The sequence below is a fragment of the Triticum aestivum genome, chromosome 7A, assembly GCF_018294505.1.
Source record: "Triticum aestivum cultivar Chinese Spring chromosome 7A, IWGSC CS RefSeq v2.1, whole genome shotgun sequence".
Lineage (NCBI taxonomy): Eukaryota > Viridiplantae > Streptophyta > Magnoliopsida > Poales > Poaceae > Triticum > Triticum aestivum.
The window spans coordinates 485,814,898-485,886,719 of record NC_057812.1 but is presented as its reverse complement, the minus strand read 5'-3'; the positions used below and the strand labels follow the sequence as shown (position 1 = coordinate 485,886,719).

The 71,822-nt window shown below is 46.2% G+C and overlaps 2 protein-coding genes across 9 annotated transcripts; both read right to left on the bottom strand.

The window, feature by feature from the left end:
* Positions 1-43,147: 43,147 nt before the first annotated feature.
* On the bottom strand, positions 43,148-49,779 carry LOC123147709 (uncharacterized). Of its 4 annotated transcripts, none has more exons than XM_044566996.1 (8): positions 49,761-49,779; positions 47,804-47,926; positions 47,647-47,693; positions 45,978-47,452; positions 45,146-45,851; positions 44,260-44,346; positions 43,980-44,157; positions 43,148-43,762 (listed from the first exon to the last, which is right to left on the bottom strand). In XM_044566996.1, exons 2-8 carry the CDS (start codon positions 47,912-47,914, stop codon positions 43,571-43,573), a joined length of 2,796 nt encoding a protein of 931 aa, XP_044422931.1. In that variant the 5' UTR covers positions 47,915-47,926; positions 49,761-49,779; the 3' UTR covers positions 43,148-43,570. The 4 variants fall into 4 exon arrangements, 3 of the variants coding, with proteins under 3 accessions (XP_044422931.1, XP_044422930.1, XP_044422932.1); XM_044566995.1 differs by lacking the exon at positions 49,761-49,779 and adding an exon at positions 49,248-49,474; XM_044566997.1 differs by lacking the exon at positions 49,761-49,779 and adding an exon at positions 49,248-49,440 and having other exon boundaries at positions 47,804-47,929.
* Positions 49,780-50,311: 532 nt separating this feature from the next.
* LOC123147708 (ENHANCER OF AG-4 protein 2) lies at positions 50,312-63,227 on the bottom strand. 5 transcript variants are annotated; one of them, XM_044566990.1, is made up of 14 exons: positions 62,636-63,114; positions 62,388-62,464; positions 58,233-60,344; positions 57,627-58,125; positions 57,371-57,479; positions 57,167-57,279; positions 56,905-57,092; positions 54,622-55,264; positions 54,073-54,541; positions 53,900-53,995; positions 53,564-53,658; positions 53,221-53,421; positions 50,753-50,902; positions 50,312-50,652 (listed from the first exon to the last, which is right to left on the bottom strand). In XM_044566990.1, the coding sequence occupies exons 1-11, from the start codon at positions 62,744-62,746 to the stop codon at positions 53,585-53,587; spliced, it is 4,491 nt and encodes a 1,496-aa protein (XP_044422925.1). In that variant the 5' UTR covers positions 62,747-63,114; the 3' UTR covers positions 50,312-50,652; positions 50,753-50,902; positions 53,221-53,421; positions 53,564-53,584. The 5 variants fall into 5 exon arrangements, with proteins under 5 accessions (XP_044422925.1, XP_044422929.1, XP_044422924.1 ...); XM_044566994.1 differs by having other exon boundaries at positions 50,312-50,902; positions 62,949-63,227; XM_044566989.1 differs by having other exon boundaries at positions 50,312-50,902.
* Between the last annotated feature and the right edge of the window lie 8,595 nt (positions 63,228-71,822).

Sequence of the window (71,822 nt, the reverse complement as noted above, 5' to 3'; positions counted from 1 at the left end):
GACCTAAACCCTAAGCCAAGCTCGGTCCTACCGATTCTTCCTATCCGGCGCCATCGAGTTTCACTTGTCATAAGCCACTGCCAAACCCTAGCAATTCGGTTCTACCGATAGGGATCTCGGTCTCACCGAGATGGGATTGCAAACTCTCTGTTTCCCTTCCGTAACTTTTCGGTCTCACCGAAAGAGCGAATCGGTCCCACCGAGATTGCAATGTAAATTCAGTGTTTCCCCTTTGTAACTTTTCGGTCTCACCGAAAGAGCAAATTGGTCCCACCGAGTTTGCCTGACCAACTCTCTGGTTAGCTAATTAACAAATTCGGTCTCACCGAGTTTGTGTAATCGGTCTCCCCAAGATTATGTTATGCCCAAACCCTAACCATATCGGCCCTACCGAGTTGCATGTCAGTCCCACCAAAAATCTCTAACGGTCACTAGGTTTACATTTTCGGTCCAACCAAGTTTGTTGATTCGGTCCCACCAAGATTGGAAAACTGTGTGTAATGGTTGGATTTTGTGTGGAGGCTATATATACCCCTCCACCTCCTCTTCATTCGAAGAGAGAGCCATCAGAACACATACACCATTCCAACTCATATGTTCTGAGAGAGAACCACCTACTCATGTGTTGAGACCAAGATATTCCATTCCTACCATATGAATCTTGATCTCTAGCCTCTCCAAGTTGCTTTCCACTCAAATCTTCTTTCCACAAAATCCAAATCCTATGAGAGAGAGTTGAGTGTTGGGGAGACTATCATTTGAAGCACAAGAGCAAGGAGTTCATTACCTACACACCATTTGTTACTTCTTGGAGAGTGGTGTCTCCTAGATTGGCTAGGTGTCACTTGGGAGCCTCCGACAAGATTGTGGAGTTGAACCAAGGAGTTTGTAAGGGCAAGGAGATCGCCTACTTCGTGAAGATCTACCGCCAGTGAGGCAAGTCCTGTGTGGGCGATGGCCATGGTGGGATAAACAAGGTTGCTTCTTCATGGACCCTTTGTGGGTGGTTGCTTCTTCGTGGACCCTTCGTGGGTGGAGCCCTGTGTGGACTCGCGCAACCGTTACCCTTTGTGGGTGGAGCCCTCCGTGGACTCTCGCAACCGTTACCCTTTGTGGGTTGAAGTCTCCATCAACGTGGATGTAGGATAGCACCACCTATCCGAACCACGGGAAAAACATCCGTGTCTCCAATTGCGTTTGAATTCTCCAAACCCTTCCCTTTACATTCTTGCAAGTTGCATGCTTTACTTTCCGCTACCAATATACTCTTTGCATGCTTTCTTGAATTGTGTGATGATTGCTTGACTTGTCCTAAAATAGCTAAAATCTGCCAAGAACTAAAAGTGGGAAAAGGTTAAGTTTTTAATTGGTCAAGTAGTCTAATCACCCCCCTCTAGACATACTTTCGATCCTACACTCCGACAAATTCTTCAGCTGTAAGATGGAGGAAACAGTTCTGTCAGTGAGCACATACTCACTATGTCTGGGTTACATAACCGCTTGACTCAGCTGGGAGTTAATCTCCCGGATGACGCGGTCATTGACAGAATCCTTCAGTCGCTTCCACCAAGCTACAAGAGCTTTGTGATGAACTTCAATATGCAGGGGATGGAAAAGACCATTCCTGAAGTATTTGCAATGCTGAAATTAGCAGAGGTAGAAGTCAAAAAGGAACATCAAGTGTTGATGGTGAATAAAACCACTAAGTTCAAGAAAGGCAAGGGTAAGAAGAACTTCAAGAAGGACGGCAAGGGAGTTGCCGCGCCCGGTAAGCAAGCTGCCGGGAAGAAGCCAAAGAATGGACCCAAGCCCGAGACTGAGTGCTTTTATTGCAAGGGAAGTGGTCACTCGAAGCGGAACTGCCCCAAATACTTAGTGGACAAGAAGGCCGGCATCACGAAAGGTATATGTGATATACATGTAATCGATGTGTACCTTACCAGTACTCGTAGTAGCTCCTGGGTATTTGATACCGGTGCAGTTGCTCACATTTGTAACTCAAAGCACGAGCTGCGGAATAAGCGGAGACTGGCGAAGGACGAGGTGACGATGCGCGTCGGGAATGGTTCCAAGGTCGATGTTATCGCCATCGGCACGCTACCTCTACATTTACCTGCGGGATTAGTTTTAAACCTCAATAATTGTTATTTAGTGCCAGCTTTGAGCATGAACATTGTATCAGGATGTCGGTGTACTAGAATAGGGGTACCCTAGTACCCCGAACTTGTGCACGGGCAGTTGCAGCACCCCGCGGCAAGGCTTGCCAGGCGAACACCAAGATCCTCCAAGGTTCCCTTGGAGCCATTCAAGAACAAAGTATTTAAGCTCAGGAGACAAGGCCCCGGCAAGAGGAGCTTCTCGGGAAGGCCAACCAGGACACTCCAAGGAACTTGCCGCGACGCGCCTCGCGCTCCAGCAAGGCAACAAGGCCCCGGCAAGAGGAGCTTGCCGGGAAGACCAACCAAGGTACCTCGAGGCCCGGTAAGCGACAAGCCTCCGGACCCGACAAGATAACAGCAGCGGCAAGGCGCTTGCCGCGGCAGGCGGCCACTCTGTGCCCATGCTCCAGCGCATCCACCAACGTGTCGCCCTGGGGGCTTCTCCAGGCGCGCGTGGCGGGAGGCTGTGCAGCCAGCGGTGCGCAGGGGCATGCGAAGCTGACAAGATCGCCATCGTGGCGAACGGTGGCGCCCCTAACGGTCATTTTCTGCACTGTTTGGGCGATGCAGACGGGCACTTAATGCCCTTGTCCCCTGCCGTCAGGGTTAGGTAGGGTGCACTGTACAAGTAGCTGTACCAACCACCTCACTTTTTACATTTGTACCCTTCTCTACGTTGCCACCTGTCGGTGACCCCTTTGGCATATAAAAGGAGGCCCATGCGCAACGTAGGGGAGGTTCAGAGGTTCGGTTCGTTTTCATTCGTAACCCAGAAAGACACTACGCTCTCTCTCTAGAGCAAGAACAGAATAGAACCAGACAAGCAGCAGTAGGAGTGTTATCTCTCCGGAGAGCTCCGAAGCTGGGTAAACTGCTCGTGTGCTTCGCCTCGATCTGCTCTTCATGCGATCTCCGCCCCCCGCCGAACCGAAAGGGGCCCGGTCCGCCGGCCCCATAGGTGTTCGAGGATCAGTTTCCCCGACATCTTTGGCGCGCCAGGTAGGGGGCGTCGAGATTGTGTGAACCTGATCCGGCGTTCACACGAGCTAGATCTTCATTCCCTTCATCAACATGCCACCGAAGAATAAGACTTCGGCGGCAGCCGCTCCATCCACGTCACTTCCACCACTGTTGGAGCAAACAGGTGGTGGAATGGATGCCGGTGGAAGAATGGACGTCTACGAGGAAGCTCATGATGCCGCCAGGTCCAAGAACAAGGCTGCACAAACCTCGGCGACTGTACATGTTCCACGCCACTCTCAGGAGGCGCAAGACCAACAGCGTCATGGCACTAGCAGTGCCATATGCATGATAGGCCAAGACCAAGCTGGTGGATCTTGGGGTGCTCAAGACCAGCATGCATGTCAGCGTGCTGGCATGAGCGGGGCACGGTCGCCTGGACAGGATACTGCTCCTTCCAACATAGTTAGAAGTTCGAGCACGTCCCGCTCCTTGCGCCATCCGCCACTGCCACCCACCACTCCAGCAGAAGCTTTGGCGCGAGCTCAACTTCTCCTAGATTACCCTCCGACGTCAGACAAGATCGACGAATGGAGGGCCACGATTCAGAGTCTCATCGGCTACGCCAACGGCCACACTCCACAGCGGCCGAGTGCGTCACCGCCGCAGCAGGGTTGCCAGGCGCGAGCCGGTGGCGACGAAACGGGTGGAGGTGCAACTACCATGCAATCACCGCCCCGAAGGCCAAGATCGCCGACTCGCCGGATCCACCTCGACAGCGACTCCACTGCATCATCGGATCCACGAGCCCGTCACGATCAGCGCCAAGTCCTTCATGATCGGCAACAAGAAGATGCTCGAACTCGCATCGAGCGCCGAAGAGAAGCGCGACGTCAATCCGACAAGCGCGCTGGGCCCTCTGATGACATGCATGCGCCAGGGGAACCAGGCGATCTGCCGTACGCGGTAGGTTGCCCTGCGTTCACTCATGAGCTGCGGCAAGTCCAGTGGCCCAGCACGAAAAACTTCAAGCCAGATGTACCGGAGAAGTACGACGGCAAGACGCATCCGTCAAAGTTCCTCAGCATCTACACCATCGCGGTGCAGGCTGCCGGGGGACGGGATGACAAGATCCTTGCCAACTACTTCCCACTGGTGCTCAAGCCCAACGTCAGATCTTGGCTCATGCACTTGCCGGACAACTCAATATCCTCTTGGGCTGATCTGTGCCATCAATTCGTCGGCGCCTTCACAGGCGGACACAAGCCTCATGGCCAGGAGAGTGATCTTCATCTACTCGCCCAGAAGGAAGGAGAGCCCCTGCGCAAGTACATTCAGAGATTCAGCAGTGTGCAGCACAACATCCCAGACGTCCACCCTGCCGCGGTGATCAGCGCGTTCCATCAGAACGTGCGGAACCGCAGGATGCGGGAGGAAATGGCGATGTGCAAGATCAGGGACGTTAGTGAGTTATATGCACTGGCCGACAAGTGTGCACGTGTTGAGGAAGGGAGGAGGCTCCCCGGAGAGAATGTAGGAGCGGGAGGATCTGACAGTGAAGATGCTGCCCCGTCAAGGAAAAACCGGCGGCTGAATAATCGAAGGAGGAAAGGCAAAGAGGTGCTAGTTGTTGAGCAGTCCGGCAACGGTGGTGGCGCCAAGGAAGCCAAAGCTGGTGACTCTGGCAAGGAGGTTGCCGCGAAGGTGGCAGTCGCCGACAAGCAGGACGGCACCAACAAGCAGTATTGCATGATCCACCGCACCAAGGGCCATGATCTCCAGAACTGTAAGAAAGTCGAGCAGCTTGTTGAGCAACAGAAAGCTGAATACGAGCGGCATGACAAGGAGAAGGCCCAGGAAGGTGCTGGGGGATCCGGCAAGAAACGTCCCGGTCGAGGAGGACGCCGCGGCAAGGCCAAGCAGCGGCAAGGAGACAGACCTCCCCGCGGCCGCGACAAGGATGAAGATGACATGGATGACGAGGAGACTGATGAGCAGGAGTTCCGGAAAGCCACAGAGGTCCTGTGCGTTGACGGTGGTGCTTCTCTGCATACCTCGCACCGTCAGCTCAAGCAGTGGGTGCGGGAAGTTAATGCAGTAGAACCACTCGTCGAGTCACGCAAGCCTCTGAAATGGTCCGGCACGCCTATCATCTTTGATATTGAGGACCACCCGGATCGCATAACTGCGGTCGGGTGCTTGCCGATGTTGGTTTCACCAACAATCCGCAACCTCAAGGTCACTAAGATGCTAGTTGACGGCAGGGCCAGCTTGAACCTGATCTCCTCCGCGGTGCTCCAGAAACTCCAGATCCCTAACAGTGAGCTCGAAGAGACCGGTACATTTCAAGGAATCAACCCGAGAAGGAGCAAGCCGAAGGGAAATATCACGTTGCCGGTAACATTTGGCAGCAAACTGAACTTCAGTACTGAGAGGGTCACATTTGATGTTGCTGACTTTCCATTACCTTACAATGGAATCCTTGGCCGTCCGACACTCGCCAAGTTCATGGCAGCCTCTCACTATGCGTACAACGTACTAAAAATGCCAGGCCCGATAAGTGTCATCTCTGTCCCTGGCGACAAGAAGGATGCTCTTATTTGTGCCGACAAGATCTACCGGGAAGCAGCAGCCGCAGCAGAACACAAGACACTTGCCGCTGAAGCTCCCGGGGGGAAGAAGAAGACCAAGTCCGGCAAGAGCTCTGATGCCCACTCCGGCAAGCGCACCTCTTCGGAGTGCTGCACTATCGTCGAGGACGCACCATCGAGCTCCACCGGCAAGTGTAAGAAGGCAATGGCAGCTCCACCTGAGACCAAGAAGGTGTCCGCCAAGGAGGATGGCGCTGGTGGTACCTTCACCATCAGCGCCACTCTTGACCCCAAATAGGAAAGCGCGCTCGTTGCTTTCCTGCGGGCGAATGTCGACGTGTTTGCATGGCAACCGTCTGATATCCCCGGTGTTCCCAGGAAAGTAATTGAGCACCACCTTGCCGTCTGTCCTCATGCACGGCCCGTCAAGCAGAGAGTCAGGAAGCAGGCAGTGGAGCGCCAAGAATTCATCGCAGAAGAAATCAAGAAGTTGGAAGCAGCAGGCCTTGTCAGAGGAGTGCTCCATCCCACGTGGTTGGCCAATCCTGTTGTCGTGCGCAAGGCTAACGGGAAATGGAGGCTTTGTATTGACTTCACTGATGTTAATAAAGCTTGTCCCAAAGACCCATTTCCCTTGCCGCGCATTGACCAGATTGTTGACTCCACAGCCGGATGTGATTTGCTTTCATTTCTTGATGCATACTCAGGATACCATCAGATCTTCATGGCAGAAGAGGATGAAGAGAAAACCGCATTTATCACCCCGTGTGGCACGTACTGCTTCGTACGGATGCCTTTCGGTTTGAAGAATGCCGGTTCAACATTCGTAAGGGTAGTCCACCACGCTTTTGAGCCGCAGATGCACAGAAATGTGGAAGCTTACATGGATGACATAGTGGTCAAGAGCAAGAACAGGGCGACCCTGATTCAAGATTTAGACGAGACATTTGCAAATCTGCGCAAGATCAACCTCAAGCTTAACCCCGAGAAGTGCGTGTTTGGAGTCCCTTCCGGCAAGCTTCTCGGGTTCTTCGTGTCTCAGCGGGGAATTGAAGCCAATCCCTACAAGATCAAGGCCATTGAGCAGATCGAAGCACCAAAGCGCGTCAAGGATGTACGAAGACTTGTCGGTTGCGTGGCTGCTCTCAGCAGGTTTATCTCTAGATCTGCTGAGCGCGCCCTGCCATTTTTCAAAATTTTGAAAAAGGCAGGTCCAATGAAATGGACTCCGAAGGCGGAGGCTGCGCTGCAGGACTTGAAGAGATACTTGTCCTCCACTCCAAAACTTGTCACACCTAAGCCGCAAGAGAAGTTGTTGCTGTATATAGCGGCAACCAATCAAGTGGTTAGTGCTGCGTTAGTGGCAGAGAGAGAGGCAGATGATGAGCCAGCAACCACGGCAGATGCATCCAGCGACAAGCAGGGGGCTTCGCCGACAAGCTCTGGTCCCGACAAAGATGGATCTGCGCAGGAGCATGATAAGATGCAGAAGAGAATGGTGCAGCGTCCAGTTTACTTTGTCAGTTCCCTTCTGCAGGGGGCTAGATCAAGGTACTCTGGTGTGCAGAAGTTGCTTGTCGGCCTCCTCATGGCCTCGAGAAAGCTGCGCCATTACTTCCAAGCACATGAAATCACAGTCGTCACTCGCTTTCCGCTGAAGAGGATACTGCAAAATCCAGAAGCAACAGGCAGGATTGTCGAGTGGGCGTTGGAACTGTCAAGCTTTGGCCTCAAGTTTGAGAGCACTTCAACTATCCAAAGCAGAGCATTGGCAGAGTTCATAGCAGAGTGGACGCCAACCCCAGATGAAGAAATTCCAGAGACGAGCATCCCCGTCAAAGAGGCAAGCAGAGAGTGGCTGATGTACTTTGATGGTGCCTTCTCGCTGCAAGGCGCTGGTGCGGGCGTGCTGCTTATCGCACCCACCGGAGAGCACCTCAAGTACGTAGTCCAGATGCACTTTCCCAAGGAGCAAGCAACCAACAATACTGCAGAGTATGAAGGATTGCTTTCCGGTCTCAGAATTGCAGCAGACCTTGGGATCAAGAAGCTCATTGTCAGGGGTAACTCACAGCTTGTCGTCCGCCAAGTGAACAAGAACTACCAGAGTCCATTGATGGAAGCATATGTTGATGAAGTGAGGAAGCTAGAAGAGCACTTTGACGGCCTACAGATGGAACATATCCCGAGAGCTCAGAATGACATTGCTGATGGCCTGTCAAAGTGCGCCGCACTAAAGTTACCTGTGGAACCAGGGATCTTTGTGCTCAAGTTGACTCAACCATCTGTAACGCTCTCAACTGGACAAAGCAAGAAGAGGAAGTTGGTTTATGGCGACTACTTTCCGGTAGAGCTCCCCGAAGCCGCCGCCAAGAAAGTCCCCAAGATCAACACCAAGAATGCTGAGGGGCAGTCTGCTCTGGCAAACCTTATGGTTTGTTCCGTTGAAGCAGACGCTCCCGACAAGTTTTGCTCCGGCAAGCTTGCCGGGGAACATCAAGCTCCGGCAGGGCCGCAAGTCCTTGCCGTAGAAGCGGATGTTCCCGCAGCAGCAGATGTGCCTTTAGTCCTTGTTGTCGAGCCACAAGCTCCAGCATGGGCACAGCAGATTGTCCGTTTCCTTCAGACAGGAGAACTTCCCGAAGAGCAAGAAGAAGCGGAAAGAGTAGCCCGGCAGTCAAGTATGTACCAGTTTGTCGATAGCATACTGTACAGAAGAAGACTCAACGGTGTGAAATTGAAGTGTATTTGCCGGGAAGATGGACAAAAGCTGTTGGCAGAGATACATGGAGGCATATGTGGCCACCACATAGGCGCAACGGCACTTGCCGGCAAAGCTTTCCGGCAAGGCTTCTTTTGGCCGACAGCCCTCCAGGATGCAACTGCACAAGTAACCAAGTGTGAAGCGTGCCAGTTCCACTCCAAACAGATACACCAGCCAGCTCAAACTCTCCAGACGATCCCTTTATCCTGGCCATTTTCAGTCTGGGGGCTCGATATCATCGGCCCTTTCCCCCGAGCTGTCGGGGGCTTTGAGTACTTGTACATCGCAATCGACAAGTTCACAAAGTGGCCGGAAGTGCAGCCAGTGAGGAAGGTGACAGCACAGTCAGCAGTCAAGTTCTTCAGGTCAATTGTTTGCCGTTTTGGGATCCCTAACAGGATCATCACCGACAACGGCACGCAATTCACGAGCCGCACCTTCATGCAGTACGTCCAAGACCTTGGCGCCAAGGTCTGCTTCGCTTCCATTGCTCATCCGAGAAGCAACGGTCAAGCAGAGAGGGCAAATGCTGAAGTGATGCGTGGGCTCAAGACCAGAACTTTCGACAGGCTGCGCAAGTGCGGAAGAAACTGGATCGAGGAGCTGCCGGTGGTTCTTTGGTCGATCAGAACGACGCCAAATCGAGCCACTGGCCAGACACCTTTCGCTCTAGTCTACGGAGCAGAGGTAGTTCTCCCCACGGAACTCGTATATGGATCGCCTCGAGTGCTCGCTTATGATGAGTTTGAGCAAGAACAGCTGCGACAAGACGACACGCTGCTCCTTGAGGAAGATCCTCTTCAGGCTGCTGTACGAGCTGCTCGATACCAGCAAGCTTTGCGCCGCTACCATAGCCGCAAAGTTAAGGCCAGAAGCTTCGAGGAAGGCGACCTTGTTCTTCGGCGCGTTCAGTCCGCCAAGAATTCCAACAAGTTGACGCCGAAGTGGGAAGGCCCTTATCGGGTGAGACGAGTCACAAGGCCCGGCGCTGTCCGCCTTGAGACCGAAGATGGCATTCCGGTGAGCAACTCCTGGAACATAGAACATCTTCGTAAGTTTTTCCCGTAGGGCGCGGTTGCCGGAACCCCGTTCCGGCAACCACCTTTTGTACAAGTCTTGCCGTTGTTGCATGTAATCCTTTGTACAAAGCCGGGCGCAGATCCCGTGCATAAAAAGAACCCCAGGTGCTCCGCACAACTTGTCCATTTCATGCATTACTTTCTTTCTCGCATGCGTTATCTGACACTTTGTGCAGCACCTACATCCGGTGAACAGTAACGAGCCGAAGGGCTCCATATCGTTATTTTCTCTTCTTTCTTCTTTTTCAACAAAGGAAAAGGAGGTTCCCTCGCACACATGTTTGCCGGGGGGAAGGAGAAGATTGTTGTATGGACCAGGCGTCATTCGAGCGAAGTCTCGCCTTGCCGGGAAGCAAACGACAGAAAAGCTAAGTTGCCAAAGTTTGAGCAATCAGTTTTTAAATTTTTGAGTTATCTTCCTCGAACGACCCTGCTTTGTATGGAAAACCTGTGCGCGGAGGAACCAACTCGTGGCTAGTTGCGCCCTTACTTTGTTTCGAGTCCGCTCAACAGCTTAAGTGTGCTGCATCTAGTCGCGACAAGGTTTCTTGTCGGAAGCAGCGCCGCCAGCAGGCTGCTGAAGTTCCGCACTCAGCGCTCGCGGCTCGGGTGCCTGCGCCGACAAGTTCCCTAGAAGCGTAGGGTAAAAACATACAAAGGAAGGAATCTAGTAGAGGAAATAACATAGCAATTGATAACAGAAATAAAGTTATATTACAAGATAACTTGTCGCAGCACTAACAGAATGTTTTCATAACATGATTAGCAGCGGCAAGGGAAAAGAAGAAATGGACGGCCTAGTCTACGCGTCCGCCCTCGACCCTCTTGATCTCACTCACCTTGTCCACAATGGGTGCGACAAGGGCCTTGAGTGCATCCAGATCAGCGTCAGGCGGCAAGGACCTGAGGACGTTGGTGAAGCTGAGGCCTGGATTGCGGAAGGCCACCTTCATCAGCACCTTCTGGAGAACCCCGGTGCAGATTTTGCGCGACTCGTCAGCCAGCTGCTTCGGGATCCTCTCCCGGAGCCGCTGGAGTGCCGTCGCCACGCCCTTGAAGAACAGGCTGAGCTTGGCGCTGGGTTGAAGACTCTCGTCGGAAGGATACCCAAAGTCCTCCATCCCCAGCTGCGCCAGCTCCACGTTGATGACTGCGGCAATGTTCACTAGACCCTCGGTCCAGTGCTCCACAGTGTCTCTGAACGAGTTCTGGGTAACTGCAATGCTCTCCAGCAGCGCCGCGTCAGCCTTGACCTTCTCCGACAAGGTCTTCTCCCGCTCCTTGGCGGCCTCCAGCATCTGCGTCAGTGTGGCTAGCTTCAGCTCCAGGTCTGCTTTGGAATCCTTGGCGGCGCTGAGCTCCTTGCCCCTCTCAGCGAGAAGACCTTGCAGCTCACCGTGGGTGGCAGCACCCTTCTCACGCTCACGCTTGAGCGCGGCAAGCTCCTCGCCGCTCTTCCCAATGTTGGCCTCCAGCTGCGCCACCTTCTCCTCCAGCTCTTTCTTGGCGGCCTCTACAATTGCCGCAGCGTCCTTTGCCTCCTTGAGCGCCCCGCCAAGTGCTTGCTCGCGCTCGGCGAGCTCTTCCTCGTAGCTATCGAGGTTGGCCTTCTGCTGCACTAGTTCACCTTCCCGCGCGGACTGCTTCTCGGCGGCCAGCCTTTGCTCCTCCTCAGCTTCGGCCTTCTCAAGAAGGAAGGCCGTGCGCTCCTCGTCGAGTCGCTCCCGCTCCTGCACCAGGGACCGGAGAGCTTCTTGATTGTGGCCCCGGAGCTCCTCCGCGTGCTTCTCCATGTCAACTCCCGCCTTCGCAACAAGCGCTTCCCGGGAAGCCAGCTTGGCTTGCCAGGCGCGGTAGAGTGACAGCAGCTTCCGCAGCAGCTGCTCCTCCTCAGGCTCGCCGCAGCTGCTGCTGGGCGCGTCGACCAACGACAGTCCAGCAGAGGCGAGCACCTCCCCGTCGAAAGTTTCCCCCTCGACCGGCGCCCTGGAGCTCGACGCCCAGGGTAGCTTGATGAAGATATTGTCGCCGGCCTTCAAGTAGGCGCCGGGCTGGGGCTCCTCGGAGCCCGGCTCCGCAGAAGCGGCAGAGGGATCGGCGGTCGGCGCAGTGCCTGACGCTCCTGTGGCCTCAGGGTCGTCAGTGAGATCGCCCGACCCCTCGCCGGCTTCTGCAGCGGCAGCCCTGGCGGCCTCCTCGCCGGCGGTCTCATCAGCACCGGCCCCTTCCTCGCTAGCGCCCTCTGTCTCCATTGGCTCAGTAGCAGAGGGGTCTGAAGAACGAAGAAGGGAGGAAAATCAATCAAAAATCCAAGAGAAGAAAATCAGAAGAAGAAGAACCCAAGGGAAAGTTTTTTGGACAAGTGAATTACCTGCGCCAAGATCTGCAGTTGCGGTCTCGGTCGCCGCAGGATCGACGGTGCTGTCCCTTGCCGGAGAGTTCTCCCTTGCCAGAGAGCGCTCCCTTACCGGGAACCCCTCCCTTGGCGGCATAGTCGAAGCAGATGGCACTTCGGGACCAGCTTCTGAGCGCTCCTGATGTGGCTGCTCTGCTCCTACACAAATCAACAAGCAAGATATCAACAAAGGAAAAAGCACTCAAGCGCGCCCGGCAGCAAAAGGCTAAACTATGAACTTACGCTGGGGGCTGCGCTGGGGGCTGCTGTGAGGAGTGATTGCCGGGTCTGTCAAGGTGGTCTCAGACTCACCTCCTGCTGACATGGTGGGGTCATCCTCGATGACAATCACCGCAGCCTTGGCCCTCTTTGCTGCTCTCTGGGCCAGCGTCCTGAAAAGAAAGGAGTCCAGATTGGAGCAAGTCAGATACAAGATAAAAACAGCAAGATTTAAGAACTACAAGAGCACCAAAGAAACTTACTCTTCTTCCTCCTCGTCGGAGCTGAGCGCGGAAAGATCGAAGTCCGGCCCTCCTCCAGTGCGGTGAGGCGGAGGAGTAGGATCCCTTGCCCGCTTGGCGGGGGCGGTGGCGGTGGCCCGGGAAGATCCCGCTCCAGTTGCCGCTATTGCGTGAGGCGCTCCCGCGGCAACATTGCTTGCTGCGGTAGAGCGCGTCGCACGGCTCGGCGGCTGTTGACCCGGCTGCCGCCCCGCTGCGTCCCCGGCCCTGCGAAGGCGCCTTCTTGGCGGGGCCGGGGGCTCCGCCTGCGGCAAGTTTTCTGAAGGCTCGGGCTCCTCCTCGCCGGCCTTGCTCAGCTCGGCTTCGGAACCGGCAGGCTCCTCCTCGCCAATGAACTCCGCGCGCTCGGCAAGGTTTGCCGCCTCTGCAGCCTCCGCCTCCTCCACAGTGAACCCAAACACGCCCGCGGCAGCTGCGGCCGCAACCTCTTCCGCCCTAGTGGCGATGCGCTGCAGCTCCTCGTCGGTGGTGTCACGGGTGAGGCTCTTCTGCTCGTCAGCGCGGACCGGCACTTCTTCCAAGTTGTCGAAGAACGCTTGCACGACGTCATCCGCAGGCTCTTGCCAAGTTGGAACGATTCCGTGTGAATCACACAACGGCATCATGGCGCGGATCCGGTCAAGCAAAGAATTCTTGCATAATGGGACAACGCCCCTCGGCAGCGTGAATGGGTGCTGGGGGTCGCGTTTGAACAACTCCAGGAGCATTGCATCCAGCTCCAAGACGGTGAAGTTGTAGTTGAGGCCCGGCCGCAGCCTCATGATGTCCGCCGAGTTCTTGAATTCCCAGGCGGGCCTCCCCCTCTCCTGCAGGGGGGCGATGCGGCGGCGGAGGAAATCTGCGCCTACAACGCCTACAGTGAGCCCGGCAAGCCTGAGGCGAAGGATCCTAGTAATGACGATCTTCAGCCTCTCGTCTTCCGGGGCCACGTTGCTCCAGTCATTGCCGTGCACTATCGGAGTTTGGCGCACGGCGGTGAAGGGCTGCGGATTCTCCTCAACAATCCAGCATCACTCCGCTCTCCACTCATCCCACTTGCTGCGGAGCTCACCCTCCAAGTACGCCTCCTTCTTGCCGACTCTCGAGATCCAGGCAATCCCTCCGGCAAGCGGCTCTCCTCTCTCTACCCGAGGTATGAAGTAGTGGCGGAAAAGGGCAACACTGGGGTGGACTCCGACAAAGTTTTTGCACAAATGTGCGAAAACTGCCATGGTCAGAATGGCGTTGGGGGTGAAGTCAAGGAGGCGGAAGCCGTATGTGTTCATGATGTCGCAGAAGAACTCCGAGAAGGGCGGGCAGAGCCCGCAATAGAAGAATAGCGCAAAGAATGGGTACCCGTTTGGAGCCAGCTCCGAAGCAGCGGCCGGGAGTACCCTCGTGCGTGGATGTGCACGCGTCTCCGTCGCCCAAAAGAGGTAGAAGTACTCCCTCAGCTCCTGCACGCCGAGCTGAGGGGAAAAGATCGCCCGCTCCTTCCGCAGCGCCGCGAGCCGCTGCACCTCGGCCGACTTCACGCCCTTTCCCTTGTCGGCTTTCGGGGCCATGGCGGAGGTGGTGAGGGAGGTCGACGGCGTGGTGATGCTGGTGGCAATGGGGGGCGGAGCGCTGCTCTCTCGGCTTCGAGAAGAAGGGGGGGAGCGGCGGAGGTTCTTGAAGATGGAGTAGCAGCAACCAGCGAGGGGGAACGAACTGCCCCTGTTTCCTCTGCTTATAAAGAGGAACGGGGCGGACGTTTTGCCCTTCCGAATAAACAACCACCCACGATGCCGCATTCAACGCGTGCCGTTATGGGAGAGCGCGGTGGATACGGAGCGAGATTCGGTGTGGCCCAGTCCGCGTGTGCCCGTGCCCTGTCTTGGGCCTGGCCCAACAGCGCTCGGCACCGTGTCTGGCCCAGGCCCGGGGGCTCCTGTCGGTGTACTAGAATAGGGGTACCCTAGTACCCCGAACTTGTGCACGGGCAGCTGCAGCACCCCGCGGCAAGGCTTACCGGGCGAACACCAAGATCCTCCAAGGTTCCCTTGGAGCCATTCAAGAACAAAGTATTTAAGCTCAGGAGACAAGGCCCCGGTAAGAGGAGCTTGCCGGGAAGGCCAACCAGGACACTCCAAGGAACTTGCCGCGACGCGCCTCGCGCTCCGGCAAGGCAACAAGGCCCCGGCAAGAGGAGCTTGCCGGGAAGACCAACCAAGGTACCTCGAGGCCCGGTAAACGACAAGCCTCCGGACCCGACAAGATAACAGCAGCGGCAAGGCGCTTGCCGCGGCAGGCGGCCACTCTGTGCCCACGCTCCAGCGCATCCACCAACGTGTCGCCCTGGGGGCTTCTCCAGGCGCGCGTGGCGGGAGGCTGTGCAGCCAGCGGTGCGCAGGGGCATGCGAAGCTGACAAGATCGCCATCATGGCGAACGGTGGCGCCCCTAACGGTCCTTTTCTGCACTGTTTGGGCGATGCAGACGGGCACTTAATGCCCTTGTCCCCTGCCGTCAGGGTTAGGTAGGGTGCACTGTACAAGTAGCTGTACCAACCACCTCACTTTTTACATTTGTACCCTTCTCTGCGTTGCCACCTATCGGTGACCCCTTTGTCGTATAAAAGGAGGCCCATGCGCAACGTAGGGGAGGTTCAGAGGTTCGGTTCGTTTTCATTCGTAACCCAGAAAGACACTACGCTCTCTCTCTAGAGCAAGAACAGAATAGAACCAGACAAGTAGCAGTAGGAGTGTTATCTCTCCGGAGAGCTCCGAAGCTGGGTAAACTGCTCGTGTGCTTCGCCTCGATCTGCTCTTCGTGCGATCTCCGCCCCCCGCCGAACCGAAAGGGGCCCGGTCCGCCAGCCCCATAGGTGTTCGAGGATCAGTTTCCCCGACACAGGATCTCGTTTAATTCAAGATGGCTACTCATTTAAATCCGAGAATAATGGTTGTTCTATTTATATGAGAGATATGTTTTATGGTCATGCTCCGATGGTGAATGGTTTATTCTTAATGAATCTCGAGCGTAATGCTACACATATTCATAGTGTGAATACCAAAAGATGTAAGGTTGATAATGATAGTCCCACATACTTGTGGCACTACCGCCTTGGTCACATAGGTGTCAAACACATGAAGAAGCTCCATGCAGATGGACTTTTAGAGTCTCTTGATTACGAATCATTTGACACGTGCGAACCATGCCTCATGGGTAAAATGACCAAGACTCCGTTCTCAGGAACAATGGAGCGAGCAACCAACTTATTGGAAATCATACATACTGATGTGTGCGGTCCAATGAGTGTTGGGGCTCGCGGTGGCTATCGTTATGTTCTCACCCTCACTGATGACTTGAGTATATATGGGTATGTCTATTCAATGAAACACAAGTCTGAGACCTTTGAAAAGTTCAAGGAATTTCAGAGTGAGGTTGAGAATCAACGTGACAGGAAAATCAAGTTCTTGCGATCAGATCGTGGGGGAGAATACTTGAGTCACGAATTTGGCACACACTTAAGAAAATGTGGAATAGTTTCACAACTCATGCCGCCAGGAACACCTCAGCGTAATGGTGTGTCCGAACATCGTAATCGCACTCTATTAGATATGGTGCGATCTATGATGTCTCTTACCGATTTACCGCTATCATTTTGGGGCTATGCTTTAGAGACTGCCGCATTCACTTTAAATAGGGCTCCGTCGAAATCCGTTGAAATGACACCGTATGAATTATGGTTTGGGAAGAAACCTAAGCTGTCATTTCTAAAAGTTTGGGGATGCGATGCTTATGTCAAGAAACTTCAACCTGAAAAGCTTGAACCCAAGTCGGAAAAATGCGTCTTCATAGGATACCCTAAAGAAACTATTGGGTATGCCTTCTACCTCAGATCCGAAGGCAAGATCTTTGTTGCCAAGAATGGATCCTTTCTAGAGAAAAAGTTTCTCTCGAAAGAAGTAAGTGGGAGGAAAGTAGAACTTGATGAAGTATTACCTCTTGAACCAGAAAGTGGCGCAACTCAAGAAAATGTTCCTGAGGTGCCTGCACCGACTAGAGAGGAAGTTAATGATGATGATCATGAAACTTCAGATCAAGTTGCTACTGAACTTCGTAGGTCCACAAGGACACATTCCGCACCAGAGTGGTACGGCAACCCTGTCTTGGAAATCATGTTGTTAGACAACGGTGAACCTTTGAACTATGAAGAAGCGATGGTGGGCCCGGATTCCGACAAATGGCTGGAAGCCATGAAATCCGAGATAGGATCCATGTATGAAAACAAAGTATGGACTTTGACTGACTTGCCCGATGATCGGCGAGCCATAGAAAATAAATGGATCTTTAAGAAGAAGACAGATGCGGATGGTAATGTGACCATCTATAAAGCTAGGCTTGTCGCTAAGGGTTATGGACAAGTTCAAGGGGTTGACTACGATGAGACTTTCTCACCCGTAGCGAAGCTGAAGTCCGTCCGAATCATGTTAGCAATTGCCGCATTCTATGATTATGAGATATGGCAAATGGATGTCAAAATGGCATTCCTTAATGGTTTCCTTAAGGAAGAATTGTATATGATGCAGCCGGAGGGTTTTGTCGATCCTAAGAATGCTGACAAGGTGTGCAAGCTCCAACGCTCGATTTATGGGCTGGTGCAAGCATCTCGGAGTTGGAACATTCGCTTTGATGAGATGATCAAAGCGTTTGGGTTTATGCAGACTTATGGAGAAGCATGCGTTTACAAGAAAGTGAGTGGGAGCTCTGTAGCATTTCTCATATTATATGTAGATGACATACTTTTGATGGAAATGATATAGAACTTTTGGACAGCATTAAGGCCTACTTGAATAAGAGTTTTTCAATGAAGGACCTTGGAGAAGCTGCTTATATATTAGGCATCAAGATCTATAGAGATAGATCAAGATGCCTCATAGGTCTTTCACAAAGCACATACCTTGATAAGATATTGAAGAAGTTCAATATGGATCAGTCTAAGAAGGGGTTCTTGCCTGTGTTGCAAGGTGTGAAATTGAGCTCAGCTCAATGTCCGACCACGGCAGAAGATATAGAAGAGATGAGTGTCATCCCCTATGCCTCAGCCATAGGGTCTATTATGTATGCCATGCTGTGTACCAGACCTGATGTAAACCTTGCCGTAAGTTTGGTAGGAAGGTACCAAAGTAATCCCGGCAAGGAACACTGGACAGCGGTCAAGAATATCCTGAAGTACCTGAAAAGGACTAAGGACATGTTTCTCGTTTATGGAGGTGACAAAGAGCTCGTCGTAAAGGGTTACGTTGACGCTAGCTTCGACACAGATCTGGATGACTCTAAGTCACAAACCGGATACGTGTATATGTTGAATGGTGGAGCAGTAAGCTGGTGCAGCTGCAAGCAGAGCGTCGTGGCGGGATCTACATGTGAAGCGGAGTACATGGCAGCCTCGGAGGCAGCGCATGAAGCAATTTGGGTGAAGGAGTTCATCACCGACCTAGGAGTCATACCCAATGCGTCGGGGCCGATCAAACTCTTCTGTGACAACACTGGAGCTATTGCACTTGCCAAGGAGCCCAGGTTTCACAAGAAGACCAGGCACATCAAGCGTCGCTTCAACTCCATTCGTGAAAATGTTCAAGATGGAGACATAGATATTTGTAAAGTACATACGGATCTGAATGTCGTAGATCCGTTGACTAAACCTCTCCCTAGGGCAAAACATGATCAACACCAGAACTCTATGGGTGTTCGATTCATCACAATGTAACTAGATTATTGACTCTAGTGCAAGTGGGAGACTGTTGGAAATATGCCCTAGAGGCAATAATAAAAGGATTATTATTATATTTCCTTGTTCATGATGATTGTCTTTTATTCATGCTATAATTGTGTTATCCGGAAATCGTAATACATGTGTGAATACATAGACACCAACATGTCCCTAGTAAGCCTCTAGTTGACTAGCTCGTTGATCAACAGATAGTCATGGTTTCCTGACTATGGACATTGGATGTCATTGATAACGAGATCACATCATTAGGAGAATGATGTGATGGACAAGACCCAATCCTAAACATAGCACAAGATCGTATAGTTTGTTTGCTAGAGTTTTTCCAATGTCAAGTATCTTTTCCTTAGACCATGAGATCGTGTAACTCCCGGATACCGTAGGAGTGCTTTGGGTGTACCAAACGTCACAACGTAACTGGGTGACTATAAAGGTATACTACGGGTATCTCCAAAAGTGTCTGTTGGGTTGACACGGATCAAGACTGGGATTTGTCACTCCATATGACGGAGAGGTATCTCTGGGCCCACTCGGTAATGCATCATCATAATGAGCTCAAAGTGACCAAGTGTCTGGTCACGGAATCATGCATTACGGTACGAGTAAAGTGACTTGCCGGTAACGAGATTGAACGAGGTATTGGGATACCGACGATCGAATCTCGGGCAAGTAACATACCGATTGACAAAGGGAATTGTATATGGGGTTGCCTGAATCCTCGACATCGTGGTTCATCCGATGAGATCATCGAGGAGCATGTGGGAGCCAACATGGGTATCCAGATCCCGCTGTTGGTTATTAACCGGAGAGTCGTCTCGGTCATGTCTACATGTCTCCCGAACCCGTAGGGTCTACACACTTAAGGTTCGGTGACGCTAGGGTTGTAGAGATATCAGTTTGCAGTAACCCGCAAGTTGTTCGGAGTCCCGGATGAGATCCCGGACATCACGAGGAGTTCCGGAATGGTCTGGAGGTGAAGAATTATATATAGGAAGTGCAGTTTCGGCCATCGGGAGAGTTTCGGGGGTCAACGGTATTGTACCGGGACCACCGGAAGGGTCCCGGGGGTCCACTGGGTGGGGCCACCCATCCTGGAGGGCCCCATGGGCTGAAGTGGGGAGGGGAGCCAGCCCATAGTTGGCTGGTGCGCCCCCTCCCCCCTTGGGCCCCCCATGCGCCTAGGGTTGGGAACCCTAGGGGAGGGGGCGCCTCCACTTGCCTTGGGGGGCACTCCACCCCCTTGGCCGCCGCCCCCCTAGGAGATCCCATCTCCTACAGCCGGCGCACCCCCCTAGGGGGCCTATATAAAGGGGGGAGGGAGGGCAGCCGCACCCTGATGAAGGAAATATGCCCTAGAGGCAATAATAAAGTTATTATTTATTTCCTTATATCATGATAAATGTTTATTATTCATGCTAGAATTGTATTAACCGGAAACATAATACTTGTGTGAATACATAGACAAACAAAGTGTCACTAGTATGCCTCTACTTGACTAGCTCGTTAATCGAAGATGGTTATGTTTCCTAACCATAAACAAAAGAGTTGTTATTTGATTAACGGGATCACATCATTAGGAGAATGATGTGATTGACATGACCCATTCCATTAGCTTAGCACCCGATCGTTTAGTATGTTGCTATTGCTTTCTTCATGACTTATACATGTTCCTATGACTATGACATTATGCAACTCCCGTTTGCCGGAGGAACACTTTTGTGCTACCAAACGTCACAACGTAAATGGGTGATTATAAAGGTGCTCTACAGGTGTCTCCAAAGGTACATGTTGGGTTGGCGTATTTCGAGATTAGGATTTGTCACTCCGATTGTCGGAGAGGTATCTCTGGGCCCTCTTGGTAATGCACATCACATAAGCCTTGCAAGCATTGCAACTAATGAGTTAGTTGCGAGATGATGTATTACGGAACGAGTAAAGAGACTTGCCGGTAACAAGATTGAACTAGGTATTGAGATACCGACGATCGAATCTCGGGCAAGTAACATACCGATGACAAAGGGAACAACGTATGTTGTTATGCGGTCTGACCGATAAAGATCTTCATAGAATATGTAGGAGCCAATATGATCATCCAGGTTCTGCTATTGGTTATTGACCGGAGACGTGTCTCGGTCATGTCTACATTGTTCTCGAACCCGTAGGGTCCGTACGCTTAAGGTTTCGATGACAGTTATATTATGAGTTTATGAGTTTTGATGTACCGAAGTTAGTTCGGAGTCCCGGATGTGATCACGGACATGACGAGGAGTCTCGGAATGGTCGAGACATAAAGATTGATATATTGGACGGCTTTATTCGGACACCGAAAGTGTTCCGGGTGATTTCGGAGAAAACCGGAGAGCCAGAGGGTTACCGGAACCCCCCCGGGAGAAGTAATGGGCCATATGGGCCTTAGTGGAGAGAGAGAGGGGAAGCCAAAGGTGGGCCACATGCCTCCTCCCCCCTGGTCCGAATTGGACTAGGAGAGGGGTGGCGGCGCCCCCTTTCCCTCTCCCTCCCCACTTCTTTCCCCCTCCTAGTAGGAGTCCTACTCCTACTAGGAGGAGGACTCCTCCTTGGCGCGCCATAGAGGGCCGGCCGGCCTCCTCCCCTTGATCCTTTATATACGGGGGCAAGGGGGCACACTAGAGACACAAGTTGATCCAAGTGATCATATTTTTAGCCGTGTGCGGTGCCCCCTTCCACCATAGTCGTCGATAATATTGTAGCGGTGCTTAGGCGAAGCCCTGCGACGGTAGTGCATCAAGATCATCACCACGCCATCGTGCTGACGGAACTCTTCCCCGACACTTTGCTGGATTATAGTCTGGGGATCGTCATCGAGCTGAACGTGTGCTAGAACTCGGAGGTGCCGTAGTTTCGGTGCTTGATCGGTCGGGCCGTGGAGACGTACGACTACATCAACCAAACGCTTCCGTTGTCGATCTACAAGGGTACGTAGATCACACTCTCCCCTCTCATTGCTATGCGTCACCATGATCTTGCGTGTGCGTAGGAAATTTTTTGAAATTACTACGTTCCCCAACAGTGGTATCAGAGCCTAGGTTTTATATGTTGATGTTATATGCACGAGTAGAACACAAGTGAGTTGTGGGTGATATAAGTCATACTGCTTACCAGCATGTCATACTTTGGTTCGGCGGTATTGTTGGACGAAGCGGCCCGGACCGACATTACGTGTACGCTTACGCGAGACCGGTTCTCCCGACGTGCTTTGCACAAAGGTGGCTAGCGGGTGACAGTTTCTCCAACTTTAGTTGAACCGAGTGTGGCTACGCCCGGTCCTTGCGAAGGTTAAAACAGCACCAACTTGACAAACTATCGTTGTGGTTTTGATGCATAGGTAAGATTGGTTCTTGCTTAAGCCCGTAGCAGCCACGTAAAACTTGCAACAACAAAGTAGAGGACGTCTAACTTGTTTTTGCAGGGCATGTTGTGATGTGATATGGTCAAGACATGATGCTAAATTTTATTGTATGAGATGATCATGTTTTGTAACCAAGTTATCGGCAACTGGCAGCAGCCACATGGTTGTCGCTTTATTGTATGCAATGCAATCGCGCTGTAATGCTTTACTTTATCACTAAGCGGTAGCGATAGTCATGGAAGCATAAGATTGGCGAGACGACAACGATGCTACGATGGAGATCAATGTGTCGCGCCGGTGACGATGGTGATCATGACGGTGCTTCGAAGATGGAGATCACAAGCACAAGATGATGGTGGCCATATCATATCACTTATATTGATTGCATGTGGTGTTTATCTTTTATGCATCTTATCTTGCTTTGATTGACAGTAGCATTATAAGATGATCTCTCACTAATTATCAACAAGTGTTCTCCCTGAGTATGCACCGTTGCGAAAGTTCTTCGTGCTGAGACACCACGTGATGATCGGGTGTGATAGGCTCTACGTTCAAATACAACGGGTGCAAAACAGTTGCACGCACAGAATACTCAGGTTATACTTGACGAGCCAAGCATATACACATATGGCCTCGGAACACGGAGACCGAAAGGTCGAGCATGAATCATATAGCAGATATGATCAACATAGCGATGTTCACCAATGAAACTACTCCATCTCATGTGATGATCGGACATGGTTTAGTTGATTTGGATCACGTAATCACTTAGAGGATTAGAGGGATGTCTATCTAAGTGGGAGTTCTTAAGTAATATGATTAATTGAACTTAAATTTATCATGAACTTAGTCCTGGTAGTATTTTGCAAATTATGTTGTAGATCTATAGCTCGCGTTGTTGCTTCCCTGTGTTTATTTTGATATGTTCCTAGAGAAAATTGTGTTGAAAGATGTTAGTAGCAATGATGTTGATTGGATCCATGATCTTAGGTTTATCCTCATTGCTGCACAGAAGAATTATGTCCTTGATGCACCGCTAGGTGACGGACCTATTGCAGGAGCAGATGCAGATGTTATGAACGTTTGGCTAGCTCAATATGATGACTACTTGATAGTTTAGTGCACCATGCTTAATGGCTTAGAATCGGGACTTCAAAGACGTTTTGAACGTCATGGAGCATATGAGATGTTCCAGGAGTTGAAGTTAATATTTCAAGCAAATACCCGAGTTGAGAGATATGAAGTCTCCAACAAGTTCTATAGCTAAAAGATGGAGGAGAATCTCTCAACTAGTGAGCATGTGCTCAAATTGTCTGAGTACTACAATCGCTTGAATCAAGTGGGAGTTAATCTTCCAGATAAGATAGTGATTGACAGAATTCTCTAGTCACCATCACCAAGTTAGTAGAACTTCGTGATGAACTATGATATGCAAGGGATAACGGAAATGATTCCCAAGCTCTTCGTAATGCGGAAATTGATGAAGGTAGAAATCGAGAAAAACATCAAGTGTTGATGGTAGACAAGACCACTAGTTTCAAGAAAAGGGCAGAGGGAAGAAGGGGAACTTCAAGAACAGCAAGCAAGTTGCTGCTCAAGTGAAGAAGCCCGAGTCTGGTCCTAAGCCTGAGACTAAGTGTTTCTACTGCAAAGGGACTGGTCACTGGAAGCGGAACTACCCCAAGTGATTGGCAGATAAGAAGGATGGCAAAGTGAACATAAGTATATTTGATATACATGTTGTTGATGTGTACTTTACTAGTGTTTATAGCAACCCCTCAGTATTTGATACTAGTTCAGTTGCTAAGATTAGTAACTTGAAACGGGAGTTGCAGAATAAACAGAGACTAGTTAAGCGTGAAGTGACGATGTGTGGTTCCAAGATTGATATGATCATCATCGCACACTCCCTATACTTTCAGGATTAGTGTTGAACCTGAATAAGTGTTATTTGGTGTTTGCGTTAAGCATGAATATGATTTGATCATGTTTATTGTAATACGGTTATTCATTTAAGTAAGAGAATAAATTGTTGTTCTGAATAAAACCTTATATGGTTACACACCCAATGAAAATAGTTCGTTGGATCTCGATCGTAGTGATACACATAATCATAATATTGAAACCAAAAGATGCAAAATTAATAATGATGGTGCAACTTATTTGTAGCACTGCCGTTTAGGTCATATTGGTGTAAAAGCGCATAAAGAAACTCCATGCTGATGGGATTTTGGAATCACTTGATTATGAATCACTTGATGCTTGCGAACCATGCCTCATGGGCAAGATGACTAAGACTCCGTTCTCCGGAGCGAGCAACTGACTTATTGGAAATAATACATACTGATGTATGCGGTCCGATGAGTGTTAAGGCTCACGGCAAGTATCGTTATTTTCTGAACTTCACAGATGATTTGAGCAGATATGGGTATATCTACTTGATGAAACATAAGTCTGAAACATTTGAAAAGTTCAAAGAATTTCAGAGTGAAGTGGAAAATCATCGTGACAAGAAAATAAAGTTTCTACGTTCTGATCGCGGAGACAAATATTTGAGTTACGAGTTTGGTCTTCAATTAAAACAATGTGGAATAGTTTCACAAACTCATGCCACATGGAACACCACAGCATAATGGTGTGTCCGAACATCATAACCGTACTTTATTGGATATAGTGCAATCTATGATGTCTCTTACCAATCTACCACTATCGTTTTGGGGTTATGCATTAGAGACAGCTACATTCATGTTAAAAGGGCACCATCTAAATCTGTTGAGACGACACCGTATGAACTGTGGTTTGGCAAGATACCAAAGTTGTCGTTTCTTAAAGTTTGGGGTTGCAATGCTTATATGAAAAAGTTTCATCCTGATAAGCTCAAACCCAAATCGGAGAAATATGTCTTCATAGGATACCCAAAGGAGACTGTTGGGTACACCTTCTATCACAAATCCGAACGCAAGACTTTTGTTGCTAAATTCGGAGTTTTTCTAGAGAAGGAGTTTCTCTCGAAAGAAGTGAGTGGGAGGAAAGTAGAACTCTGTACCTGCTCCCTTATTGGAAAGTAGTTCATCACAGAAATCTGTTCCTGTGACTACTACACCAATTAGTGAGTAAGATAATGATGATGATCATGTAACTTCAGATCAAGTTACTACCGAATCTCGTAGGTAAACCAGAGTGAGATCCACACCAGAGTGGTACAGTAATCCTGTTCTGGAAGTCATGTTACTAGACCATGACGAACCTGCGAACTATGAGGAAGCGATGATGAGCCCAGATTCTGCGAAATGGTTTGAGGCCATAAAATCTGAGATATGATCCATGTATGAGAACAAAGTATGGACTTTGATGGATTTGCCCGATGATCGGCAAGCCATAGAAAATAAATGGATCTTCAAGAGGAAGACGGACGCTGATAGTAGTGTTACTATCTACAAAGCTAGAATTGTCGCAAAAGGTTTTCGACAAGTTCAAGGTGTTGACTACGATGAGATTTTCTCACTCGTATATATGCTTAAGTCTGTCCGAATCATGTTAGCAATTGTCGCATTTTATGAAATCTGGCAAATGGATAAACAAAACTGCATTCCTTAATGGATTTCTTAAAGAAGAGTTGTATATGATGCAACCAGAAGGTTTTGTCAATCCTAAAGGTGTTAACAAAATATGCAAGCTCCAACGATCCATCTATGGACTGGTGCAAGCATCTCGGAGTTGGAATATACACTTTGATAAGTTGATCAAAGCATATAGTTTTATACAGACTTACGGTGAAGCCTGTATTTACAAGAAAGTGAGTGGGAGCACTACAACATTTCTGATAAGTATATGTGAACAACATATTGTTGATCGGAAATAATGTATAATTTTTTGGAAAGCATAAAGGAATATTTGAAAGGAGTTTTTCAAAGAAAGACCTCGGTAAAGCTGCTTACATATTGAGCATCAAGATCTATAGAGATAGATCAAGACGCTTGATAAGTCTTTTCAATGAGTACATACCTTGACAAGATTTTGAAGTAGTTCAAAATGGAACAGTCAAAGAAAGAGTTCTTGCCTGTGTTGCAAGGTGTGAAATTGAGTAAGACTCAAAGCCCGACCACGGCAGAAGATAGAAATAGAATGAAAGTCATTCCCTGTGCCTCGGCCATAGGTTCTATAAAGTATGCCATGCTGTGTACCAGATCTATTGTATACCCTACACTGTGTTAAGCAAGGGAGTACAATAGTGATCTAAGAGTAGATCACTGGACAGCGGTCAAAATTATCCTTAGTGGAATAAGGAAATATTTCTCAATTATGGAGGTGACAAAAAGGTTCGTCGTAAAAAGTTACGTCGATGCAAGTTTTGACACAGATCTAGATGACTCTCAGTCTCGATCTAGATACATATTGAAAGTGGGAGCAATAAGCTAGAGTAGCTCCGTGCAGAGCATTGTTGACATAGAAATTCGCAAAATACTTACGGATCTGAATGTGACAGACCCGTTGACTAAAATTATCTCACAAGCAAAACATGATCACACCTTAGTACTCTTTGGGTGTTAATCACATAGCGATGTGAACTAGATTACTGACTCTAGTAAACCCTTTGGGTGTTGATCACATATCGATGTGAACTATGGGTGTTAATCACATGGTGATGTGAACTATTGCTGTTAAATCACATGGCGATGTGAACTAGATTATTGACTCTAGTGCAAGTGGGAGACTAAAGGAAATATGCCCTAGAGGCAATAATAAAGTTATTATTTATTTCCTTATATCATGATAAATGTTTATTATTCATGCTAGAATTGTATTAACCGAAAACATAATACTTGTGTGAATACATAGACAAACAAAGTGTCACTAGTATGCCTCTACTTGACTAGCTCGTTAATCGAAGATGGTTATGTTTCCTAACCATAAACAAAAGAGTTGTTATTTGATTAACGGGATCACATCATTAGGAGAATGATGTGATTGACATGACCCATTCCATTAGCTTAGCACCCGATCATTTAGTATGTTGCTATTTCTTTCTTCATGACTTATACATGTTCCTATGACTATGAGATTATGCAACTCCCGTTTGCCGGAGGAACACTTTGTGTGCTACCAAACGTCACAACGTAAATGGGTGATTATAAAGGTGCTCTACAGGTGTCTCCAAAGGTACATGTTGGGTTGGCGTATTTCGAGATTAGGATTTGTTACTCCGATTGTCGGAGAGGTATCTCTGGGCCCTCTCGGTAATGCACATCACATAAGCCTTGCAAGCATTGCAACTAATGAGTTAGTTGCGAGATGATGTATTACGGAACGAGTAAAGAGACTTGCCGGTAACGAGATTGAACTAGGTATTGATATACCGACGATCGAATCTTGGGCAAGTAACATACCGATGACAAAGGGAACAACGTATGTTGTTATGCGGTCTGACCGATAAAGATCTTCGTAGAATATGTAGGAGCCAATATGAGCATCCAGGTTCCGCTATTGGTTATTGACCGGAGACGTGTCTCGGTCATGTCTACATTGTTCTCGAACCCGTAGGGTCCGCACGCTTAAGGTTTCGATGACAGTTATATTATGAGTTTATGAGTTTTGATGTACCGAAGTTAGTTCGGAGTCCCGGATGTGATCATGGACATGATGAGGAGTCTCGAAATGGTCGAGACATAAAGATTGATATATTGGACGGCTTTATTCGGACACCGGAAGTGTTCCGGGTGATTTCGGAGAAAACCGAAGAGCCGGAGGGTTACCGGAACCCCCCCTCCCGGGAGAAGTAATGGGCCATATGGGCCTTAGTGGAGAGAGAGAGAGGGGCAGCCAAAGGTGGGCCGCACGCCTCCTCCCCCCTGGTCCGAATTGGACTAGGAGAGGGGGGGCGGCGCCCCCCTTTCCCTCTCCCTCCCCACTTCTTTCCCTACTAGGAGGAGGACTCCTCCTTGGCGCGCCATAGAGGGCCGGACGGCCTCCTCCCCTTGAGCCTTTATATACGGGGGCAAGGGGGCACCCTAGAGACATAAGTTGATCCACGTGATCATATTCTTAGCCGTGTGCGGTGCCCCCTTCCACCATAGTCCTCGATAATATTGTAGCGGTGCTTAGGCGAAGCCCTGCGACGGTAGTGCATCAAGATCATCACCACACCGTCGTGCTGACAGAACTCTTCCCCAACACTTTGCTGGATCGGAGTCCGGGGATCGTCATCGAGCTGAACGTGTGCTAGAACTCGGAGGTGCCGTAGTTTCGGTGCTTGATCGGTCGGGCCGTGGAGACGTACGACTACATCAACCAAACGCTTCCGTTGTCGATCTACAAGGGTACGTAGATCACACTCTCCCCTCTCGTTGCTATGCATCACCATGATCTTGCGTGTGCGTAGGAAAATTTTTGAAATTACTACGTTCCCCAACACCTGAAGCCTTGGCACCTCCCTCTCCCCTGCTACACCTCTCCCTCTCGTAGAAGCTCGGTGAAGCCCTGCTGCGATCACTGCTGCATCCACCACCACGCCGTCGTGCTGCTGGATCTTCATCAACCTCTCCTTTCCCCTTGCTGGATCAAGAAGGAGGAGACGTCATCCGCTCCGTACGTGTGTTGAACGCGGAGGTGCCGTCCGTTCGGCACTTGGTCATCGGTGATTTGGATCACGGCGAGTACGACTCCATCATCCCCATTCTCTTGAACGCTTCCGCTCGCGATCTACAAGGGTATGTAGATGCACTCCCCTCTCGTTTCTAGATGACTCCATAGATAGATCTTGGTGAAACGTAGAGAAATTTTTTTGTTTTCTGCAACGTTCCCCAACATAATATGCATGACTTTGCTGTTAGAGTTGCAACTAGAGGAGGTAAAATGACTCAGGAACCACTTTATCCTGAGGGACACCCTAAAAGAATTGAACAAGATTCACAAAGAAACAACACTAGTGCACCTAGTCCTTCTAGGAAGAAAAATAAAAAGAAAAATGATAGGACTTTGCACACTTCTAGTGAACCTGAAATAGAGAAACCTCCTGATAATGATAATGAAATTTTTATCTCTGATGCTGAAACTCAATCTGGCAATGAACACTCACCTAATGATAATGAAAAAGATAATGGTGAGGTTCATGAAGACTCTCAACCTACCAATGATAAAGAACCAAATAATGATGTTGAGATAGAACCACATGTTGATCTTGATAACCCACAACCTAAAATAAAAGATATGATAAAAGAGACTTTGTGGCTAGGAAACACGGTAAAGAAAGAGAACTGTGAGTTCAAAAACCTATGCCTTCTCCACCTAAGTCAACTAAAAAGAATGATGATGAAGAATTTGAATGCTTTGCTAAAATGTTGAGGCCAGTCTTTTTGCGTACTCACTTGACTGATATATTGAAAATGCCTCCTTATGCAAAGTATATGAAAGACATCATCACAAATAAGACAAAAATACCAGAAGCTGAAATCTCCACTATTCTTGCTAATTATACTTTTAAAGATGAAGTACGTAAAAAACTTGGAGATCAGGGAATACCAACTATACCATGCTCTATCAAAAATAATTATGTGAAAACTGCTTTGTGTGATTTAGGAGCTGGTGTTAGTGTTATGCCTTTCTCTTTATATAAAAGACTCGGCTTGAATAAACTCACACCTACTGAAATATCTTTGCAAATGGCTGATAAATCAACTTCCATACCTATTGGTATCTGTGAGGATGTGCCCGTTGTTGTTGCTAATGTTACTATTTTGACTGACTTTGTTATACTTGAGATGCCCAAGGACGACAACATGTCAATTATCCTTGGTAGACCCTTCTTGAATACTGCAAGGGCTGTTATTGATTGCAATAAAAGCAAGGTCACTTTTCATATCAATGGTAATGAGCATACGGTGCACTTTCCGAACAAACAATTCCAAGTGAATGGTATTAATGTTATTGAAAAATCTCCGACAATCACTATTGGAAGTTTTCAAATACCTCTACCTACTATCAAAAAGAAATATGAAATGCTTATTGTTGGGTAAATGCAAATTCCCATTGAGGTAACTTAGTGATTTATGAAAGTTCTTCGGTTTCATGCTAACCGAAAGTGGTTGTTAATAAGACTTGATCAACCTCATTAATGGATCATTTTTGAATGGTATGAAGTTGATGAACTTAGTAAGCACTACTTTATGTCCCTACTTTTTATTCTCTGTTGTTATTAGTTAAATAAAATAAAAAATGCCATGTTTTGTCTGTTTTCTGAATTTCCCATGCAATAAAAAATGACCGAAAAATAAAAGTTTTTAGAATGCCTGAAAATTTTATATGTTCTTTTCCTGAATATTTAAGAATTTTTGATGCAAAGTTAACCAGAGGGGGTGCACCAGGTGGGCACAACCCACCTGGGCACGCCAGCACCCCCTGGCGCGCCCTGGGGGTTGTGGTCCCCACGTGGGCCCCCTCACTTATCTCTTCATCCCACATTGTCACCTACCTCCACAAAAAATCACTCTCCTTCTCTCTCCCGAGTTCTTGCTCATTTTAGTGCCAAATTCGATCTCTTTGCTCGAAGCTCCATTTTCGAAACTGTTTCAGAAGATTGTTGCTTGGTATGTGACTCCATCATTTGTCCAATTAGTTTTTGTTTTAGTGGATTATACTTTGAATAATTAGCTACTCTTGGTGTTGTTGTAGATGTGCTTGCATGTTGAATTCTTAGTGTTCTAAGTTGTTTGAATGCTTGTTATGGCCTCTATGTATCCCTATGAGTAGTTGCTATTAGTTTTGTGAAGTTCTGTTGGAAAAAAATTGTGAACTAAAAATTCAGATTTTTGTTCATAGGAAAAATTGTATGCAGACATGAATATCTTCAGGAAATACGGCTCAAGGAAGAACTCCAAGGGTGTTATTGGGGAGTCTTCTGACAATGATCTCCACCCTAGGGGGTTGGCAGAGGTACGGCCTTGCGAATGGCCGCACATCTCGTTCCTGCAAGAAGCTGGAATTCATGATGAGTTCATGCAATTCATTGCCAATGCTGGTCTCACCGACTTCATCACAGATGAGTGTAACCAGCACCAAATCCTCACAAATATGTTTGTTCAAAGCTTTACTTTCTCACCTAGAAATAATCCTCCTGGAGTGAGATTTGATCTATATGATGAAAATCATCAGATACCACTTACTGAGTTTTGTGACATATGCTTGATCCCTTCTGACGGGAGCTTGGCCGAGCCTAGGCCAGCTAAGTTTGAGGATTTCTGTCGCACTTTGACAGTGGGTGATGAGAGGAGAGTGTCAGCCATCACTGCTGGTGGTTTACATTTTCCTGTTGTTCGTTATTTTGCATATTTCATTACCAAATGCTTGCTTGCTAGGGAGAAGGTGGGTGCACTTAGTTCACCGGACCTTGCTGTTTTATGTCGTGCCATTGAGGGCGACAACACGCATAGCTTGGGAGCTATCGTGGCTCGTCGCCTGCACCTTAATAAATCTCAGGGCAAAATACATGGTGGGATTTATGCTACTCGTTTGGAGGCTCACTTCGAGGTTGAGATACGCCCTCATGATTACCCTCTCACCAAGGTGTACCTAGACCGTGCAGCCATGGATCACCATCACTTTCTTGCACATAATCGTCCTGACATTGCCATTCCTTATAACTTGGTCATTGACACTCGTGATGTTATCCCCTTGCCTGCACCTACTTTGTTTGATTCTGTTGCCAGGGGCGGATACCGGATTATGACTGCGGACATCCTCGCCTGCTGGAATGCTCATGCTATTGCAGAGGCTGCACAGGCATCTCCACAGTGGGATTAGTGGGTGCCCGCTCCTCAGCAGTGGGATGAGTGGATGCCTGGTCCTCAAGATCCACACTACCCTCTGATGTCTACTACACAACCTTGTTCGTTTAGACATTGTTGGGCCTCCAAGTGCAGAGGTTTCTAGGACAGTAGCAAATTTTCCTCAAGTGGATGACCTAAGGTTTATCAATCCGTGGGAGGTGTAGGATGAAGATGGTCTCTCTCAAACAACCCTGCAACCAAATAACAAAGAGTATCTTGTGTCCCCAACACACCCAATACAATGGTAAATTGTATAGGTGCACTATTTCGGTGAAGATATGGTGATACAAGTGCAATATGGATGGTAGATATAGGTTTTTATAATCTGAAATTATAAAACAGCAAGGTAACTAATGATAAAAGTGAGCGAAAACGGTATTGCAATGCATTGAAACAAGGCCTAGGGTTCATACTTTCACTAGTGCGAGATCTCCCAACAATAATAACATAATTAGATCATATAACAATCCCTCAACATGCAACAAAGAGTCACTCCAAAGTCACTAATAGCGGAGAACAAACGAAGAGATTATTGTAGGGTACAAAATCACCTCAAAGTTATTCTTTTCGATCAATCTATTGGGCTATTCCTATAAGTGTCACAAACAGCCCTAGAGTTCGTAGTAAAATAACACCTTAAGACACAAATCAACCAAAACCCCAATGTCACCTAGATACTCCAATGTCACCACAAGTATCCGCGAGTATGATTATACGATATGCATCACACAATCTCAGATTCATCTATTCAACCAACACAAAGAACTTCAAATAGTGCCCCAAAGTTTCTACCGGAGAGTCAAGACAAAAACGTGTGCCAACCCCTATGCATAGATTCCCAAGGTCACGGAACCCGCAAGTTGATCACCAAAACATACATCAAGTGAATCAATAGAATATCCCATTGTCACCACGGGTATCCCACGCAAGACATACATCAAGTGTTCTCAAATCCTTAAAGACTCTCAATCCATCACAAGGAGATAGAGGGGGGGAGAAACATCATAAGATCCAACTGTAGTAGCAAAGCTCGCGTTACATCAAGATCGTGCCAAATCAAGAACACAAGAGAGAGAGAGAGAGAGATCAAACACATAGCTACTGGTACATACCCTCAGCCCCGAGGGTGAACTACTCCCTCCTCGTCATGGAGAGCACCGGGATGATGAAGATGGCCACCGGTGATGGATCCCCCCTCCGGCAGGGTGCCAAAACAGGGTCCCAATTGGTTTTTGGTGGCTACAGAGGCTTGCGGAGGCGGAACTCCCGATCTAGGTTTCTTTTCGGGGGTTTCTGTATTTATAGGAATTTTTGGCGTCGGTCTCACGTCAGGGGGGTCTTTGAGTCATCCACGAGGCAGGGGGGCATGCCCAGGGGGTAGGGTGCGCCCTCCACCCTCGTGGATGGCTCAGGACTCTTCTGGCCCAACTATTTTACTCCGGGGGCTTCTTTAGTCCATAAAAATCATCAACAATTGGCACGTCAATTGGACTCTGTTTGATATTCCTTTTCTGTAAAACTCAAAAACAAGGAAAAAATAGAAACTAGCACTGGGCTCTAGGTTAATAGGTTAGTCCCAAAAATCATATAAAATAGCATATAAATGCATATAAAACATCCAAGATGGATAATATAATAGCATGGAACAATCAAAAATTATAGATGCATTGGAGACGTATCAAGCATCCCCAAGCTTAATTCCTGCTCGCCCTTGAGTAGGTAAATGATAAAAACAGAATTTTTGATGTGGAATGCTACCTCACATATTTATCAATGTAATCTTCTCTATTGTGGCAAGAATATTCAGATCCATAAGATTCAAAACAAAAGTTTAATATTGACATAAAAACAGTAATACTTCAAGAACACTAACAAAGCAATCATGTCTTCTCAAAATAACATGGCCAAAGAAAGCTATCCCTACAAAATCATATAGTCTGGCTATGCTCTATCTTCATCACACAAAATATTTAAATCATGCACAACCCCGGTTTGAGCCAAGTAATTGTTTCATACTTTAGTATTCTCAAACTTTTTCAACTTTCACGCAATACATGAGCGTGAGCCATGGACATAGCACTATAGGTGGAATAGAATGGTGGTTGTGGAGAAGACAAAAGGAGAAGATAGTCTCACATCAAGTTGGCATATCAACGGGCTATGGAGATGCCCATCAATAGATATCAATGTGAGTGAGTAGGGATTGCCATGCAACGGATGCACTAGAGCTATAAGTGTATGAAAGCTCAAAAAGAAACTAAGTGGGTGTGCATCCAACTTGCTTGCTCATGAAGACCTAGGGCATTTAAGGAAGCCCATCGTTGGAATATAGAATCCAAGTTCTATGATGGAAAATTCCCATTAGTATATGAAAGTGACAACATAGGAGACTCTCTATTATGAATATCATGGTGCTACTTTGAAGCACAAGTGTGGTAAAAGGATAGTAGCATTGCCCCTTCTCTCTTTTCCTCTTTTTTTTGTTTTCTCTTTTTTTGGTGGGCCCTCTCCTTTTTTTGGCCTCTTTATTATTATTATTATTATTATTATTATTATTATTATTTTTCGTCCGGAGTCTCAACCCGACTTGTGGGGGAATCATAGTCTCCATCATCCTTTCCTCATTGGGACAATGCTCTAATAATGATGATCATCATACTTTTATTTACTTACAACTCAAGAATTACAACTCAATACTTAGAAAAAATATGACTCTATATGAATGCCTCTGGCATTGTACCGGGATGTGCAATGACTCAAGAGTGACATGTATGAAAGAATTATGAAAGGTGGCTTTGCCACAAATACGATGTCAACTACATGATCATGCAAAGCAATATGACAATGATGAAGCATGTCATAATAAACGGAACGGTGGAAAGTTGCATGGCAATATATCTCAGAATGGCTATGGAAATGCCATAATAGGTAGGTATGGTGGCCGTCTTGAGGAAGGTATATGGTGGGTGTATGGTACCGGCGAAAGTTGTGCGGCACAAGAGAGGCTAGCAATGGTGGAAGGATGAGAGTGCGTATAATCCATGGACTCAGCATTAGTCATAAAGAACTCACATACTTATTGCAAAAATTTATTAGTCATCGAAAGAAAATACTACACGCATGCTCCTAGGGGAAGGGTTGGTAGGAGTTAACCATCGCGCGATCCCGACCTCCACTCATAAGGAAGACAATCAATAAATAAATCATGCTCCAACTTCATCACATAACGGTTCACCATACGTGCATGCTACGGGAATCACAAACTTTAACACAAGTATCTCTCAAATTCACAATTACTCCACTAGCATGACTCTAATATCACCATCTTCATATCTCAAAACAATCATAAAGAATCAAACTTCTCATAGTATTCAATGGACTTATTATGAAAAAATTTATTATACCCCTCTTGGATGCCCGTCCTATTAGGACTAAATTCATAACCTAAGCAAATTACCATGTTGTTTAGAGACTCTCAAAATAATATAAGTGAAGCATGAGAGTTCATCTATTTCTTCAAAATAAAACCACCGTCGTGCTCTAAAAATATATAAGTGAAGCACTAGAGTAAATGACAAACTACTCCAAAAGATATAAGTGAAGATCAATGAGTAGTCGAATAATTATGTAACTATGTGAAGACTCCTTCTCATAAATAAGATTTCAGATCTTAAGTACTTTATTTAAAAAGCAAGCAAAACAAAATAAAATGACATTGCAAGGATAGCACATATCATGTGAAGAAGCAAAAACTTAGGCTCAACCAAAACTGACCCATAGTTGTTGAAGAAGAAAGGTGGGATGCCAACCGAGGCATCCCCAAGCTTAGATGCTTGAGACTTCTTGAAATGTTGACTAGGGATGCCTTGGGAATCCCCAATCTTGAGCTTTTGTGTCTCCTTAATTCCTTTCATATCGCGGTTTCCCTAAATCTTAAAAAACTTCATCCACACAAAACTCAACAAGAACTCGTGAGATAAATTAGTATAAATCCATGATAAACCTTATCATTCTCTACTGTAGAAAATCATTAAAATTATAATTTGACATTGCGTACTAAATGCCTCTGCATATTTAAGAGTCATATCCTTAAATAGAATCATTAAACAAGCAAACATATGCAAACAATGCAAACATAACAGCAATCTGTTTAAACAGGATAGTCTGTAAGAAATGCAAGAGGAATCATACTTTCCTAACTCCAAAAATTCTGAAAACTTACCACACTGTAGATAATTTGTTGTTGCTGATTGTGTAAAAATTTGAAGATTTTATCATGTTCTGACTATTCACAAATATTCAAAACATAACAGCAAACTTTCTGTTTTCTAAAACAGCAACATAAGGACTTGAAAAATAAGCATGGTAAAGGCTATACTTGACCTTTTTATTGAACTAAAAGATGCAAAACATTACTCTAAATAGAAGCAAGCAAATACGAATAAAATAAAATGACGCTCCAAGCAAAACACATATCATGTGGTGAATAAAAATTTAGTTGAATCAAAACCAACATAGCCTCTATAATGTTTATGTTCATGGTGTTCATGTCCTACTCATGCTAGTGTCCAATGTTACTTATGCATAATGCCTGGTCATGATCGTTGTTGCTCTCTAGCTGTCCGCTTCCCAATCTTAAAATTGCTAGCCTTCGCCTATACTAAGTGGGGATTCTGCTTGTACATCAAAACCTTGAACCCAAAGTTATTCCAGATGAGTCCACTATACCTACCTATATACGGTATTACCATGCCGTCCTAAGTAAATTTGCATGTGCCACCTCTAAAAACTTCTAAAAATTTATCCTTTTTGTGTGCCTGGATCGTTCATGGAACGACGGAGGTGCTCGATATCTTCCATGCTAAGCATGTTATCCTCAGGTCGAGTGTTTATTCACTCGCCATCGCACGAGGAAATAGGCGGTAATAGGGATTCCCAGTCCCGAACTCAAAAATGCAAATAATTAAACAAAACTCCCCCGGGATTGTTGTTGGTTTGGATGGCACCCGTTTTTTCGGACAAGCCGTGGAATGTGATTGTTGGTAGAGGGGGAGTAAACCTTTACTTTTATTGCTTGGGAACTGCCACTAGCATGCTTAGCATGGAATATGTTGATAACTGATGGTCGTGAAGTGAATGAGAAGGGTGCATGTCTCAAAATATCATCTATCTCTGTTTTAAAAACTGAGCTCTGGCACCTCTGCAAATCACTGCTTCCCTCTACGAAGGGACTTTCTATTTACTTTTATGTTATGTCATCACCTTCTATAAACAAGTGCCATAAACTGAGTAGAGCACATCGGTCATGATTTATGCATTGTGTATAGCTAATGTTGGGCGCATCATGACTGGATCTTTTCTACCATGAATTACAATGTTTAGTCACTGCTTGAACTTCGGAGGTGCTCTGCATTTATCTTTTGCGGTCTTAGAAAGGGCTAGCGAGATACCATTATTGTCATATTATATCATGGTTGTTTTGACAATGTGTTGCTGTTTGAGATATCTTATTATTGCTCGCTAGCTGATTATGTCATTGATATGAATCATTATAATCTTTAAGAGTTATTGTCCACATGGTTAGTTATAATGTTGGCTCAAAACCTGGGTGATGTTTAAGCTTATTTATGCAAATAAGAGCAAAAGAGTTCATAAAAGTTTTTCTTTCTCACTTTCAGTTTATCAACTGAATTGCTTAAGGACAAGCAAAGGTTTAAGCTTGGGGGAGTTGATATGTCTCCAACGTATCTACTTTTTCTCACGCTTTTCCTCTTGTTTTGGACCCTAATTTGCATGATTTGAATGAAACTAACCCTGGATTGATGATGTTTTCAACAGAACTACCATGGTGTTGTTTTTGTGTAGAAATTGAAGTTCTCGGAATGGAACGAAACTTTTTGAGGATTTTTTATATCAAAAATAAGAATTTATGGAGCCAAGACCCACCGGAGAGGGGCCCCTGGGTGGGCACAATCCACCAGGGCACGCCCCCCTCTCCTGGCGCGCCCAGCTGGGTTGTACCCACCTGGTGGCCCCGCTAATGACCCCCCTGATACTATAAATTCACATTATCCCAGAAAAAAATCAGGGAGAAAGAATTATCGTGATCCACGAGACGAAGCTGCCGCCAAGCCCTGCTCTTCCTCGGGAGGGCAGATCTGGAGTTCGTTTGGGGCTCCGGAGAGGGGGATCTTCGATCTTCGTCATCACCAACCTATCTCCGTTGCCAATTCCATGATGCTCCCAACCGGGAGTGAGTAATTCCTTCATAGGCTCGCTGGTTGGTGAGGAGTTGGATGAGATTCATCATGTAATCGAGTTAGTTTTGTTAGGGCTTGATCCGTAGTATCCACTATGTTCTTAGATTGATGTTGCTATGACTTTGCCATGCTTAATGCTTCTCACTTTGGGCCCGGGTGCCATGATTTCAGATCTGAACCGTTTATGAATTCATCATTATATCCATGTTTTAGATCCGATCTTGCAAGTTATAGTCACCTACTACGGTTATGATCCGGCAACCCCTGTGTGACAACAATCGGGCCCACTCCCGGTGGTGACCATAGTTTAAGGAGTTCATGTATTCACTATGTGTTAATGCTTTGTTCCGGTTCTCTATTAAAAGGAGGCCTTAATGTCCCTTAGTTTCCAATATGGACCCCGCTACCACGGGAGGGTAGGACAAAAGATGTCATGCAAGTTCTTTTAATAAAGCACGTATGACTATTTACGGAATACATGCCTACATTATATCGATGAACTGGAGCTAGTGTTGTATCGCCCTAGGTTATAACTGTCTCGTGATGAATATCATCCAACAAGTCACCGATCCAATGCCTACGAATTTATCCTTATTGATCTTGTTGTGTTACTATTGCTATCATCACTGTTACACTTGCTACAAACTACTGCTATCACTGTTACTGTTACTGTTGCTGGTGTCACTATTATCAAACTATCAAACTACTTTGCTACTAATCACTTTGCTGCAGATAATTAATCTCTAGGTGTGGTTGAATTGACAACTCAGCTGCTGATACCTTCAAATATTCTCTGGCTCCCCTTGTGTCGAATCTATAAACTTGGGTTGAATACTCTACCCTTGAAAATTATTGCGATCCCCTATACTTGTGGGTTATCACGCACCTGAGTTGGTTCATCATCAACGACCTAAACTCGCAAGGAAGCTCGCGAAAGATGAGGGTGCGCGTGCGCACCACACATGGTTCAACATTAATGACTTGCACTCACTAGAAAGCTCGAGGAAGAGGGGTATGTACATGCGCACCTGACCTGGTTCCTCATTAATTACCTAAACTCGCTAGGAAGCTCGGGGAAGATAGGGTGCACATGCGCACCTAACCTGGTTCAACATTAATGACCTACACTCGCCGGTAAGGTCGAGGAAGATGGTGGTTCATGTGCGCACCTCACCTGGTTCATCATAAATTACCTAAACTCGCTAAGAAGCTTGAGGAAGACTGAGGGTGCACGTGCGCACCTGAAGTGGTTCATCAATAATGACCTAAACTTGCTAGGAAGCTCAGGGGAAGATGGTGGTTACATGAGCGCCTGACGTGGTTCAACATTAATGACCCGCACTTGCCAGAAAGCTCAAGGAAGACGGGGTGCACATGCGCACCTGGATTGGTTCATTATTAATTACCTAAACTTGCTAGGAAGCTCGGGGAAGATGAGGGTGCACATGCGCACCTGATGTGGTTCAGCATTAATGACTTGCACTCGTCGGTAAGCTTGAGGAAGATGGGGGTGCACGTGCGCACCTGACCTGGTTCATCATAAATTTGCTAAACTTGCTAGGAAGGTTGAGGAATACCGGGGTGCACATGGAAGCTCGAGAAAGAGAGAGGTGCACGTGCGCACCTTACCTAGTTCATCATTAACTACGTAACTCACTAAGAAGCTCTAGGAAGATGGAGGTGAATGTGAGTACTAACCTAATTAAACATTAGTTACTTAAACTCGCTAGGAAGCTTGAGGAAGACGAGGGTGCACGTGCGGATCTGACCTGACCTGGTTCACTATGAATCACTTTCACCCGCCGGGAAGCTCAGGGAAGACAAGGGTGCACATGCGCATCTTACCTGCTTCATTATTAATTACTTAAAATCACTATGAAGCTCCAGGAACATGGAGGTGAACGTGTGTACCTGACCTAGTCCATCATTAATTACTTCTACCCGTCGGGAAGCTCAAGGAGGAGAGAGGTGCACATGCTCACCTTACCTGGTTCATCATTAATTACGTAACTCACTAGGAAGCTCGAGGAAAATGGAGGTGAACGTCGGTACTGGCCTAATTAAACAGTAGTTACCTGAACTCGCTAGGAAGCTCCAGGAAGACGAGGGTGCACGTGCGAATCTGACCTAACATCATCATATAACTTCCACCTGCCAGGAAGCTCGGGGAAAACAGGGGTAGACATGTGCACCTAATCTGGCTCATTATTAATTACCTAAACTCACTAGGAATCTCGGGGAAGATGGAGGTGAACGTGTGTACCTGACCTAGTTCAACATTAATTACTTGAAGTCGATAGGAAGCTCGGGGAAGACGAGGGTGCACGTGTGGATCTAACCTGGCCTGGTTCGTCATTAATTACTTCCATCTCCGGGAAGCTCAGGGAAGTCGGTGGTGCACATGCAAACCTTACTTGGTTCATCATTGATTACCTAAACTCACAAGGAAGCTCAAGAAGATGTCGGTGAACGTCTGTATCTAACCTAGTTCAACATTAATTACTTGAACTTGCTTGGAAGCTCAGGGAAGATAAGGGTCCGACCTGACCTGGTTCATCATTAATTACTTCCACTATCAGGAAGCTCGAGGAAGACAGTGCCGCACGTGCGCACCTTACCTGATTCATCATTAAGTATCTAAACTCATTAGGAACCTCAAGGAAGTTGGAGGTGAACATGCTTACCTAACTTAGTTCAGCATTAATTAGTTGAACTCACTAGGAAGCTAGGGAAAGACGAGGGTGCACATGCGGATCTAACCTGGCCTGGTTCATCATTAATTACTTCCACTTCCGGGAAGCTCAGGGGAGATAGTGGTGCACGTGTGCACCTTACCTGATTCATCGTTGATTACCTAAACTCACGAGGAAGCTTGAGGAAGATGGAGGTGAACGTGTGTGTCTAACCTAGGCCAACATTAATTACTTGAACTCGCAAGGAAGCTCGGAGAAGATGACGGTGCATGTGTGGATCTGACCTGACTTGGTTCATCATTAATTACTTCCACCACGGCGAGATCGGGGAACACAGTTGTGCACATGGGCACCTTACCTGCGTAGAAAGATGGAGGTGAATGTGTGTACCTCACATAGTTCAACATTTATTACTTGAGCTCGCTAGGAAGCTCGGCTAATATGAGGGTGCACGTGCGGACCAGACCTCACCTTGTTCGTCATTAGTTACTTCCACCACCGGGAAGCTTAAAGAAGACAGTGGTGCACGTGCGCACCTTACCTGGTTCAGCATTAATTACCTAAACTCACTAGGAAACTCGGGGAAGATGGAGGTGAACATGCGTACCTAGCCTAGTTCAAAGTTAATTACTTGAACTTTGTAGGAAGCTCGGGAAAGACGAGGGTGCACGTGCGGAACTAACTTGACATGGTTCATCATTAATTACTTGCACCGCCGGGAAGCTCGGGGAAGACAGTGGTGCACGTGCGCACCATACTTTGTTCATCATTATTTACCTAAACTCACGAGGAATCTTGAGGAAGATGGAGGTGAACGTGCGTACCTGACCCAGTTCAACATTAATTACCTGAACTCGCTAGGAAGCTTAACGAAGACGAGGGTGCACGTGCGGATCTGACGTGGCCTGGTTCATCATTAATTACTTCCGCCACCAGGAAATGGGGAAGACAGTATACCTGGTTCATCATCTATTACCCAAACTTGGCAAGAAGCTCGAGAAAGATGGAGGTGAACGTGTGTACCTGACCTAGTTCAACATTAATTACTTAAACTCGCTTGGAAGCTCGGGAAAGACGAGGATGCACGTGCAGATCTAACCTGACCTAGTTCGTCATTACTTCCACCTCCTGGAAGCTCAGGGAAGATAGTGGTGCACGTGCGCACCTTACGTGGTTTATCGTTAATTACCGAAACTCACTAGGAAGCTCCAAGAAGTTGGAAGTGATCTTGCGTACCTGGTCTAGTTCAACATTAATTACCTGAACTCGCTAGGAAGCTCGGGGAAGAAGAGGGTGCACGTGCGGATCTAATCTGACCTGGTTCATCATTAATTACTTCCACTGCCAGGAAGCTCAAGTAAGACAGTGGTGCACGTGCGCACCTTATCTGGTTCATCATTAATTACCTAAACTCGGGAGGAAGCTCGAGGAACATAGAGGTGAACATGCATGCAAGACCTAGTTCAACATTAATTATCTGGACTCGCTAGCAAGCTCGAGGAAGATGAGGGTGCGTGTGCGAATCTGACATGACCTGGTTCATCATTAATTACTTCCACCGTCGAGAAGCTCGAGTAAGACAGTGGTGCACGTGCGCACCTGCTAGTTCATCAGTAATTACCTAAACTCACCGGGAAGCTCGAGGAAGATGGAGGTGAATGTGTGTATCTGACCTAGTTCAACGTTAATTACTTGAACTCGCTAGGAAGCTCGGGAAGACAAGAATGCACGTGCAGATCCAACCTGACCTGGTTCATCATTAATTACTTCCACCGCAAGGAAGCTCGGGGAAGATAGTGCAGTGCATGTGTGTACCTTACCTGGTTCATCATTAATTACCTAAACTCACGAGGAAGCTCCAGGAAGATGGAGATGAACGTGCGTACCTGACCTAGTTCAACATTAACTTCCTGAACTCGCTAGGAAGCTCAGGGAAGCCGAGGTGCACGTGCGGATCTGACCTGACCTATTTCATCATTAATTGTTTCCGCCCCGGGAAGCTCGGGGAAGACAGTGGTGCACGTGCATACCTTATCTAATTCATCATTAGTTACCTAAACTCACGAATGTGTGTACCTAGCCTAGTTTATCATTAATTACTTGAACTCACTAGAAAGCTTCGGGAACATGAGGGTGCACGTGCGGATCTAACCTGGCCTGGTTCATCATTACTTCCTTCCACTGCCGGAAAGCTCAAGACGGTGCACGTACACACCTAGGATGAATGTATGTGCATATGTACAAATGTCTACGTCTATATTGTGTTTAAGAAAAATCAAGTCGGATTACGAAGTTGGACGTGTAAATTAAACAAAGACCACATTTGAGAGGTCAAGTCAAAAGTGGGGTTCTCTTCCGAGGAAGGACCCGATTTTCTCAAGCCGTCCTTTTCGATGCTTTCGGACCTTATTTGAACTGTTTTAAAAGTCGACGCTACCGAAAAGAACGGCTTTAAAGCTTCAGGACGTGTATGTCAAGAGACCGGAAGAGAGTGAGTAGGTGGGGTGACGACCTTCGAACAACCTGTTTTACACTCATTGTGAGGTGTGGTTCTTCAAAATAACACGTTCGGCAACAACAACAAAAATTTGTTACATTCTCAAAAGAAAAACACTTGTGATCTTGTTGACCGTTTAGAACCTTGACAAGAGGCAAACATAAGAGGTTTCAACTTGATCATCCGTAGCAGCAACACAAGGCTAACTAGCAAATGCAAATGCCTACCAATGTTGCTTGGATATGATTAATCAAGGAAAAGCCAGGTAGAGAGAAATACTAGTTCCGCATTTCATCGACATTGGAAAAAGGTTGAGTAGCAAATCTCATCTTGCTCTCATTTTTCTTTGTCTGTACAAAAAAAGCACCTGCAGAAGCAGAACCAGCCTGCCTGCCTACCTGCATGATCTGTAAAACGAAAATGTTGCCAAACTCTTTGATCCCCTTGGCACACTTGTACAACATTCAAGGTCTAAAACTCAACCCTGTTTGCATCATCAGGTGTCTAGTAGGTTAGAATGTCACTTATAGTATCCCCTCCCTTCCCTTCTCTTCTCCTCTTCTTTCTAGGGTAAACTACTGCCGACCACTGGTTAGTGGAATGTCATATCTATTATGCTCTAATTTTTTTGTAAATTTCTTCATGGGATTCTTGCGGCGCGTTAGCATAGCAGGCAAAGGAGCATAGTCTTAGGTAGACCGGGACAGGAAAAACTCATAATCTGGATGGTGGTTCGCAGACGACTCCTCGGATCCCCTAGGAATGACAGCCCTTGCCATCGCGAATGCACCTCGCTTCAGTGTCCTCAGCCTCTCCTCCACAACTTCAGCGCCACTGGGCTTCGAGGAATCTCGACATCTCAGCTCAAACCATTGCTCACCCTACAAAATGGACCTTGCATGTTAGACTGGGGAGTCTGTCATGTACTGACTCAATAACTCAAAACGAACCAAGCACTAGAAACAAACTATGGCCAGGCAGCAAGTTCAGCTTGCACCTTACATTCTGGAATTTTCACTTCGTTTAGAGCTACATGCTGGATACACTCAGTACTGAAAAAAATCGCTACCCTCATAGGGAAAAAAGTTAGAATGGTACCTTGTCATTGTAACTCTGCAGACCAACAGCCGGGCAAACAATTCGGGTGTCCTGACCACCACTAGAATCTGGGGAGCATATTTGTGGAACCAGTTTACCCAGTGAATGGTATGTCAAGAATGATGCACGGAAGTTCCCATGAGGTACGCGATAAACAGGATACCAAGCAACACAGTACCTAGAAATAAAAACTGCCATGATCAACAAGTGTCCAATAACAAAACAAACAGAAGTTCAGAAAGCACTGGGGAGCAAAAAATATCTAGGATTGGGAACAAACCAAGAAGCCGGATGCAGATCACGCAATTTCGCACTTTGTAGCTTTTCAGAGTCACCAGATACATTTAGGCAGCTAAGCTCCTTGATTCTGCATTTGGTTGTACCAATATTAGTACAAAAAAAATATGGAGACAAAAAAGACGTTACAAGAAAATAATAATTAATTTCCACACAAGTTTCACATTTAAAAAAAATTGACACAGGCAAGATAATGCTCACATGAGAAAGACTGCATCAAATGAAGATATGATGCATGTCAGCAACATATTTATGATTGATTTGTTAGCAACCTATAAATCATGTCTCTAAGCTACTCCCTCCGTCCGGAAATACTTGTCCTCGAAATGGTTGTATCTAGACTTATTTTAGTTATAGATACATCTATTTTATCCATTTCAAGGACAAGTATTTCAGGACGGAGGGAGTACTCACTTGGGCACAAATAACTTGCATTGGTTTTGGTCAGAATCATCCCTTAACTATTTGCATCACCAAAACATGTCGACCATATTTCACAGGAAAAACGGTTTCTTGCACCCTTCATCATTGCCATGAGCACCATTGTTCACAAACTCAATATTAATGTATATGTTACACTGGTCATAACAGAAGTATTAAGCTTCCTTGCCCGCATTACACTGTTCATAATAAGAACTGTCAAACATCATTGCCTGTTTCTACCGAAGTAATAGATGGGAATCCGTTGCACTCATAAAACCATATAAGCATCTCTGAGACACACAGGACAGATTGAGGAGACATGAATACTTTACAAGAAACGGCACCAGGAACTTCAGGATAAAGTAACAACAAGCGGTTCAAATCAGACAATTTCAATAGCCATGCTTAGAATCAGTAAACACGACGAAAGACTCAAGACAACTTACTTTTCAAACAACGGAGGTCGAAAAGAAGGCTGCTCTGTTTCGAAGTATTCAAAAATGAGTTCTCCATGAGCATGCGCAGAGGAAGATGATTCTGAAAAGGATGTGTTACTTTGCTCAAATGGTTTATGCAGTTTCGCAGGCACGGGTTGAGAACTCAAAACGCTTGTGGTATTCGATGCCCCCAACAAATGTCCCTCTTGTACATCAAAACCATTATCCATATTCTTCGTAGACCACCCAAACAACTGAATAGCAGACAGGTAAGGTACAAAATATGCACAGAACTCTGAACTCTTGTGGTGTGATGTCAAGGAACTGAGATCATTGAGATCTCTTACTTCCAACCCATAGCACCCTGGCTCTTCATACCATTCCCATATATTCCTTAGGTTAATATTAGACATGTACTGCTGATAAGCTGAGTTCCTGACAACTTGATCCTGTGAACAGTTTCTGTTTTTCACACAAGGAACATGACCAATGACTGGAGTTGCAGAGTATATAAATGTCTCGAGATCAGTAATCGGATAACCAGCAGACATGTAGGCATCTGCAGCAACTTGCACCTCATAGGCATCATTAACAACCTTGATCATCTCAATTAGATGCATTTCAGAACTGCAAAACTTTCCTAATCTGTGATTCCCTTCAACAAAAGGAGTTACACCACATCCAATCACTAAGTCAGTCTGAGTGGACTTCAGATCTGCAAAATGATCGTGGTGCATGTTAGAAAGTCTGTTTAGTGTAGTATGTTAAATCTTATCATAAGATCTGGACATTAGAAAGAAAAGAAAAAAAGCATGCAAAAGAACTGCAGATTCAGCCATACCAGGTGATGGTGGTCCAGAACCTGTCCCGGTAACATCATTGGCTTGGAATGAACCTTGTAATCCTGTTTTCCGCATGGGAAAATCTCCTACAATATGATCTGTTGATTCACCAGATTCTGAAGTACAGTTGTCCTGCGCAGACTCGGAAGTTGTAGGTTCAGAAGCTGAATTTGATAACATCTCACAAGAACTTGACTCACTGCAGTACACAGCATTGGGTAGCCTTTTGTTTAAATCAATGTTCTGCTCTTTGTCAAAATCACCATTTGATTTGCTATTGATGTTTTCTTGTGGACTTGTAAAATGATTGTGACTTGCTCCTGATTCAAAGTCCTTAAGTGGAACTTCGTTACTCCTCCTATGGATGAAATTCTTGATGGAGCGTTTCAACGCAACCCCATGCTGAGGCTGTATGCTACCAACATGATCTGGTCTATGTGACCACTCCTTAGTGTTGAGTTCCTTAATCATCTGCCTAGAAGAGCGGCCAGTATATTTTTCATTTGGACCATGCGTAACAGCAGATGCATGCTCCCCAGTAAAGCTCTTCCACATTGACATTTTCCTCTCTTTTCTAGCTCTCTTTCTCGAAATTACTAGATGAAAATCACTGCCTCTGCTACCATTTTCAGAACAAAAGCTACTACTGCAGTTGGAATTCTCTAGCCAACTATCATCAACTCCATCACTAGAGCTGCAAAATTCTGCTGTTTCACATGGATCATGTACACAATCATTTCTGAACAGTGTCTTGGTCATATCACTACAGTTCCCACTCCTGCTGGCATAATGAAGCTCTTGAGATGAATCCATCAGGTCACAATTTGGAGTATCATCCAAGCACCTGCAGTCACTGCTGTTACATTGTCCAAACAATTCCAGGCCTGATGTAGTTGGTCTAGACAGTTCTGTCTCATCAGAGTAAGACGCGCTTGAAACAGAAGCAACTGAACAGCCATTGTACTCATTATCATTTTCACTGTCAGGAGCCTTTTCAGAGGCTTCTTTCACCGAAGAACTAGGAGAAAAGGTTTCCTCAAACAGTATATCACCAACATGCTTAGGTGAAAGTGTCGAACCTTCACAAGAATCAACCATATCGACTGAAGGGGTAGAGCCGTTGCTCTCTGCGCATGTAATTTCAGATCCATCAGCTGGCTTTCTGAAGTGTTTCTTCTGCTTCTTGTTTTTCTTTTTGCTCTTCCTTCTTGTAGTATGCCTTGCATCCACCCTTGTCTTGGTAGAGGTATTGTCTGAGAAACCTGAATTGGACATACTATTGGATGATGTGGATCGCTCTGCCAGCAGCCTTTGATTAGATGAATATTTTCTGAGAGGTTCATCTGCCACACTAAAATGCAAGAAAATAATTGATGGCGAGGAGGATGACGGGCCAAGGCTATCTTCTGGAGATGTAGGTTCAGATGAGGTGTGGAAGAACTCAATTGGTAAGATCGTCGTGAAGATACACCGCCTGAACAAAGCAGTAAAGAATTACGACAAGCAACATTCAATAACTCTTTTCTGGTAGCAGTTCAGAAGGACAAAATTCTTGCAAAAAAGGTGCCACTGTAATTGAACTTGTAAAAGAACGATATTAAAAAAGGAAGATATTTTGCCAATTCAGAAAGGAGAAATATATGGACACAGAAAGAAAAATAACTATACCTGGGTTGCTGCTGCTGTCTAGATTCAAGACGAGCTACATGACGCTCCTGAAAATGTGTAGGAAAGAAAACATTATACGGTATACAAACAAAAAGATGTTAGTGCTTCTAAGAAAGAGAAAAGGGGGAAATAATTTGCATATATATTTGGCGCGTACAAATTGGAAATTGGTGGGGTTCTTCCTCTCTGATGAGTTAAAAAGGCGCTTGATCTTCCTGTTGGCGGTGCCATCATTAGTACCATTGGCAAATCCATGTACAGTTACCATTTTGCATCAGTCCTGCTAGACGTAGGAGAAACACATCAGAACCTCAAAAGGATGTGCAGTGATCCGGAAGAGAAAAGGCCCTTGTTTTTATACCCGAACAATACCATCCAGCCATACATAAGTCAAACAGCATGTTTTGTGGACAATTTATTATACATACATAGTCGAAACGGCAAAAATACCATCCAGCCATACATAAGTCAAACAGCATGTTTTGTGGACAATTTATTATACATACATAGTCGAAACGGCAAAAATACCATCCAGACATAAATAAGTCAAACAGCATGTTTTGTGGACAATTTATTATACATACATAGTCGAAACGGCAATTACAAGGTGACCCGACGACTACAAGCGTGCGCTAATGTGTCAAACCATTAAACTGGACTTGTGGCAAAGCTAGACGATGTTTTGATAGGGACGGCAAAAGTAGAAGAGAAGGCAATGCAGAAGACTAGTGATGTTGCATATACATCAGGCATGATTTCACAGAGAGCGAAGCAGATGAAACGGCACCACATATTGTAATTCCAGGTGACGGTAGCATGTTGACCATTGAGGTTCAGTACATGTTTGACCAAACAGCAACTTGCAGCCCAAGATTTATTCATCCAGTCAAGGAGTGCTAGTTTGATCCCAACTCCCAATATTAAAACCCTAACTGAACTTTAAAAATGCTTCCGAGAGGATGAAGGCATAATGGATTTGTTGATACAAACAATAATAAACAAACAGAAGAAGTTTCCAAGTGAAGCTGAGAAAGTAAAGCTACTAGGCAGCAGCAAATCCAATCCAGCATCTGCCTGTTAGCGATGTGGCAAGCAAAAGCAGCACTCCGCGTGAATCACGAGAAGCAATCAATCAACCAACCAACCAAGCATTAAATCCGTGCGGCCGGAAGAGGAGAAGGCAAGCACGGAAAGTAAATTCGTAGATGGCAGCCCTAACCAATCAATAACGAGGGAATTAAGAAGCTGGAGCGAAGCGATCCAGGACGGGGCCCGAAATGCTGGCGGAGCAGGCGGCCCTCGCAGATCAAGAAGAAAAAATAATCGGCGTGCCTAACAAGGAACGAGATACGGATCGCAGCACCCATCGCACTCATCGAAGGTGTGGGGGGGATGCGGATCGATTGCGAAGCGCAAAACCTAACGTGGAGATTTAGAGCTGGCGCCGGAATCCGCAGGATCGGCCGCGCACCGCGCACGCGCACGCAGCGTCCGTAGCAAAGCGAAGCGAAGCAGAGCAATCCCCGAAGCAGGCGGAAAATTAATCGGAGCGTGGGAGGGGAAAGCGAGGGAGGGAGGGAGAGGGATGGAGTAGCACGCACGGTGGCCGCCGCGGCAGGGGAGGGCGGAGCTGCCGCTCCGATCCCACTCTCGGCGGATGGGTGGATCGATCGACGGAGGCCGCGGGCGGAATTGGGAGCCCTCTCTCTGTCTGTCTGTCTGTCTGTCTCTCTGTGTGCGTCTCGCTCTCTGCGTGGGCGTCTGTCAAATACAATCGGAAGGGAAGGTGGGGAGAGAGAGGGAATGGGGAGGGGGGGTGGGTGACGGGGAGAGAGAGGGAGAGGGGGGAGCTGGTAGGTGAGAGGAAACGCAAAGGAATATACCGGACCCAACCGGACCCGGACCGGACCTGACCGGACCGACTGCTGCTGTTGCTACGGTGCTGGGCTGCTGCTGATTTTCTCTTCTCTTCTTTTTTTTTCTATACTATTTTTAAATCATTTTATTTCTCTATCTATCTACATAAAAGAAAAGGTATGCGTATTGATAACATACTTTATATGTGTTTTCTTATAACGGCAAGATAAGAAAAGGTGTGATTGTTGATATCATACTCTATCTCTTGCCTCCTGGTATAGAGAACTCAACCTTTTTATGAAAGAAAAAGCAATCTCTTCTTTTCTTCCCTCTGCAAGACAAGCATGCGTATTAATATCGTATACTCTATCTATTTCTTCGTATAGAAAACTTTCTTAGCAAAATGTGTATAGGCGTGCGACTGCCTTGCTTGTTAATGGTATCTGCCCAAAATAGGTAAGGGTCCCTAATCATTGGGATGGATGGTTCGGCTTTGTGATATCTGCGGCAGCAGCCAAGAACACGCCTGCCTGATCTGCCTGGCATGAATGCGGCCTTCCCACCCGAATCCTAAATGGGATTTGGTTGACACAGAGCATGCATTCAACACAGGATTACCTTGGAAAGCACTAATTCTCATCCACACACAAAAAATTAAAGCACTAATTCTACTACGTACTGCTCACAGCGCAGCATGTAGATGGATTATTCAGCCTAGGCTTGATCTGAATGCCCCTTCCATTCGCTATTTAACTACCCAGATGAAGATGCAGATGCAGCAGCTAGTGCTCTACAGTCACTGTCCCCATCTCAACAACAACAAACACTTCACTGAATATACACCTCCACACATCCTGCTTACAATAACCACCAGGGCAACATATATTTCTCATACCCTAACCGAATCGACACGGCTACGGTCCAACAGAACATCATCCCCGCACAGTTACTGATGATACTAATAACAACCTGCTGTGCGGTGCATGCCTCCCTTTTCCAGAAAGATGAACCATCACAGGAAAACTTGAGCTACGCCACCCTTTGCACCCCAGGTTTGGACTCATCATCACAACATTTCTTTCTTCCATTTTGTCCAACAAAACAATGAAGCAACATCTATCATCCCTAGCTTGTGCCAAGGGACTACCCCTACGCATAACAACATATACATCAACTTCCCTTTTAAAAGTTTTGCCCAAAAAGCTGTACATTGAGTATCTCTTTTGTACAATTCTTCAGTGAGGCTTACCTCTCTACAAACTAAGCACTCAACATCCATCCCCTCAGGTAAAAAGAAAACACTCGACTCACCACATGAGCTCCCCTCAACTCCACCAACAGGTAACAGCCATCGCAACCACATCATAACACACGCCGCCGACTTGTATAGTTTCCAGACCTGCCATATGAACAGAAATTTTAGTCAGACAAGGTAATTTTTCAGACAATATAGCACATACATGTAAAATCACCCATACCCACAAGCAGTCCAGACGTAAAAGGCGTGTGCAATGTTCAGCTGGCAGCCTTGCAGCCAACCAGATTTTAAGCTAAATTAACTCTAGTCAACCAGTGATCAATTATGAAACTATATTTCAGGCTGAGAAACGAATTGTCAATTGCTGTAACCCTAAAATCAGCTACTAGTGCAGCCACCGAATTAAAAGAGACCAAACAAAGGACCTTGGATTAATGCCTTAGATACGAATAAGACAGCACCGGACATGTTCACACCATTCGTTCCCCAGACTACAGAAATCATACGCATACGAAACCAAAATACTCTTGAAGCTTCAACTAATCTCCAATGGATACATGTAACAAATTTGACCTAAAAAAGAGGATGTATATTTCCTTTTTGCATACATAAAACTGAAAGCAGCAATTCTAGTGTTAAAGAAGTTCAAAGGAGCACTCAGAAACAAGTCAGTCAGAACATACTCAAATCAATCGCTCCACAGACTACAGAACTATATTCAACAAATTAACACTCAAAACATAAAATATTGTCACAGCTTAATAATCTTTCTGCGACTTGACATGTATAATTTGACAAATGAAGAAAAATAATATCTATTTTTAATTTGCACATATAAACTGGAAGGAGCAACTGTGTACAGAATTTAGACAAATCTGTGTATCACTGGGATAATTAGTACCCAGCACCCGCTACCAACTTCGCGGGAATAAAAAATACAATGACAAAGTCAATATACATCATGGAAAAATAGAACAGCACAAAATCAGATCTGAAGTATGAAACACACAGTACAGTTCCTAAATTTTATAAATAATGCTCATCACAGAAAATCTCCAGCAGGACAAAATCAGAAGATACATAGCAGAATTTCTAAAGTTTCATAATTCCCAGTTTCTCACTGATTTATATACTTCTAAAAGATCAGTTTTCCATGGTTATGAATCAGATAAGAACACCAGGAACACATATTGCCACTTCAAAACTAAGAATCTACTCCCTCAGTCCCATAATAGCTTGAAAAATGTTCTTATATTATGGGACGGAGGGAGTACCTTGTATGCCTATTTTATTTCCATTAAACTACTTCTCTCAATGCAAGTTGTGCTGTGAATTTGCACTGTTTACTTAGACTGGATAACGGAAGACCAATTTTGTACAGGAGTTATAACTAGTGCATCTTTTTGGGAAACAAATACAGATTTACTGTCCCTATGGGCACCACACATCCATTTCTTCAAGAGCAAGATGCACTATTTGAAATGTCAATGATGCAGTATATATCATACATGCACACAGAATTTGAAGGGCCAATATGTCGGAAATATATACTAGAAAATGAAAAAAGACAAGCATTGCATGGAAAGGTGCTTATTTAATATTGGTGATAACAAGACCTTCCGCAGTGGGTAGTATTAGAAGTTAGCATCATGCATATATGATACTACCTCCGCAATGCATTGTATCATAGATTATCTTAGATGACCTTATTTATTGCCATGCATGACATATAGTAGCATAGCATTTATTATGATATGGTATCATGATATGATACTCAACCCTCTCTTTCTTCATTTAATTGTATGCCACCTCACCAAAAATGCTTATTTGGCATGCATGATACTAGCTATAATACTCCCACTGCAGGAGGTCTAAGGTGTGGACAAATTTGGCATATCTGTACTATACTATATGCAATGCATCCATGGAACTATAAATAACAATTGAATGGCTTAAAATTTATCACAAACGCCCAATAGGTCACCAGGTAATTTCCAGGAAATGAATACCAGCATACAATATCAACCAATCTATGGAAACCCAAATGATGTCCACATAAACCCATCATAGTTTTAGCCTTGTCTGCTAACACATAACTGGATAGGAGATATATATAATTTTATCTAAAGAGCAAAGTCGCAGTGCATAGAGAACAAGAGTAAGAACAGTACTTTAGCTTTTCTGTTTTGACTTAGATTTGTCTACGTGAAACTTGATATGTGTTGCACAGTAGGCACAACAGTCCAAGTACAGCAAACTGTAGAAAGTGCCATAGATACCATCAGTATGCCCTTGTATATATAAGTTCCCAATATTTTACTATAAGAACTGATACTTATGTCTAACACACCGTCTGAGCAAAATACATTAACCGCAGTTTGCACTCCTCAAAGAAACACACCAAAAGCAACATCTAAATGAACAGGAGAGTACTTGTCTCATGTAAAACATGCGCTTACACTAAGAGAGATTAGTCTGCTGGATGCTGCTGTCAAGACTAATTACAATGTAAAATGTCCATTCCAATTACTAACATCAGATCTCATCATTACTCCCCAGGCAAAAGTGCATCCTCATCGCAGAACAGGCTAACATAAGCACCTCTTGTTGAATCCCCATTTAAAATGGCTCCCAACGTCTCCAATTTCCCATGTCAAAACCTGTATGTGAAGAACTGAGAAGTCAACTCAACTGCAGTACTAGATAGATGGAAGTGTCGTAGACAACTAATCTAAAGATCAATGAAGATAACAAAGAGACAAATAGAAAAGTGATACAAAGTATCAACAGAGAGGAGATTACCGCAGAGTTAATTATACAGGTTCATCCAGAAGGCCTCCAGCAATTAAGTGCATGAATATCAGGCTTGGCTGGCAGCATGTGAGGAACAACATGGCCTGTCAAAAAACAAGAATAGAAACAAAAGGATTTAAAAAAAAGGAAAGATATAGCGTATATACATGAACTGATTATTTAACGAAATTCACAAGATTAGCCGACAAGGAGGTATCACAGCACAATGGGGTACATGGCATCTATTATCAATGGATCTTACTAAGCTTCATTAAGATTCATTTGAATGCACAAGCTATCAGAAGGAAAAAATAGTGACAATGTGAACTTTAAGAAGCCAAAAACCTGGATGTGGTGCTCCAGACGGCAAATGGTTAAGTACAGCATGTTGATGACTCATTGGATTCATTGAAGATCTGTCAATGTTCGACCTCGGATACCCTATCAGAAAAGTGAATCATTATCATCTCAAGTTTCTCAAATATAAGATACATAAACCAGGTTACAGGCAAACATACCATCCTGCATGAATGACCCGTCTGAACAAGATAGTGATCTGCCACCTGGTAACCAGGTATTATGCTGGTCATCTGGACTGAAGTTACCAGATGTCATTCGCCACTGTTCTTCCGATGTATACTGGCTTTGACTATTTGGAAAGGGCTGTACACCATAAGAATTGCATGGAGGTGGTACAGATTGTTGGCCCATGGGGTTAATGTGTGTGTGATGAGTGTGGGGGTGAACTGGTGGTGTTTGTGCCGATGGGAAAGCACTGAAAGCCCCTTGATGAAAAGATACACCAGGCTGAAACTGATAATTACCATTAGAAGCTTGCTGTGGCAGAAAGATATTGTTGCTTCCATAATCCGGTGGCAATGATGGGGCATAATTAACTGGAGCTTGTGCATTCACTGGTACAGCAGGCATAAAGTTCGGCGTATTTCCAACACCTTGAATTGATGAATTTCCTGTTAGTTGGTTACCCTGCATCCAAAAATCTTTATTATTAAACGAAGAACACAACAGGACCTGCTAAATAAAGTACGCATTGAAAAAACAATTACATTGGGAGGCCTAAAATATTCTGGCATGGCATGCTGATAACCCAGTGATGATGGAGATGACGGAACAGGTGGCGGGATTGAAGGATGAGGAGGTGGTGGAGCAGGCTGCGGAGGTGGTCCAGATGGCAGGGGTGGCGGTGGAGGTGGCGAAGATGGTGAAAGTGGTGGTGGCGGCGGAGGTGGTGTAGCAGGTGGTGGTGAAGGGGGCAAAGGAGGTGGGGGAGGCGGTGAATCCAATGGAAGAGGTGGAGGGCCCTCAGGTAAAGGCTGGGGAGATAATGAATCCAGTGGAAGAGGTGGAGGACCCTCAGGTAGAGGGGGAAGCTCGTACTGATTAGTCAATGCCTCCTCTGAACCTGCTTCCTGCTTAGAATCATGCTCAATGAGGGTAGATCCCTCTATCTGTTGACTGTTCCTTGGTAAAACTGAAGCATCTTCCATTACAGCATCACTAGTTGCACTTTCTAGTACCGTAATGTGTTCCTCAACAGAGTTTGGAGCAATAATCTCTTCACTTTCTTGTATCCCACCCCCTCCAACTCGCAGTGAAATAACTGGCAATGACCCATCAATCCGACGGAAATCCTCATCATTTACAAAGACATTTGATGATAATATTCCAGAGAACTCAATGGTTGTATTACTGCACAAAACACAAAAAAGAACACATAACATATGTCAGCAATGAGTTGAATTAAGATGATACCACACATACGGCCACTAAAATCTCAAGGAACTCAATTTAATAGGTTCCAGCAGAGGTAGGTGAACATAAAATCAGCTGACGCACTTGGATTATCGAAACAAGATGAAGGTCCCTAGAGTACCTAAGGGCCTTACTATGGTCAAAGCATGTGGCACTGACATTCTCATAGAATACTACAAGTACGATACAGATATGGTCATACATGATTTTAGAGAACAGCAACAAGGTAATAACTATAAAACATAGTTCATTGATTTATGTCTTGAGCAGAACATGTATCTGTCTATCCGACACAGAGACTGCTGAGTTTACTGGCTTTCTTATAAGATGAAAAGTATCAGTGAAACTGATTCATGTGTCATGGATCTTGATAGGGATAAGGGTCCAAAGACCAGGGGTAGGGTATTCACCTCATCTAACCATCACAGGGCCTAATCACCATCATGGTAGTGATACTCTGAAGCTTAGTTGACCTGTTGAGTCTTCGTTCAGTAATTAATACACATATCCTTTATCTAGGCAAGCGACTTGATTCACAAGCCAGATCACAACTAGACTCTTGACCAAACCATAACTATATCTTCCTAAACTTAAAAGACCCAGCCACGCCCAACACGGATATAACTTGATTTGCTCGACTCTTACTTCCTCTAACATAACCTATCCTATACCTCCCCGTATGCCCATACAAGGCCGCGAGCATGCACACTTGTCAAGCCCACACCACTGCCACTGTGGCTTGTGGTCTTGCAACACGGCTGTTGCACAGAACTCAAAGCCCATAACATCATGTCAACTGCACCACCGCCCGCCTCCCCAAGCGGAGCCACGGCCGCCCGCACTGCCACTCAGTCACCTCTGCTGCACCACCTGCCTCAGTCACCCGCCACTGCCATCTGCCATCCGCCACCCACCTCCAAGCTCAACCATCGTGAGCTCCCGGGCACTGCGGGTGAAAAATAAAGGAAAAACTATGACCCAATGATGGGTGGGTTCCACTTGCCATTATCTACGTAGACAAGAAAATAAGGTGGAGGTATTGGTAGGCCGCTGGTGGAAGAGCACAAACAGTGATCTCGCATTATATAAGGACTCGCTCGCCGGCTCGCCCTATATTGGATGTAGTCTTCTGGAGATGCTCTGAAGTGGTTCATTAAGTGGTACTCATTATAGATTTAAAATATTTGTTAAGAAACCCATCATACAAACTTATGACTTTCAGCCACAAAATAAAACCAGTTATACTGAGTTTTATTAAACGGAAGTTATACCGTGTTACAAAGCTAGTACACCGTTCTTTTTCTATTTTATGTTTTGATGACTTGTGTATCCAAAACCAAATGTGGCTTTGACCATTGCCTTTATGTAACTTCCTATTCCTATTAGTATTATATATTAAATTAATAGAACAATAACTTCGGATGACAAAGCTAGTACATAGTTCTGTACCTTCCCTTGAGAGTTTTAACCATATAATGGTGGCCTGGTGGTCAGGTTTAATTGTAGCTTGTAAGGATTCTAAAACATCAAACAAAAAAGGACAAAGGGAGTATATCAGTTATCAGATCACAAAATACCTGCCATATTCATCAACAAGCATGTCATCCATCTCCCTAATAGGGTCATCAACAGAACGTTCAGCTCGGGACGGTCGCCTGAGCATGAAACCAGCGTGTGTGTTATCATTTGGCACCTCTATGTCATTCATGTATTTTCGCAGTACATTTTCTGGCATAATCTTTCTCTCTAGCCACAATCTTAAAACCTACAAAGCAAATGGACAGAAATGAAAATTGTCTGTGGAAATAACAACTCGATAATTAGTATTAAAGTTGGTACTTTTAGGCACTGGCGTCGGTTTTCACGAGCACCAGCTACAGGTGGAGCAGCAGCACTCAAAAGACGAGGTAATGCAGCTTGAACAGTGGGAACATATGAAGCCCCAGCAACGCCTAAGCATTCAGAAATCAGGTAATTAAATCTTGGGCTTAAGGAAACGTATAGTTCTGTGAATTGGTGCAACATAATACAAAGAGAACTTACCTTTCTGAGAGTGAGAACACTGTGTTATGGAGTCCAAAAGAAAAAGGAGATCAACCTTGCGATGCAAATTAGGCTCATTCTCGATTTTCCTTATGAGAAGCGCAACAATCTGATGACATATAATGAATTAATTAATAAGGGTACTTTGCTTGTGATGAAAAGGCAATGCTGATGGCATGTGGATTAATGAATGTACATGATTGAAAAATGTGTGTGTCTATGAATGCATGTGTGGGTGTGGGTGTGCAGGGGGTACCTCTTCAGCAATGCCATGTTTCAAGCACTCGATTGCATGACGTGTAGCACGACCTATACTATCCTTTGTCCTCGACAGAGTCTCTATCATTCCCTCCAGGGCATCACGTGCAATTGCTGCATCAGTACCACCACCCAGTGAACTGCTGGATTGCTTAGGTTTCGGACTCTTTTCATGTTCATGGTCAGTTTCTGCTGGCTTTTTCAGATCAACTCGGTGACCAGGTTCACAGATGGAATCTTGAGATTGCATGATGTCACCCTCTGAAATAGCATTTCTTGATGCAGAAGGAATGTGAAAAACAGGACTAGGACTTAGTCCAGGCAAGCCATACGCTGCGGAAGCAAGAACAGCATTATCTGCAGAAGAGCCATCAGAATTTCCTTGACCAGACGCAAGATGGTTTCTCTTTGCTTGGGCAGCTGCAATAAGACGCTTAATTGACTTGTCAGAGTCAGCATTAGACTCAGCGAAATCTGCTTTATCAACAAAATTTGATCTGCATAAGAGGAAATTGCAACATCAACAAAGTGCATAGCTAAACATGTATAAACGTAGACAAAAAAAAACATAAGAAAGAAACTTAGCAAATTCAAAGCAGTATACCTGTCCTCTTTAGAGTGATCCAGCTTCCCGCTTCGTTCATCTGACAAAGTGGCACTTAACCTATTCTCGGCAGTCATAGCTATCTGTGTGCTGGGCTTAGCTTTAACCTTGGCATTTTCTGATTTAGACAGAAGTACATTCTTTTCTAAGGTAGCATGGCTTTGAGAGTGAGAGTTCCCAGATGTCTGCTGCACTACTTTAGAAGAACTACCTTGCGGTTTCTTCACTTCAGATGATCCTGGATTTTTTAATTGGTCCGAGGATTTGCGGTCTGCCGGGTTAATCTTGTTACCCAAAGCAGAAGAAGTGTCAACTGAGATAGTGGCCGATTTTCGCCCAGTCATTTGTGGTCTAGCGTGCACTTTACCTTGACTTGGTGAATAAATTGGCTCGTGCTTCACAGGTGACCTTCCAACACTTCTGGGTTTCTCTTCTCTTGCCAAACCAGATTTTTTTGCAGAAACATTGCCAACTTGTGATGAAGGAATCCCCCGAATACCTGTCTGATGGATCTTGTCTGTTGGGGTTACATGAGTGGAGATTGATTTGGCCACAGTTTTATGAGGTGGGGTTCGTTGTTCTTCCTCCTCATCATCATCGAAACGACATGCTCTTCTCCTGGGTTGTGCCAATGGCCTACCAACACGTGAGCCATCCTCCCTCATGCTGGAGCCCTTCTTAGCAGTATCAAAACCAATTAACTTGGTTGCAGAACCAGGTGCCTGTTCCATTCGCTCAGAATGCGGCCTTGGTAGGGGTGATACAACTACACCTGATTTCCTTGTCCTACCATCAGCGGTTACAGTCTCGGGAAATGTGTTGTTTCTGGCTCCAACGGAAGTGGATTTCTCATTTTTCACAGAATTATCCTTTCCATTATCAACAGGTAACCTAAGTTCACTCTTTGCCCCTGTCTTAACTGTTTCATTGGCTCTGTCTACTAGTTTTGGCCTCTTTGCCGGACGCATATCAGTGCTACCCTCCGGCTTGCGCTGACCACTACCAGGCAGAGATTTCTTATTGGAAGACAAGACAACAGGTGATTTTACAGTCAACTGCTTGTTAGGCTTGTCAACCATTACTTTGTTAGGGCACCTTCTCTCTGATTTGTCCATAAGTGATTGTTTCATCATCGGTTTCAGCTTTCTAAATCCTCCGCTCTCTTTGTCAGCACTATTGGCTGGTACAGTACCAGGTAGAGCCTCAGGAGTAGTCCTCCCAGAAATACCAGTGCCATCGACATGCTTGTTTTCCTCCCTGTCAGCAGTCTTCAACTGCATCTTGGATTTATCTTTCTTTGGCACTTCAAGGGCACAAACTATCTCTACATTAGGGTCCAAAAGGATACCTTCAGTTGGACGGCCCTCTTTCCCAACTTTTTGGCCTTCAGTCTCTCTTCCTGAGAACAGAGAGGTTGGTGAGCGTGCTTGTTCAAGGTGCATGTTGATAGCTGACTTCGATGTGACAGGCTTCTTTTTCTTGGGATGGTCAGAATTCTTTTCTACAGATTTTTTCCTATTAGTAACTGTTGGAAAAGTATCCTTTCTGTCATGACCACCATCTTTCACGTTCTCCTCAGTTCCTGAACCGTGCCTTAAATTATTCAAGTTGCCCACAGAACTATCAACTTCCATTTGTTCAAGGTGCATGTTGGTAGCTGACTTCGATGTCACAGGCTTCTTTTTCTTGGGATGGTCAGAATCCTTTTCTGCAGGTTTTTTCCTATTAATAACTGCTGGAACAATGTCCTTTCTGTCATGACCACCATCTTTCACATTCTCCTCGGTTCCTGAACCGTGCCTTAAAGTATTCAAGTTGTCCACAGAACTATCAACTTCCATTTGTTCCACTCTTGGAGTCTCACCATCATCAGGTGGCTTTACAAGGGATTCTGTAGGTTTCTCACTCATATCAAGAGTTTGATCAGGCAACACATCATTGGCAGTTTCAGATGATTTTGGCAGCTCGTCATAGGCCTTGCATATCTCCACCAAGGCTTCTTCAAGACCTTTCGCATGTCTTTTCGGAAATCTTTTCTCTCGAGCTTGATTTACCAAGTCATTCTTCACCTGTTCTGTAAATGGCTGGAGATCTGGCAAACCTACGAAAGCACTGTCGGAGATATTCATTCATTAGTAATCAAGTAATTCTTTTACTTTAGCCTTTAAAGAGTTGTCGCGATAAGCTCAAAATAGCAAAGAAAACGCAGGCATGGAAGACAGCAAGGGTAACAAATCAATATTGTATCTAGACAAAATGGTGACACGGTTTTAAAGCAATTAAAGAAATGCTCCGCGTAGAGAATACCTTATAAGCTAAAGCAACCGACTGAATCAATCAAGTGGAGTAATTTAATTGCTCTATTAGCACCAAAGTAATTTAAGAGGTCTAAAGATCATTACCTACCACAATTTATGGAGAATAACATACTTAACAATATGTAGATCAGTTTGCTGCACAGGCTCAAGTTACAATAGAATTAATAACATTCTCATTCTTACTATTTGGAAGAAAATGAAAGGCTGTAGGAGCGGTTAAGAGTACTTATCAATAATTGAAAACTAGAAATAAAGAGTGAGAAGTTCATAATAAATCAACTAAGAGTGGAAGTACTGCTTTCATCTTTCAGACTCAGTCTGTGAAGAATTGTACCTCCTAGACTGACCTTGCACAGCAATGTGTAACCTTAGATCATTGGTGGAAACAATAATCACAAGACTTAAACTTTTACACCAAAGGGATTTTTTAGTATAGATATAGGAATCTTCTATTCCTAAATAAGTACAACCCACTACCTATTTTTTCTAGCCATGCAACCATGCCACATAAGCAAGTCATGCATGCAAGTCATCTTCTATACTATTCCTAAATAGCTACAACCCACTACCTATTTTTCCAAGATATGGAACCATGCCACATAAGCTAGTCATGCATGCAAGTCATAATTACAGTTTTTTGCATTACTCCATACATGCAGCGCTGTCAGATAAACTCATGCATGTTAGTCATAAGTTAATTTTTTGCATTAGATTTTATGTCGACAATATATGTTTTGGGAAATTGCAGCATACCTATGTAGTTCACCCTTCCCATTTTGTTAGAAACGACAGTCTTTTAACTGTAATTTATTTTTATTTTTTATATGTTTCGTGTTTTTATTGTTTAATAACTTAATTTGCTTCCATTAGTTTTAGATGATTTTGCAGCGACTATTTATGCATTTCTTTTAGCAAGATTCCCGCAGCAACGTGCGGGGCATCATATAGTATATAGCAATCTACCGACCCAAGCCGAAAATCAGATTAAGTAAAGCTCAGGTAAAATAAAAGAGATGATTTTGCAGCGACTATTTATGCATTTCTTTTAGCAAGGTTCCTGCAGTAACGCCCGGGGCATCATCTAGTATATACTAATCTACCCAGCCAAGCCGAAAGTCAGATTAAGTAAAGCTCAGATAAAATAAAATAGGCAGAATTAAAAACTGCAAACTATGCAGTACAAGCATTTATTTAAATCAGAATCAAATGATCGCTCTGTCCTATTTTTTTCCCTAGTACACGTGTAAAATCCATCTTGCCAACAATAAGAAATATGTTGTCACTATAGGAGACAGAGTAGCCATGTTCCCAAAGCAAAAAATACGTAAACTACTTACCCACACGTGGCATACCTTAACGGATGAACTTAGCGGAATTTGAGGCAATAAATTGGGTATGAATAACTACAAAAGAGTGTTGGTGTCTCCTGCACATGATCTTGGCTGTGTGATAAATGTAAAGAATACAAACACAAAAAGGCAAGTATGAAGTGGCGCATTCATCAAGAGCGTGGCGACATGTGGCATTCATGTATCCGATCAATCATCCGCAGTAGAATTGGCAGTTAGAATACCGTTAAACATGGCGACAAACGGAGCTAGTAACTAATGAGCACGAGGACGGCCTTACATCTGTTATACAATAAATCATCCATGGTGGAATTGGCAGTTAGAATACCATTAAACATGGCGACAAAAGGAGCTAGTAACTAATGAGCACGAGGACGGTCTTAAATCTCTTATCCGATAAATCATCCAGGGTAGAATTGGCCGTTAGAATACCGTTAAACATGGCGACAAAAGGAGCTAGTAACTAATGAGCATGAGGATGGTCTTACATCTCTTTGGTGCCAAAGAAGAGGACAAAGAACTTGCGCGGAGTGGGCTCCTGATTCCAATCCTCCGGCCTGCTCACCTGCATAGATAAGAAGCATTAACCTCCAAGGCTGAAGCACACGGTCAGTATCCTAGACATATCAAGATTCAGGCAGGCAGAGATGTGGCCAAGAAAGATGCAGAAAGGGAGGGAACTGGCTCGCTATGGGGGAAGAAAACCCTAGGTAGCAGGCAGGAGTGTAGGCTGGACCTTGGCTGGCCAGAAAGGGTAGCCCTTGACCTTGGCGAGGACGAGGTCCCCGAGCTGCGGGTCTCTGTTCCATTTGGTGCCCTTGGCGCCCCGCTTTGCGGCGGGAGCCATTGGGCGGCGAGGCCCTAGGCGCCCTTCTTCCCCAGCGTCCGCCCGCACCCCGTTGAAGAGGAGGGGGCCAACGGGGGAACCCTAACCGGCGAGGGCGAGGGCAAGGGCGAGGGGAACCCTAGCAGCTCGCAGTGCGGGACGAAAGGAGACCCTAGTCGAAGGGAAGGGGGAGGGTAGCGGCGCCGGCCGTGAGGGTTCCTACAGCGGTGGGGGGAGGCGATGGCGGCGGCGGCGGCGATCGAATCCGTGCGGTGGTGGAGTGGATTACTGGGTTGCAACTGCGATTCGGAATCCTCCTCCCCTCCTCGCAATTTTCTCCCCTCTGCTCAATGTGATGATTGTGAATAACCAGACGATGTGAATAACCAGGAGGAGGAAAAATCTCTCCTTTTTCTTCCGCCTGGACCTCGTGGACGGGGAGAGGTGTCACGCTGGCGACCAGCCGCGCGATCTGAATCGGACGGCGGCGATAGGTTGTTGATGCGGCGCCGTTCGGTTTGGAGAACACCTGGGGTTTCCTTGTCACTTCCGGTACTCATTTATGACGCTGGTGATGCAAATACTATCTCTACCAGCTCAGCATTTTGCGTTTCTTTCTCCTTTTGTTTTCTCTTCTTTTCCTTTTGGGCTAAGCATGAACATAGACACTTTTGCCACCAGATGCCAACCTTACCTACTGTCTTGCATCGAAGAAAAAAAAGAGAAAAACCATGAAGATAAAATTCACCAACCAAAGTTGCAAATGCTAATCAGAACATATGGCTTTGGATCTAGAACCAAGGTTGCAAGAGTTCGAATTACCTTTGTCCCTCGCCAAAGCTGACGTTGATTTTGATCATGGTCTTCATCTTGCTTTAGCATTCCACGAAGCGCCAGCCATTGACAGGGATGAGCCGTAGTATACAACTAGGAGACGCGGATGTTTGGAGTGGTCAGATGCAACAAGAACGACAACTCCAGTAGGGAATACAGATGCTGGAGAAGGAGGGGAGAGGCCGTTCAGTGTATCACTAGCTACGCCAGATGAATGACGAGACTGGCTAGTGAGGTTGCGCCCCCGAATCAGCCGCTGTGGTTGGGACCTAACGAAGAGCGACTGGTTGCAGGGAGGGGGAGAGGGGGATTGGGTTGATTAATACGTGGCGACTTTTTTATCTAGTGGTATCTTAACTTATATAGCCTCATCGGTATATCTCGCTAACATCACTGGACCAAAAGTGAATCGCACCGAAAACCGCGATAGGCTTACATTGTTTTACGGAATACCCAAGTCCATCTCGATTGGGTGGACCCTCTGAATTGTTAAAATGCCATTAAAGATTTTAAATCGTTAATATGACGTTGGTTTGGCCAAAAAAACAGAAAAATGATACTTCAATACGATCAGATGTCGAGTCAAAATGACTCTCATGCGCTTTGAGGCAAGAAGAAAAATCTACTGAGAGGCGTTTAGTTTTTCCTTTGTGTATAGAATTTGAATTTGGGTGTTGCACAATCAACGCATTACTCTTAAAAAGGATGCTGGAGTACCCGCCTCCTGGGGAGGGCTTCGCGGGCGAGAGTGCCCTCTATGTGCTTCGTTCTCAGATGGCGTGCTACGGGGGACTCTCGGGACTCTCCGTGCCATCCCATCTACACGTTGGTGCACACCCGGGCAACCCACCTCGGCGGTCCATAGCGATTGGACCACGGGCGCACTCGAGGCCATCGTCATGGGGCTCCTTCGGTCGCGAACTTGATAGCCCTCCCCCGCGTTGCCTCATGCACGATGGCATGGTCGAACCCCCCCCCCCTGTCGACATCCTTCGCCTCTTACAGGCAGGTCCGGTCGCAATAGGCGGGGCGTGCGTTGACGGTGTAATACACCGGGGGTGGCTCACCCGAGGGAGCCCGACCTCGGACTTGACCAGGGGCCCATGAGGCCCGGGGCAAGGGAGAAACCCTAAGGAGGGCGCAGGAAGCCTTCTTGCCCTCAAAGTCAAGGGCGGCGGCGGCATAGATCGCGTCTCCCTCCCTGTAAACCCTAGCCTCCATCGTTTGTATAAGGAGAGGCTAGGGAGCTCTTGTTCCATATATTCTCAGATAAAAACTCCCGGTAGCAATGTCACACACCATTGTATCCCCTCGTATGAGGTATCCCTCCACCATGAATAACCAAACACAAGCAGGACGTAGGACATTACTCTCTGGAGGCCCGAACCTCGATAAACCCCTCGTGTGACCTCCAATCTAAGACTTCTAGCTGCGCTTGGACCCCTACCGAGGGATCTGGCGGTATTTTGCATCGTCATGCGCCGCGGCCGCCTATGTCGGCTCATGTGTGGGGGCGTGGGTCGAGCATGCGTGAAGCTAGCCGGCCAGGTTTTGTTGGCCTCATGCGGGTACGCATGGGTGGCTTGCGTGGTGCGATGCCCATGTGCGCCTGCTCAGCCTCTACTGGGCTAGTCAACTCATGAGTGGGGCCATGCTATCAGGACCGGCTATCCATGCCAGGTTGGTTCAAGTTGTTCCATTTGGCTCATGTGTGTGCGAGGCGAGCAGTGCGAGCCCAACGACACGGCTTGTCCGGTTAAAGGGCGCACATCCGGGCATGCCCCCACGCACGCCCGCATCCAGCTCACATGGTCGAACCTACCCGGCTAGGGGTGAAGGCTGACAAACGGTCCATGTTGTCTCGCGTGAGTTGTGGTCTGACGAGTAAGGGTGCTTTGTGAGCTTTTTGGTCTTTTCCTTAAGGCGATTGTGTTTTCTTATTAATTCGTTGTTTTATGCCGCGGGCTGGGCGTGGAACACGCTTGCTCGTGGTTTGTCTAACTTTGTTGCTAGTCGTTTGTTCGTTGCTTCGTCGGCTAACTTCCCGTTTGCTCCTCCCACTGGCCGAGGTTTGGATGCTTCCCCTTTGCTTTTCAGGGATATGATTGAAGGAAATATGCCCTAGAGGTAATAATAAAGTTGTTGTTTATATTTCCTTATATCATGATAAATGTTCGTTATTCATGATATAATTGTATTAACCGGAAACTTGATACATGTGTGAATACATAGACAAAATAAAGTGTCCCTAGTATGCCTCTATCTTACTAGCTCGTTAATCAAAGATGGTTAGGTTTCCTGACCATAGACATGTGTTGTCATTTGATGAACGGGATCACAACATTAGGAGAATGATGTGATGGACAAGACCCATCTGTTAGCTTAGCATAGTGATCGTTAAGTTTTATTTCTATTGCTTTCTTCATGACTTATACATATTCATTTGACTATGAGATTATGCAACTCCCAAATACCGGAGGAACACCTTGTGTGCTATCAAACATCACAACATAATTGGGTGATTATAAAGATGCTCTACAGGTGTCTCCGAAGGTGTTTGTTGGGTTGGCATAGATCGAGATTAGGATTTGTCACTCCGAGTATTGGAGAGGTATCTCTAGGCCCTCTCGGTAATGCACATCATGATAAGCCTTGCAAGCAATGTCACTAATGAGTTAGTTATGAGATGATGCATTACGGAATGAGTAAAGAGACTTGCCGGTAATGAGATTGAACTAGGTATGGAGATATTGACGATCGAATCTGTCAGGACCCCGACTCGATGTCACATCGATCTAGCTGGTAACACCTCATATCACTTTGCGGCCTCACGCACGGTATCCCCACGGGTGTCGTCTTACCTTTTCCCGGGACCGTTTGCGCCTTTTGGCTCACGTATATGATAGTGTCGCTAGCATCCATATGATAAGGAGCCCGGGCTGACATGACTAGTCGTAAACCCAAAGTGGCACAGACTTACAGGGACAGGCATCCATGACCCAGCTTCGAACGTGTCGGTCATCAGCAAGTGGGTCCGGGCTGTAGCACTGGGCTAGCAGGACTCCGGTAAACCGGGCTGTAGCGGGCTAACAGGACTCCGGTACTCAAAGCGTGACATTTCCCCGAAGGGACAGACACAGGAACGAAGAAGGACACATGCCGGCCAGCCTAAGTGTTCCAGAGCAGTAGCAAGCTACCATGGCTCAGCGGTAACACTAGGAGACATTTCCCGGTAAGAGAGGCTACTAAAGATAAACAACTAGATAGTCAGATCCCACACATACCAAGCATTTCAATCATACACACAATATGCTCGATATGTGCAAATACAACGAAGCATCACAACATGACTCTACGACACAAGTACTTTATTTAAGGCTCAGGGAGCCATACATATCATACACAAAGGTACGGGTCTCACGACCCAACATACAAGTCATACAGTCATACAAACCAGCAGCGGAAGTAACTTGTCTGAGTACAGACAACTAGTAAAATAAAAGAGGCTTGGAAAGCCTAGCTATACTACGTGGTCCTTCACAAGCTCAGGGTCACCACCTGGGTCTTTAGCCTACTCGTTGATGTCAACGTCTACATAGAACCCATCAGAAGGGGTTGCAGCGTCTTCTGTAAAAATGTAGATTATAGCAACATGAGTACAAAGGTACTCAGCAAGACTTACATCAGATCCTACATACATGCATAGTATCAAGAAGGGTTGGTGGAGTTATTGCAGCAAGCCAGCTTTGACTCTTGGCTAGGCTATCCTACGATACTCCAACTTGAAATGGTTTTGCGCACACGAGTCCACTACTCACCACTTCAATACACTACCGAGGATCCACCTCCGTCTTCCTACGGAAGAGCCATCCTCGGCACTCACACTTATCTTGAGGCTTTTAGTAGTTTCCATTTACTTGTCTATGAACTGTATAGGCAACCAAGTAGTCCTTTACCGCGGACGCGGCTATTCGAATAGATCATGTTAACCCTGCAGGGGTGTACTTCTTCATACATGTTTCCACCACTTAGCGTCTGCACACGACATGTGCTCGGCAGACTTCAAGCGAAAGCCGACGTGGGTGTAGACCACGACCTACCTAAACACTTAAGCCTCTAGTCCAGGTTTATCGCCTATTCAGGTTCCATCCGCAGGGAGTCCGGCCGAGGTTTCCCATACGGCCCCGAACGATGTGAACAGGGTTCCCGAGATACCTAACGGGTATTCGGTACACCGTGCCACGTACCTACCGCATCACAGCCCACCCCTACGGTCAGCGCTGTCCACGGCCTCCAGTAGGCTACAAACACCAGAAACTACTTGCAACTCCTGGACAGAGAGCTAGGGTGAATAAGAAGTCGAGCGGGGTCATATTTCAGGGCCCAATGCATGGTAGTAGCTGTATCTTAAATCACATATACAGATCTCAGTGCTTAAGGTCGGCTTCAATGAAACAACCCACCATGTACTCCTACATGGCCTCTCATCGATACCTTTACCAAATCGTGTTCACCACACCACTCTCATTACCGACATAATCATTTCACTCTAGCCCATCACCCAGATGAACCAGACCTGACACGACTCTAAGCATAGCAGGCATAGCAAGGTAGGAACAACACATACATATGGCTCAATCAACTCCTACACATGCTAGTGGGTTTCATCTAGTTACTGTGGCAATGACAGGTCATGCAGAGGAAATGGGTTCAACTACCGTAGCACACAGCAGTTTGAATCGCGTTGTCTTAATGCAGTAAAAGAGAGCAGGAGCGAGAACATGGGATTGTATCGATATGATCAAATGGTTGGTTGCTTGCCTGATGGTTCGATGCACTGATACGGTTCTTCGTTAGGGTAATCACGGTACTCCTCGGAGGCAGAACCTGTCGCAAAGGACATCGATACACAAGCATCACCAAACAATGTGCAACAATATGATGCATGCATGAAACATGGCAATATGAGTGTGTTGGGCTAATGCAACTAAAACCAGAAGGGTTTGAACAAATTTGAATCAAAGATTCAAATTTCAAACTCAAACATGGTCTCTTTAAGTGCTTTTCCTTGTTCTGCTTAAAACATCAATTTAACTTGTTTGATCATGCATGAAAATAGTACAGATGGATAGATTGGATTTTTCTGATCATTTTTCATATATAATTTGTCCAATTTGGAGTTACAGAATAAAAGTTATGAATTTTTGAAGTTTAAATAATATTCTGGAATTTCCTGATTTAAATTAAATCCAGAAATTATAATTATTGCGCCAGCATGACGTCAGCATGACGTCAGTGGTCAACTGCGGCTGGCTGAAGTCAAACCTGACGTGTGGGGGCCCACACGTCAGTGACAGGGGGGGTTAAACAGGGTTAATTTAATCCTAATTACTAATTAGTGGCGCTGGGGCCCACTAGTCAGTGTCAGGGGGGGTTGACTAACGGTAATTAGTACTAACTAACCACCTGTCCGACAGGGCCCACGCGTCAGTGACCCTGGGGGGGTCAAACCTCAGGTCGGACAGGTCAAACCCGCCGGCGGTTAGTCGCCGGCGAGGTCCGCGGCGTGCAGGGGCCTCGGGTTTCCTCTGTGGTGCTCCAAACGGCGTGCGGCTAGGTGCGTTGGATAGCTAGCTCGACGGCGCGTCGGACGGTGGCCGTGGCTGGCCCTGGGGTGGCCGGAGTCGACGGCGGCGAGCTCGGCTGCGGCTGCCGGAGTTCGGGTGCGGTCGGAATCGACGTTGCAGGGGGTTTGGGGAGGCGTTAGTGCGCGCTGCGTGCTCCTGGTGAGGTGGGGAGCACGATAGTGCGCTCGGTTGGGTGCTACGGTGACCGTGGCCACGACGGCGACATCGCCGGCGGCGTGGAGCTCTCGGCCAAGGTGGGGCTAGGGCCTAGAGGTCGGAAGAGACCAGGGGAGAAGGGGGAAACGATCCGGGGGCTCACCGCGGAGCTGCAGGGATGGTTAGCGGGCTCGGGGACGCGCTGGAGACGACGAATTCGACGGCGACGATGGTCGGAGCCCGAAGAGGGGAACGGCGACGTGGCGGCGATGCAGGGCTTCCGGGGAGCTGTGGAGCGGTGGGGAGGAAGAGGGGGTCGTGGCGGAGCTTCTGAGCTAGTCGGGGGAGCGAGGGGTGGCCGGAGATGGCTGCTATGGCGAACGGCGGCGACGGTGGTGTTCGGCCGTGTGAGAGAGAGAGCGAGGAAGAGGAGGGAAGAGCCGGGGGAGAGTGAGAGAGAGCAGGGGGGATCGGGACGGCCTGCGGGAGTCGTCCACGCGGCCAGGAGCTCGTCGGCAAGCAGGAGGTGGCCGCGCGGCCGTGCGCGTGCGAGCACGCAGCAGCTTCGGGGCGAGGGGAGGAAGACGACGGAGGGCTGTAGTGGTGGGCCGGGCCGGCTGCTGGCTGGGCCGGCCAGCTGGCTGGGCCGCACAGTGGAGGAGCCCAGGTAAGCTCCTCCTGTTATATATTTTTCTGTTTTCTAATTTCTGACATTTGTTTTGATTTAAAAAATATATTAAATCATTTATTCAACTTATGCCAATTTTTGCAGGAGCTATATATATTATTCCAGAGCTCTTTTATAAATGGCATAATATTTGGGCATATATTAATATATATAATTAATATATTTCCAATGCAAATACTTATGCATTAATTCCAAATGCCCAAAATAAATGTCCATGAGCCACTAAAAATATTGGTTTGATTTTTATCTCTGTCCAATATTTTCAGAGAGCAACATGAGCATTTTCTTGGATCCTTTTGGAGAAATTTTTATTTGGGTCATTTTCAAAATGATTCTGAGGGTTTCACAGATCCCCATTTCAAGTTTCTGATGAAAGAGTAAACATGATGCAACACTCTAATGCATGGCTAACTAGGATGTGACAACTCACCCCCACTCAAAAGAATCTCGTCCCGAGATTTGGGTTCCTCCGGGAAGAAGGCGGGATACTCGAGTCGAAGACGATCCTCCCTTTCCCAAGTTGCTTCATCCTCAGAATGGTGCGACCATTGAACCTTGAGAAACTTGATATTATGACGTCGCGTGGTACGTTCGGCTTGATCGAGGATACGAATGGGGTACTCTCGATATGTAAGATCATCTTGGAGATCAAGCGTTTCGTGGTCCACTCCACGGATAGGATCCGAGAAGCAACGCCTGAGTTGAGAAACGTGGAAGACATCGTGAACTCTGGAGAGGTGCGGAGGTAGTTCCAACTGGTAGGCAACTTCTCCTCGTTTGGCAAGAATGCGAAAAGGTCCAATGTAACGAGGAGCCAATTTGCCTTTGATACCGAAACGATGGGTTCCCTTCAGAGGGGTGACCCGAAGATAAGCCTTCTCGTCAACCTCGAAAGTCATAGCCTTATGTTTTCGGTCATATTGACTCTTTTGACGAGATTGGGCTGTTTTCAACTTTTCACGAACGATACGAACTTGTTCTTCTGCTTCCTGAATCATATCCGGGCCAAAGAATTGTCTTTCCCCGGTCTCTGACCAGTTAAGGGGTGTTCGACACCGTCGTCCATAGAGAACTTCAAAAGGGGCTTTACCCAAGCTAGATTGATAGCTGTTGTTGTAAGCGAATTCGGCAAATGGAAGGCACTTCTCCCAGTCCATTCCGAAAGAGATAACAGAGGCTCGAAGCATGTCTTCTAGAATTTGGTTGACGCGTTCCACTTGACCACTCGACTGAGGGTGGAAAGCGGTGCTAAAAGAGAGACGAGTTCCCATAGCATTTTGGAAACTTTCCCAAAATCGAGAGGTGAAAAGACTTCCTCGATCCGAGTTAATTTCCAAAGGAACACCATGGAGAGACACTATTCGGGAGATGTACAAATCTGCCAGCTGACTAGCGGTTATACTCTCACGAACAGGTAAGAAATGAGCTACTTTGGAAAGACGATCGACCACGACGAAAATAGCATTATTCCCTCTCTTGGTCCTGGGAAACCCGGTAATGAAATCCATACCAATTTTATCCCATTTCCATTCAGGAATAGCTAAGGGTTGAAGGGTGCCAGCAGGCCGTTGATGCTCTGCTTTTACACGACGACAGACGTCGCAATTTGCAATATACTGAGCGATTTCTCTCTTCATCCTAGTCCACCAGAACCTCTGGCGTAGGTCCTGATACATTTTAGTGCTACCGGGATGAATGGTGAGAGGAGATTCATGAGCTTCCTTAAGGATCAACTGCCGCAGATGCTGGTTCTTGGGAACCACTAGACGGTTCTCAAAGTACACAACACCAT

Excerpts from the sequence above, each read along its gene's own strand:
- LOC123147708 (XM_044566989.1), bottom strand. The coding sequence starts at position 62,746 with ATGGCTCCCGCCGCAAAGCGGGGCGCCAAGGGCACCAAATGGAACAGA. Across the intron at positions 60,345-62,387 it reads TTCTTTGGCACCAAAGAGAT|TGCTTTCGTAGGTTTGCCAG; the intron begins GTAAGACCATCC and ends TATCTCCGACAG. Across the intron at positions 54,542-54,621 it reads AATATTTTAGGCCTCCCAAT|GGTAACCAACTAACAGGAAA; the intron begins GTAATTGTTTTT and ends TTTTGGATGCAG.
- LOC123147709 (XM_044566996.1), bottom strand. The coding sequence starts at position 47,914 with ATGGTAACTGTACATGGATTTGCCAATGGTACTAATGATGGCACCGCC. Across the intron at positions 47,453-47,646 it reads AGACAGCAGCAGCAACCCAG|GCGGTGTATCTTCACGACGA; the intron begins GTATAGTTATTT and ends TGCTTTGTTCAG. Across the intron at positions 44,158-44,259 it reads GATCTGCATCCGGCTTCTTG|GTACTGTGTTGCTTGGTATC; the intron begins GTTTGTTCCCAA and ends TTTTATTTCTAG.